We start from the raw sequence: 72,089 nt of genomic DNA, 5'->3' as shown, positions 1-72,089 counted from the left end.
ATTAATGTTAGAAGCCAAACTTTGATTTATGAATCAACTCCTAATCACCAACCATTTCAGCTGCTAATCATGCCATTTTAACTCTCTGCTTTTCCACGAGTTCTCACTACCTCACTAAGCTAACCTCCAGCCTTCATCTCCATCCTTTTAAGCTGCCTTTCCTGTAAAAGTGCCAACTTCTGAAGTTTAAACTCACGCTCTTCCTCTCCTTTTCTTTCTCTTCTTTTCTGTCTCTTCTCTCTCTCTTTTCTCTCTTTTCCCTTTCTTTTGCTAGGGCCTTCCTCTCCTTTTCTTTTTGTTCAGCTAAAAACCTTTCTTTATCTTCTAACACGGTTCTTTTTACCCTCCCCTTACCTTCTAACTCCTGTTGCCTCACATGCAATTTAAATTTTTCTAAGTCACTGCAATTTTGTTTCTCTGATATACCCAAGCGCTTGACCAACTCCATTACAATTTCAGATTTCATTTTGTCCCTGGTTAAACCCAATTCTAACCTGTTTGCTAATTCTAAAAGTATGCCCTTCCTCTCAAGATTAGAGTGGTGCTGGAAAAGCACAGCAGATCAGGCGGCATCCGAGGAGCAGGAAAATCGACGTTTGGGGCAAAAGCCCTTCATCATTCATGATGAAGCGCTTTTGCCCAAAACGTCTATTTTCCTGCTCCTTGGCTGCTGCCTGCCTGCTGTGCTTTTCCAGCACCACTCTAATCTTGACTCTAATCTCCAGCATCTGCAGTACCTACCTCTGCCAATATCCTTCCTCTGTCTTTCTAAACTTTCTTGGCAAATTTGGGAAGCATCTTCAAACCCTAGAATCTCTTGACCAATGTTGAGAGCTATTTCCAAAGATTCAGATGACATTTCCAACACATCTAAATGCTGAGTTATGCTGTGATTATCTCTCCTTTCCTCACAGGAGGAGGGAGCTCCAACTCCAGCTTGTCTGTCAATTCCAGCAGCTTTTCTTTGTTCACCTTTTGTAAAGTGCCCAACGTCGCTTTTTCCACTTCCAGAAAACTCAAAGTGACTGAAAGAGCCATTGCTATCCCAAGCACTGTTTAAACCAACTGAAATCAACACCCAGACCAAAAGGCACTAATACCTACCACTCGCTGCCTTCAAGTCCAGCAACCTTAATCCAAATTTGGAAGTAAAGAACAAATCTCAAAAAGACCCCCCCCAAGCTGTTATGGACTAGGCCAGACCCCCTCAAAACATATCAAGAAAGTAGCCCAGACCCTAACTTTTCTAGATGTTTTAAGCAGGTGTAATGCAGATATACCAGGAGCGATGCAGCTGGTCAAACCGCCCAGTTTTAAACAAAAGAGTGTTTATTTATACATGAATAAAAGAAAATTGAATTGAGAATAACATAACTATTTGAAAACCCAATCAACTCTATTGAAATCTAATGATGCTGTTCCAAATACTTGCAACATCCCCATAAACATCCCCTTGGCAAGAAAAAAGGTAAAATCAAGCACAGATTCTTAAAGGAGGGATGTCAGAGAGAGAGAGAGAGAGAGAGGATCAGCCTGGAGCTATTTCTTTGGGTCCAGCAGCTTCTCTGGGTTCCCAGCTAAAACATGACCAGCAGCTGTAAAACAGCCAGACTGCTAAGACCAAAACAAACCAGAAATAAACTGAGCTGGGAGAACAGGCCACCCTCCTTTCATTGTAAAAGTGTTTTTTTTAAAAGACTTGAAAGCTTTTTTCCTGAGGCAGCATCTGTTAGCTATGATCAAATTGGCCCTAATACCCATAGAAACCAGACACATCAGAGCCTTTGCAATTATGACCCTTCTCAAAACAAAACCAAGGACAACATAACCTTTTTAAAGGAACAGCATTGTCACATAGTGCAGCTCTTGCACTCCTAGCCTGCCTTTGCACATCTGTGGTTTGCATTTGCTTTCACAATATGACTGCAAATTTAACCCTTAATTAACTGAAACCGATTCAACCCTTTCACCTCCTCACTTTTGAACTTGGGCCCAACCCAAGGTAGCCAACTTTGTGCTGATACGTTTGTCTTTGTGGTCTGCCATCCATGGATACTGGCCAAGTTGAGTCTTGTAAAGGTACTTAGTTATACAGTATCTGCACAGTTTAGTCCAGCAATATGGGCCTCCCAGACACCTTACCAATTCTTGTATGTCCTTCTGATGCTGTGAACAAAGTAGGCTCGATATGCAGCCAATACCTGTTGGGCAAAATCCAAAGCATGGGACTTGATTGGTATCCATGGGTGTATCTGTCCTCTTGATTTCCAATTCCTTCAGACCGTGGCATTTATTTTTTCAACAGCGTCAGCCAATCCTTTAGCTTGTTACTGCAAGGTGTCTGAAGTTCTTTGTTCTCACTGAGCATCATCTCAAATCCCTTTAAGTGTTCATGCAGTGGTGGGATTATATAGAAGAACTGGATCAAATATTCTGTCAGGTTTTTCACAATGCCACTCCTGTACATTTTGACCAGTTCTTCCTTTCCCACCCTGGGTGGTACCTGTAGGTACAAGGATACTGTATGGCTGATTATAGGACAGGATTGATGAATTGTTCCTATATTGATAAAACAATGTTGATTAACATTTTAGTCAGTACAGCACCTTCTGCATCGGTTTTACATACACTCTCAGGCTGACAGCTGTGTGGGCTATGCTCCCTGTGCTGTGACAAATTAAACAAGTGATCCTTAGTTATCCAATGTAGTGTCTCACCTTTATGAATGAGTCTCAGGTTTTTCTTGTATCCATGAGCAATAGATAATGGAAAAATCATTTCCGGCATCACTGTTTGAGATATTTTCCTGTAACCTTGATCAATTTATGAATAATTCAGGCATAACAATCTATTATTGTGTGGCCAAACTCTGTCAGGTTTGGTCTAAGCTGAGCTGTCTGTCCTGAATCTTTTCCAAGATTCTCTTAAATTTTGAACTTAAAGGTGTGAACCTTTTTGTCCACCATTTCCAAAGATTGAATGTACGCGACATCATTGACCAGATTGTCTTTTCCCTGAATTGAGGATACAGCCATTGACAAGGGTCCAGTATTAAAGCAAGCCACCCAATGATATAATTATACAATGCTCAATTTTGAATTGTACACCACTCAGACATGTTATTATTGGAGATGTCTAGAGCAACAGGTACCAGTTTGTGGTGTACATTATCATACAAAGATCTATCATTTTTACCAATGCTACTCCATCTTGTGATCCTGGTCTGAAAGCTGGAGGAGGTGAGTCAATTATTTGCACTACCCAATTCCCTACTCCCAGCAATACTGTTGAGACAGGAGGGCCTAATTGTGTACTTTTGATATTGATACTATTGTGGTAAGTTTGTTGCTCCGTGGATATATCCAGTATGTTCCTGTTAACTTTTCCAGTTTTACTGACCTGGCACTCTGGCACTCACCTAATCCTCTGAGAAGGTATTGAAATGTTTCTGTCCAGTTGTAAACAAACATGGTGGCAGCGCAGACAAACTGCATACCATTACGTGTTAATGTAATAATTTTAAACATAACACAATAACTTCACTGTTCATTCCTTTATCTACCACTTGAACAACCATCACAACTCACGCGCACTGTTGCCCTTGGTTCATGCAGTGAGGACTTCCATTGGGACATGTAACTATCCATTTGCTGATAGCTCCTCAGGAGATACTTGGAAAGCAGTACCCCCATTATACAAGTCATTGCATAGTTAGTATGGTTCAACCACTTCCATAACTAAATATTCTGGGAAGCATAAATCAGTTGGTGACTTACTCTATTTGTGGCCAGTGCTTCCAATGCCCTTTCCTTTTAGTACCTATACAGGTGTATGTATCACCTATTATGATTTCTTATATGTCCTATTGATTAGGAATCATCCAAAATGACCTTTACCACAATATTATTGCTTACACTGGATATCATAACCTGTTCATTTCTCCTTCTACTTCCCTGTTCCATATGACCAGCTGATGTTGTGAAATTGTTTGCACAGCTTTGTCATAAATCGTGTAATCTGTACCCTTTCTGCAATTAGTTGAATTGAGTTGACATTCTGGGTGTTTTCCTAAGTCCCATAATGTGAGTCATTTAAACCATAGACATGTATATTGCAGAGGAAAGCTAAGCAAAGTGTGTAGCTGTCAGTAGCTCGTTACAGTGCATTCTCCTGCATCTTTGCCTGCCTGTATTGATTATTTACCTGCTAAATATCAAAAGATGTGACTATCTGTTAAAAATTGAATTGGCAGCAATAACAATGCTGATAACGCAAATCAAATTACACCATGTGGCACATAAGTTCAAAAAATGTTTAATGTGAAATAAATTCAAAGGAATCACAACCCTCCAACAGCTCATCTCAGTCCTAAATGTAAACCTGCTTTCTGGTTCGACACTCCCCAAACTGAGGAAACATGTTACCAGCACCTACTCCAAGTAGAGCTTGAAGTAATTTGTACATTTCAATGAAAAACCTTCTCACTTATCAGAACACTCGGGAATACAGGGCTAGTTTGCCCAATCTCGCTTCACAGACCAGTCCGTGTTTCCCGGTAACAAATCTAGTAAACTTTTCTTGTAGTCTCCACGGCAATAATATCTTTACTGAGGTAAAGAGACCAAAACTGCTGAATCCTAGGTGCAGTCTAACCAAGCTTCTATTCATCTGTAAAAAGACTTCATTTCTCCTTTACTCAAAACCTCTTGTGATAAAGGCTAGCATTCCTAATAGTTTGCTGCACCTGGATATTAGACTTACCTTTGTATCATCTGCAAATCATTGATAGATACTGTGACCAGCTGGAGCCCAAGTCCTGATTCTGAGGTTACCTCACTCGCCTTGGCTTGCTAATGAGAGAATGTCCCATTTTCAACACTGTTTTGTGCTTGGCAGCCAATTATTTATTAATTCTAGGACATTGCCTCCTATCTGGTGTGTTTTAAGATTATCAGACATAAAAGCTGAAGTAAACCATTCACCCCATCAAGCCTACTCAGGTTTGATTTTGCTAACTGACCTTCTGGGAGGGACTTAATCAAAAGTCTACTGAAAATCCAAGTATACTACAACCATTGACTCCTCTTTCTCAATTTTGTTAGTAATATCCTGAAAAAGCCCAAACAAGATTTTGAAACACTATTTCCAAACTATGTTGACTATACCTAATCAGATCATTATTACCAAATTATCCGATTACCTCTTCCTTTATAATAGATTCTAGGATATTCCCTATTACTGACATTAAGCCAACTGATCTTACTTTCTCAATTTCTCTTTCACCCCCTTAGACAGTGGAGTGCTATTTGCTAGCTTTCAATCTGCAGGAGTCATTCCAGAATGTATAGAATTTTGAAAGATCATTGGAATGCATTGAGTAGCTCTATAGCCTTCAACACCCTGTCCTCACCGTAATCCCACTCTAATCCCACCAGGCCACCTCTTCCAAGCACCAGCTGCCAACCCGTACAGCCTGTGTGAATCCAATATTAGACTGTTTAATCACCTTGGGACTAAGGAGTGGAGCGGAAGATAGTCATCATCGGTATCAAGATACCGTCTAAGATTTCAACAATATTTGTTAACAGATATTAACAAAGAAAATTTACAGCCCAGGAACAGGCCCTTCAGCCCTCCAAGCCTGAGTCGATCACAATCTACTGTCTAAACCTGTCGCCCTATTCCTTAGCATCTGTATCCCTCTGCTCCCCACCTATTCATGCATCTGTCCAGAAGCATCTTAAATTAATCTACCATGTTTGCCTCTACCACCTCTGCTTGCTACGCGTTCCAGACACCCACTGCCCTCTGTGTAAAGTTCTGTTCAATTCATTTCTCGTATGTTCAAATTTTACTATACTTAATTTTAAATCTTCCGTCGCGACACTCTCTCCACACTCTCAAACTTACAATATTATTAGTTACTATTTGTAAAGTGCTTCCTTACCATCAGATTGTTAATCAATTCTGATTCATTGTTCCAGTCTAGTCTCTTGTGTTTCTAAAACCTATAGGCCTGGAATTTCCTGTGTTTTTTTTGTACAATTGAAATTTGTCAAACCAATGCAAATGTTTGAAGAATTTCAAGCCCAAATTACATCTAGGGCAATACTGCGATTGTTTCTATATGTTTAAATGCTAGTTTGAATGCCAACAGATTGAATTTACCACATTGGCTAGTTTCTGCTGATTCATTCATTTGCAAGCTCAAAACATGTTGTTAAATAGGTACAGAGGCACAATAGGCACTTCAGAAAACCTTTCTTTTATAGAACAGAATCCCACCAGTATGCAAACAGGTTCTTCTGCCCAACAAGTCCACACCAACCTGCCGAAGAGTATCCACCCAAACCCACACCCCATTACTCTACATTTATCCCTGACTAAACTCACTTAATCTACGCATGACTGAACACTATGGGCAATTTAGCTTGGCCAGTTCACCTGACCTGCACAGCTTTGGATTGTGGGAGGAAACCGGAGCACCTGGAGGAAACCCACGCACACACTGGGAGAATGTGCAAACTGCACACAGGCTGGAATCGAACCTGGGTCGTTGGCGCAGCAGTGCTAAACACTGAGCCACTGTTCTGCTCTTTGTAATATATATATTTCTTAAATTTGACAATATAAGAAAGAAATGGTTGTGTAAAGTGGTTTCTGGTTATTTAAAATCAATTTCCTGATGAGTGGTTACTCATTACCTTTATTGGGCGGCACGGTGGCACAGTGGTTAGCACTGCTGCCTCACAGCGCCAGAGACCCGGGTTCAATTCCCGCCTCAGGCGACTGACTGTGTGGAGTTTGCACATTCTCCCCGTGTCTGCGTGGGTTTCCTCCGGGTGCTCCGGTTTCCTCCCACAGTCCAAAAATGTGCAGGTCAGGTGAATTGGCCATGCTAAATTGCCCGTAGTGTTAGGTAAGGGGTAAATGTAGATGTAGGGGTATGGGTGGGTTGCGCTTCGGCGGGTCGGTGTGGACTTGTTGGGCCGAAGGGCCTGTTTCCACACTGTAAGTAATCTAATCTAATCTAATCTTTATTCATAAATCGATGTAAATGCTGTATCTGCCATCTTCACTTTAGGACAACTCTATAGGAGTCCCTCTGGTAAGTGTCCCAGACCTAACCATCTTCTGCTAATTCATCACTGACCTTTTTACAGTAAGGTTAGAAATGGGGATATTCGCTGATGATTGTACAACGTTCAGCAGCACTTGTAACTCCTCAGATAATGAAGCAGTCCATGCCCCAGTGCAGCAAAACCTGGACAATACGTAGTCTTGGATTGACACATGGCAAGTAACAAGGTAAAAACAATGACTGCAGATGCTGGAAAGCAAATACTGGATTAGTGGTGCTGGAAGAGCACAGCAGTTCAGGCAGCATCCAACGAGCAGCGAAATCAACGTTTCGGGCAAAAGCCCTTCATCAGGAATAAAGGCAGTGAGCCTGAAGCATGGAGAGATAAGCTAGAGGAGGGTGGGGGTGGGGAGAGAGTAGCATAGAGTACAATGGGTGGGTGAGGGAGGAGATTAAGGTGATAGGTCAAGGAGGAGAGGGTGGAGTGGATAGGTGGAAAAGGAGATAGGCAGGTCGGACAAGTCCGGACAAGTCAAGGAGACAGTGCTGAGCTGGAAGTTTTACCTCCACATCCATGAAAGTTTTACCTGCACATCCACTAATATCATTTATTGTATCCGTTGCTCCCGATGTGGTCTCCTCTACATTAGGGAGACTGGGCGCCTCCTAGCAGAGCGCTTTAGGGAACATCTCCGAGACACCCGCACCAAACAACCAAACCGCCCCATGGTCCAACATTTCAACTCCCCCTCCCACTCTGCCGAGGACATAGAGGTCCTGGGCCTCCTTCACCGCCGCTCCCTCACCACCAGACGCCTGGAGGAAGAACGCCTCATCTTCCGCCTCGGAACACTTCAACCCCAGGCATCAATGCTTCAACAGCTTCATCATTTCCCCTTCCCCCACCTCATCCTAGTTTCAAACTTCCAGCTCAGCACTGTCTCCTTGACTTGTCCGGACTTGTCCGACCTGCTTGTCTCCTTTTCCACCTATCCACTCCACCCTCTCCTCCTTGACCTATCACCTTCATCTCCTCCCCCACTCACTCATTGTACTCTATGCTACTCTCTCCCCATCCCCACCCTCCTCTAGCTTATCTCTACATGCTTCAGGCTCACTGCCTTTATTCCTGATGAAGGGCTTTTGCCCAAAACATCGATTTCGCTGCTCGTTGGATGCTGCCTGAACTGCTGTGCTCTTCCAACACCACTAATCCAATACATGGCAAGTAACATTCAGCCACACAATTGCCAGACAGTGACTATTGATATGGACCAGACCAAACCCCTTCAAAATATATAATATATTAAGAAGACAGCATAGACCCCAACTTTTCCTTATTTTTAAAGGCAAGTGTAAAGTGTTGTGTTCTAGATGCGATTTGATTGGTCAAAGTACCAGGCTTGAAGTAAAACACGCTTTCTTCTTATACTATAGTTGAAATAGAAACAAAAGAAAGAATTGTAATAACTCTATTGGAAGACTTTACCGAACAATATTATTTAACTACCAAACAACACTGTTCCAATGTAGTAACATAACACACCTTAGGCAAAGGCAAATTCAGTAAAATAGATTGTCTCACATGCAATTCTAGCAGCAGGAAGAGAACACCCAACGTTTAGCTATAACAGAGAGAGGAATAACAGCTTCCACATGTAGCTTCAAGACCCAGCAACTGCTGAAAGCTACAACTAAAATCCTGATTCTAGGGAAGTTTGACTCCACTTCTTCAAGCTGCTTCTATTGTTCCAACTTTTATAACAAACCAAAGCTAGATCGGGTCAGGGCAGACCCCTTGGCTCCAGGTTACAAAACTTGCTTTCAAAAAGAAATGACAGAACAAAACCTTCTTAAAGGCACTTCTCACAACACTATCTCCAAGCAGAGAAAATCTAACTATCACCACTTAACATTCTATAGCATGGCCATCACTGAATTCCCCATGATCTACATCCTGGGAGTTACCATTAACCAAATCAATTAATTTACCAAATACACCTCTTTGCTTGGTTTGTTGTATATTTAAAGATGATATGAGGGAGATCCAAGATGGCGGCAGTCTGAGTGATCTACTGTGCTGGGCTCTGTGCCATACCCCCCGGCAAGGTGACCTTTACTGCCCCTTTTCAACCCTCCAAGGAGAAAAAGGTATTAATTTAAACTTAATGTTTATTTGGAGCTGCTGAAATCACCTGAGACACCTTCAAGGCCAGGATGAAGACCGGTAAAGGAAAGGGGCCTAAATGACAACAGCAGACAAGGCACTCCCCTCCTGCACTGGGGGTGCCTACAGCCAGTACTCGGCTTCCTGAGACGACCCCTCTGGGTCCAGCAGGACACCAGTACTTACTCTTGGAGTTTGCTAAACTCCAAGAGTGGATTCAAGCAGCAGTGGAGCCACTGTCTGCCATGCTAAAAAAGAATGAGCAGGAAATCCAGCTCCTGGAACGAAGACTGGAGGCAGTGGAGGAAAGGGATGCGGCATCGGAGATGCTGCAAGACTGGGTTCGGATCCTTCAGGATCAAATTGGTGATCTAGAAAATAAAATAGAAGGAAAAACTTATGGATCATGGGCTCCCAGAATGTGAAGAAGGCAAAAACCTCGTTGGCTTCCTGCAGGGATGGGACCTGAAGTTCCAGGAGTTAGAGTTGGAGTCAGATCTGGTAAGTGTGGGGCAGGCCCACCGGATCACAACATACTGGTCCAGGCTGGAACAGCGCCCCCATGTAGTCCTAGTGTAGCTCTTGTATTATAAAGAAAAACAGTTAATAATGGAAACAGCAAGAAGATTGGGAAGGAACTCACAAGCTGTATAAAGGTTCAAAGAAAATGTTTTTCAAGATTTTTCAGGAGCCCTGCTCAAGAGGAGCAGGACATTTGATGATGTTAAAAAAGAATTAAGGTACTTAAACATCCAATACTCCATGAGGTACCTGCCCGTGTTGCGTTTCACCCATGGGGGTACGGTATATAACTTGGAGTCCACTGAAAAGGCAAAGGCCTTTGTGAAGTCTCTGCAATAAAGGTTCTGAGTTGGGATATTACCCGGCCGACTGATACATAAAATAGTTCCAATTTTACAAATTTACGACAAACCCATACATGTAAACCAATAATCACAAAAAAGGGAAGAGGGAAAGGGGGAGGGGAAATAGCAAGGGGGGTAATTTGAAAAAAAAACCCAAACCAATGTCTGCAATAATGCCCCCTCCCCTCCCATCCCAACTCAGAACCTTCATTGCAGAGACTTCACAACAGTGGCTAAAAAAAATAGGTCTCTTGCCAAACAAAGACTGGTTGAATTCGTAGATAAGCCTTGTAAATATCTGGCTTATTTAACTGGAGGTAAAAAGTCTGCCAATCTATCACCTCTGTTAGGGAGAAGGCTGGTACGATTACCCATGAATTGAAGAAGATCAATGCTAAGTTTAGGGAATATTTTGAAGAGTTATATTGGTCGAAGGGGGGCGAACGTAGTACAATGAGAATGCAGTCCTTCTTTGAAAATGTGGACCTCTCCAATGTGAGTAAGGAGCAGGCTTCTCTTTTGAATCTGCCTCTAACAGTGCAGTAAGTGCAGGAAGCAATGAGGCATCTCTAAGGTAGCAAAGTACCGAGGCCAGATGGATTCCCAACTGAATTCTCTAAGGAATTCATAAACATATTAGTGGACCCACTTCTGGGGATGTACAAATATTCTTATATACAGGATTGTCTGTCGCCCACTCTTTGGGAAGCAAATATCTCCCTTATTTTAAAGAAAAGGAAGGACCTCAAAGGACGTACATCGTATAGACCAATTGTGCTACTGAATGTAGATTTTAAAATTTTATCAAAGATGTTGGCTCTGAGGTTGGAGAAGGTTTTGACCCCTATTATAAAAGAAGACCAAACAGGTTTTGTTTAGGGCCGCAGTTCCTCTAACAATATTAGGAGAGTACTGAATGCAGTTCAGGTATGTCAGCAAAGATTGGTTCCAGGGTTGGTGGTCTCCTTAGAGGCAGAATAAAGCCTTTGATCAGATAGAATGGCCGTATCTGTTTGAGATTCTAGACCGCTTTGGTTTGGGGGGATCCTTTGCCAGATGGGTAGCGGTCTATATAAAGATCCTAAGGCGGCAGTTATTACAAATGGTATTAAGTCAAAAATTTTTAATATTAGAACAGGTTGTTGACAGGGGTGCCCTTTACCACCGTTGCTGTTTACCTTCGGCTATGAACTGTTAGCCAAAACTATCAGAAGGGACTCTGAAGTAGTAGTGCCAAAGGTGGGAATGGGACAACAGAAAGATTACCCTGTATGCTGATGAAGTCTTTTTATTCTTGGCCGATCCGGAGAAGTCTGTTCCTCAACTGGTCCAAACAATTAATTCATTTGGTAGTTTTTCAGGTTATAGGATCAATTTCACAAAATCGGAAGTTATGCCGGTAGGGGGGCATAGTGGAGATGCCTAACTTGAAGGAAGGATTGCAATTCCCATTTAGATGGTTACCAAAAGGTTTTTTTGTATCTGGGAATTTTTATTACTCCTTCCTTCCACCTGCTGTGTAAGGCTAACTTTGAACGATTATTAGAAAGGATTAAACAGGATTTGCATGGGTGGGAGGGATTACCGTTATCATGGCTGGGCTGAATAGTCCTGATTAGGATGAATGTCTTTCCCCGACTGCTATATCCCATGAGAATGCTCCCATTGTTACCTAGACAAGTATTATGGAGGATTCATAGTTGGTTAGGGTCCTTTATTTGGTGCCATAGGTGTCCTTTAATTAAATTCACTAAATTGCAGCTTTAGCAGGCTGAGGGAGGGATGGATCTTCCGATTTGAAGAAATACCAAATAAGTGCTCTGTTAACATATGTTGGTGACTGGGTACGGGAGAATTCAGAATCAATCTGGCTTGATATTGAAACCTCATGGTTGAGATGTTCTCTAATTAATTTATTGTTTATGAACAAGATGAAATCCATGAACTAGCAATGCAATAGTCTAATTATCTTGAATACAGTGAAAGCCTGGAGGATGATGAGGCAAGACGAGGGCAATTGGTCTAAGACTTCGCCACTTACTCTGTTGGTAGGAGCCCAAGGATTTAAACTTGTGGCAATGTACTCCGGGAGAACAAAGGAATTCTATGATTGGGAGATTTATTCGAGGGAGAGGTCCTGAGGTCATTTAGTCAGTTAAGTCAGAAATATGGATTTTCCAATAAGGACCTTTTCCGATGTTTCCAGATAAGGGACTATATACAGTGGAAGACCACACTCTTGGCCCAAAGTTATAAATCAGATGTGGAGAAAAGGGTACTCTTTCAATTAGTACTTTATATCATTTACAGAAAGGCAATGCTCTGGGGCATATGGAAAGATTCTGTAAGACGTGGAACCCAGAGTTAGGACAGGACATTTTACCGGAGATATGGGAAGACATCTGGGGGAATGTAAGGAAAATTTCAGTATGTCACAGAGCACAGGCTATGCAATTGAAGATCTTACACAGGGCTCATATGGCACCAGAGAGGCTAGCTAAGTTTAAGAGAGGAGTGTCACCAGAATGTCCAAAATGTAAAATTAATATAGGTACTCTCACACATTGTTATTGGTCATGTTGCATGATCCAAAGATATTGGAGGGCGATAGTAAGGGAGTTAAAAGACATTCTTGGGATTGAAATTAACATGGATCCAGTAATTCTTCTTTTGGGATTGCCAAATTTGCCACCTCTGGGAGAACATGGAAAGAGACTGTGTAACATCATTACCCATTGTGCGAGGAAGAACATTGTACTGGATTGGACGTCAGAAAAACCACCACGTCTTATGGGGTGGCGTAAGCTGGTGATGGAGCATCTCCCCCAAGATTACCTCACAAATATTGGGCATCACAAAATAGAACAGTTTTATAGGACATGGTGGCCCTTTTTAAATTATATTGACACTGACTTGTCGGCAAAATTAGTCAGGGCCATGATATTGCCGTGGGAATCTTTATGGGTGCCCCGGAAGGAAGAGACTGGAAGGAAAAGAATATGGGTATGTAGATGGTACTCCCAGGGATGGGACTCTCAGTGGAGTTGTGATATCATTCCTGTTATGTCAATGTGACTGTTCAGGTCAGCGGAATTATTCAAAATCACCTTTTTATTTTGTCTTACACTTGTTACAAATTATGAAAAAGCAAAAACAAAAGATCTTCATTTTATTAAAGTTTCAGATTTAGAACATTCATGTAAAATATTGCTAGAAAATTGCAGATTTAGAAACTGCCACAAAGAGGTGAATTCTACATTTGAAGTCTGAGTTTTTCTGGGTACATTCACTACCATTTGAATTTTATCCAATTTGGATCATTCTGGTTTTGGATAGTCTGTTTCCTTCTGGAACAGCTCGCTTCACCAAAAGTTAAAATAATCTCCCCTTTTGATCTGTATATCATTCAATTTGAACATCATTGGCAATCTGAAGTGTTGTGTTACTCTGGCAAAAAACTTCAGATCACAGGGCAAAGGCTTCACAAAAATTAAATGAAATTTAATCTGCTAATTTTCAATGTGTTTTCTTCTGTTGCACTTTCCGTCAGTCTTCATTTTGTATCAGATGGATTATGATAAATAAAGGTCATACCTGCCTGTAAAGACAGAAAAAGTAGTGGAAGATGTGAATTCAAGAGAAAACATTTTGTACACACAGTCACAGAAAAATAACATATGCTGTATTAGCATAAGTAAGTCATTTGGCCTTTGAGCCTGCTCTACCATTCATTATCATTACAGTACATTATCTAACTCAGCTCCACTTTCCAAACCAGTAGAAATGTGTTGCTCTCCTTTTCCAACTCTCCTGTCATTGCTGATGCCTCATGCTTCCAGTAAGCAGTCTGTGGCACATTGCACACCTGCATGTTCACAAATCAGCTTAAACAGCAAGTATCAATAAACCATTCAATATAGAGGAAAGTCCAGTTGCTCATTCTAGTCATTATCTGATGTTCACAGAGACGCAGATTTTAGCAGAGTTCATACACAGCCAGGATTTAACACTTCCTTTGCCCAGAGGCATGATGGGTAACTGTAATGCTCCATCTGGGATCAGCTAATATCACAAAATAAGGACCGAACATGGGCCTTCCCAGTTTGCCTGCCTCCGTGCCACCCACACGCTATGTTTGCCCACTACAGTAAAGGGGTTTTCCATGCATTTTCTATTAGAAAGCTAAAACATTGCAAGAATAAGCTAAACAAACTTGGCTCTGTTACTCTAACTTCACATGTTGATGATTTTATCTATGGTCTCATGAAATAATCTACATTATCATAGAAGAGCACCTGTGTGCACCCTTTATCACACAGACTAATGTTGCTAGTAGTTTGTTGCTAAAAAAAACTCAACATCTCCTTGCCTCTCTTCACAATTCCCTTTATATACTGTTAGAGAATTAAGAGGCACAATATTTTTGTGCTTAAATTGTTGAAGATGCATTGCGGATTGAGCAAGTTGTTAAAAAGGCATATGGAATACTGGGCTTTATAAATAGAGACATTGAGTATCAAACTGAAGAAATCAACAGCCAGCCATTATAAAACCTGGTTCAACATCAACATCAAGTATTGTGTCCAATTCTGGGCACTACACATAGGGAGGACCATTATGAGTCCACCATGTTGCAGTGGGTCTGAAGTCATGAATAATCCAGATAGGGTGAGGATGGAAGATTTCCTTCCCCAGAAGAAATCAGGTGGGTCTTTGTAGCATTTGATGACTGTTTCATACAAAGAATAGCTTTACTTTTAATATTCCAGATTCATCAACTAAATTGAAAATCCAACAGCAGTCATGGTGGTACTTGAAAGCGTACCCCCACAGCATTAGTCCAAGCCTCTAGATTACTGGCTCAGAGACATTATTGATGCATTAATATCTCCCACTGAAGTAACCAAATGAAGAAAGTTTATAACTGGTACCCTCTACTTACCACACAATGTGTAATATATCCAGAAAACCTCTAAGCAACCTCATCTTGCATAATTAATTTCTCTTTTAATTTGGCAAACAGAGCATGGGAGGCAAAATGCGGTTGCACAGAAATCTTTGCAAAGGGATCCCTGCAAAACAATAAAAAATTATAATAAGTACACATTAACATACTCACTTCCCTAGGTATGCATAACTACTTTTATTTATGTTTACACATTTCTGTAATCTTTATTTTGTTGTCAATCCTTTTCTTGCCTTGCAGTTTGATAGGTGATAGACTTCAATATTATTGTATGGTCTGAGAGGAAGGCTTGTGGACTGTGTTACTTTTTACAACTCCCAAAATAGAATAATCCACCCTTTTATTATAATGCAAGAGAAGTATCTACGTTTATATAACACCTTGTTACCTCACAGCAAAGTTCTCCACATAATGGATGCCTGTTCTTATAAAAGCAAACACATAAACAGGCAGCCATTTTGTGAGATGCTAATCTATAGAATTGTAAATGATGAAAGATTTATTATAGCCTTGGAAAAATATTGACAATGGATTATTTGCTTAAGTTTTGTTTCAAGGCAAAGAGCAGGTGCCATGATCAAGTTACTGCTGTCTGCTATTCAAATTTTACTTTAAGGTGCTTGTATTGATGAACCTCTTTTATTTGAAATAATCACTTCTGGCTTTTGTTAGTTTTACTGAATTGTACAAAAATGACAAAATTATTTTAAAATAATAAAGCATCGAGAGCTGAAGAGATAATCTTATGGAAATATTAATATCAAATTTCAGTAAGGCATAGGAACAAAAAAAGCCTTGCCCAGAGGGTGTTGACTTTGGTTTGCAACTGAATGTACTAGCTGCAGAGTTGCTCTACATACTCTGGAATGGTCCTATTATTAACACAGCAAGGAAATATCCAACTATTAGAGTGGGTCCAGGAATCAACACACTGATAGACCTGGAGCTCATATAGATCCATGGAAATGGGGCTGGGCCATGGGGTTGAAGTGGTGATGCAATAGGTAAATGGGATGAAATAACAGTTAGAGTATTGGTAATTAGATTTTGGACAAAGTTAAGTTTATTGAAGTTGGAAGATGAGAGGCTGGCCAAGACATCCAGATAAGACCGAGAGTGACAGATAAGCTAAGGCAGAGATAAAATACACACCATTAAGGAGGCAGAAATTAAGGTTTTTGTAGCAGGACAGGAGTGTGTGAAGTTGAAAATTCATAATCAGAAAGGATGCTAAGTTTGTGAACTGTGTAGTTCAGCCTGACACAGTGACGAGGGAGGAGTTGAATAGTACCGACGGAACAGAGTTTATGTTGCAAGTTCACCCTGATGTTTGCTAATTAGTCAAGGGTCCTTTGGATCTCTCCTTCTAATAGAAAGTGTCAATTCCTCATATAGCTTAAGGGGCACCCAGCCACATCTAGTAAGGCAGAACTACCCCAAGCTGATACAGGGATTAAATCCGACATGTTGAAACCATTCTATGCAACCCTCTAGCTAACTGAATTAGCTGGAAGAAATTTCAGCCTTTTCAAACTGCTTCTGATAATGGAGAGTCAGCAGAGAGGCTGAGACAAGATGTAATGAGAGGTAGCTGAATGTATATTTGGGGAAGTGGACATATGTTAGAATGGACACAAAGGGGCAGCATGGTTGATTGGGAATAGAGGAGGATCAAGGACAGATCTTTGGAGAGACCGAGAGCTAATAATGTGTTTAAGAGAAGCTGTTGCTGGGGGTACTCTGGCTATGATTCAATAGTTAAGAGTGGAGCTATGTGATTATAGACCTACTCAGCTGGACAACAAAGGAGAACAGGGAGGTTGGAATGTTGTATAAAAATGTGCAGAACTAAGATGGTTTTCACTGAAAAATAAAGATGAGAAGGGACCATGGTTCAAGTTTCTATAAGGCTGAAGAGCTCCCTAACTAGAGTCACAGAGTCATAGAGATGTACAGCACAGGAACAAACCCTTTGGTCCAACTCGTCCATGCTGACCAGATATCCTGAAGTAATTTGTCCCATTTGCTAGCACTTGGCCCATATCTCTCTAAACCCTGCTATTCATATACCCATCCAGATGCATTTTAAATGTGGTAATTGTACCAGCCCCTACCACTTTCTCTGTCAGCTCATTTCACATATGTACTACCCTCTGCTTGAAAATGTTGCCTCTTAGGTCCCTTTCATATCTTTCCCTCTCACCCTCACCTATGCCCCCTAGTTCTAGGCTCCCCCACTCCAGGGAAAAAACCTTGCCTATTTACTCTAACCATGCCCCTCATACTTTGATAAGCTTTTATAAGGTCACCCCTCAGCCTCTGATGCTGCAGGGAAAATAGCTCCAGCCTATTCAGCCTCTCCCTACAGCTCCAATCCTCCAACCATGGCAACATCCTTGTAAATCTTTTCTGAACCTTTTCAAGTTTCCGATAGGAAGGAGACCAGAATTGCACACATTATTGACCTCAGCATTGTCCTATACAGCCACAATTAATAGGCTATTTAAATAATTCTGCCAATGTAAAGCCAAAGGGCTCAGCTTTGAAATGGGATGACTAAGTTCAAGCAAGACTAAAAACTATAAGAAACATTTTCCAGTTGAAGCGGCAAAAATGAAGAATCATCTTCTAACAAACATATTTGTGGAACACTTCTTCAAATAGGATCTCAATAAATGTCTGTTGAGGAGAAGATCGCTAATGATAGGGATAGGCAAAGACTACCAGGATCAAATTTTCATAAAACAAGTGGTTCCTGTTTTATTCCTATAGGGGACTGGGGCTGTGATAAGAACAGTATCTGGAACTCAGCCATTCGGGATTTAGTGGTACGTGAATGATGTACATGAATGGAGATTTGCTTATTTATATCTGGGAATCAAAGCAGGTAAACAAGATAGTAAAGGTGACATTTGGGTATGCTTGCCTTTATTGTCAGTGCATTGATTATAAGGATTGAGAGGTCATGTTGAGACTGCATAGGACATTGGTTAGGCCAGTTTTGGAATACTGCATTTAATTTGGGTCTCCCTGCTATAGGAAGGATGTTGTGAAATTTGAAAGGGTTCAAAATGTTTTTATATGAATGTTGCCAGGGTTGGAGGGTTTGAGCTATAGGGAGTGGCTGAATAGGCTGGGGCTGTTTTCCCTGCAGCATCAAAGGCTGAGGGGTGACCTTATAAAAGCTTATCAAAGTATGAGGGGCATGGATAGCGTCCATAGCCAAGGTCTTTTCCCTGGGTTGGGCAGAACTAGAGGGCATAGGTTTAGGGTGAGAAGCGAAAGATTTAAAAGGGACCTACGGGGCAACCTTTTCACACAGAGGGTGGTGCATGTATGGAATGAGCTGTCAGAGGACCAGAGGAAGCGATGGAGGCTGGTACAATTACAGCATTTAAATGGCATCTGGATGGGTATATGAATAGAAAGATTTTGGAGGGACACGTGCCAAGTGCTGGTAAATGGGACTAGAGTTATTTAGGATATCTGGTCGGCATGGACGAGTTGGACCGATAGGTCTGTTTCCGTGCTGTACAGCTTTATGACTCTATACTATGACTCTATAATTCTAACATTAGTTCAGAACTTTCCCTCAGGAGATCAAATGGGAAATGTAGAATCCATAATAGACTTTTTGTTTTAAAAATATTGCAGGCATTTTTAATATTTTACCCTTTCATATGTTCTATAAAATCTGACTTACTTACCGAAATGTTATATGTTGTTCTGACGAGAGTTCTCATCGCCATGGAGGTACCGCAGAGACAACATTCATCCATACTCCCTGCAATTTGACAGCCTAAACAAGGTAGACAGAATATACCACAGCAACCTAGAAATAATGGGAAGATATATAAAATAGAAATACATCACAAATTTTCACGAGCAAACAGAGAAGTTAATGCATAAAGATCATGCTTCAAAGCACAAATTTGAGGAAGTTCTTACTCAACAGTGGTACATTTTCTGTTGATGCTTATTAAATGTCCACAATACTTAACAAACTTTATTCAATCTTAGACCATGAACCTTGCTAGATGTCTAGCCTTCATTGTTCATTTCTAGGACTTCCCAACCCTATTTCCAATTTCCAACGTTATCAGTGGTTTGCTTTTCATCTAAGAACAGTCTTACCAGAATGAGATGCACAGTTTAAGCAACAGTAGCAATTCTATTTGCCTACTTCGGTAAAATTCCTGTCTTGAACAATTTGCATCTTTCCTTAACAACTATGAGCATGTTTCTTTCAAACAACAAGTAGGATTTCTTTTACCTTGGTAATGTTAAATATTTTCAAACAACTGCATTTATTTTACAACCTTAATGGGAAAAGCATCACAAAGATTTTCATAGGGACATAATCAGTCCTGCAGATAATGAAGTGCAGGATGCCCACAAATGGAGCCCAGAATGAATGCACTGCAGTGTTCTTTGAGGATTGTAAGACTGAATTTGAATATGAGGACAGAGATCATAAAAATATTTGAACATTAGGACCAGAATTCAGTAAATCAGTAAACATAGCATTAATGATTAAGTAAGGCTTGGTGCAGGTTAGACTAAGAGCCCTGAGTAGAGTTTAAAATTAGCTCCAGTTAATGGAGGGAGGAAGTCTGACCAGGAGAGCAATAGATTTGTCAAGTTGGAAGGTAACGAAAGCAAGGCTAAGGGTTTAAGCATAGACTCTAGCTTGGAATAAACAGAGACAAACGATGTTATGGAGTTAGCAATGGGCCGCCCTGGTGTTTTTATTTTATTCATTCACAGAGTGTGAACATTGCTGGTTGGCATATTAAAACAAAAGTGGGCCTGAGGTTAAGGTGATGGTGTGGATCCTGCTGCAAGGCTGAGTTCTGTTGACAGGACGTCCCTCCACCCTGAATTTTAAGTTTGTGCTCACAGACTAAACTATTGGTGACTTAAAACAAAACACTTTCATTTTAGGAAATCTCTTCCCTCTGTCATAACATCCCTGAACAGATAGAAAATATCTAAAAAAAAGTTAATGGCAAGAATATGGTGACAAAAATTCAGTACAAGGTGGCTAGGGAATGGGATTTGTGATTAGAGCAGAAAGAATTGGTTCAGTCTTCCCAGTATTTGATTGGAGGAAACTGTAGCTCACCTACAATTGGATATTGGCAACTCTGGAGGGGTTCCAGAACAATTAATGCTTTTGTATTGTAATGACTTGTAACATGGAAAACAGCAAGGTTTCACAAACAGCAACAAGTCAATGATCCGATGACTGTTTTTATGTTGTTGAGGGTTAAATATTAGCCAGGACATTTGGGTAAGTCTCTTGCTATTTAAATTGTACCTGGAATCATTTATGGGAGGCCTTGGCTTAATGTCTAATCTGAAAGATTAGCACTGCTGACTCACAGTGCCAGGGACTCGGGTTCGATTCCACCCTTGGGCGACTGTCTGTGTAGAGTTTGTAAATTCTCCCTGTGTCTGTGTGGGTTTCCTCCAGGTGCTCTGGTTTCCTCCCACTGTCCAAAGATATGCAGGCTAGGTGGATTGGCCATACTAAACTGCCCATAGTGTCTAGGGATGCGCAGGCTAGTTGGGTTAGCCAGGGGAAATAGAGGGATAGGGTAGGGGATGGGTCTGGGTGGGATACTCTTTGGAGAGGTCTGCTTCTACACTGTAGGGACTCTATGAGAGGTCTGAAACAGAGCAGAGAATTATATATTGTTTCCACTCTTGAAACGACAAAGAATACATTTAAATTAAGTAGTAAAAGAGGCAGAAGTGACACGAGGCCACATATTTTCCACGCAGTGAGTGGTAAAGATCTGGAATGCACTGCCTGAGAATGTGGTGGAGACCAGTTTAACTGAAGTTAGCCCAAGGAAATCAGACTGTTACCTGAGAAGGAGAACGTGTAGAATTACAGGGAGAAGGGGGCAAATTGATCATTCAGAAATGATTGGCTAAATGACCTTGTTTTGTGTTGTAACAATTTTGTGATTCCATGTGCAAAGCAGCCATTGTCACATGAATAGAAGCAAAAGGAAAAAAAAATTTAACAATGCATTTGTATTGTGGGTTTTATAACCTCAGATGCGCCATAAGACCTTTAAAGCTATTGTGTCCAGTTATAATTGCAAACAAAATTAACTAAAGAGCAGAAAGATCATATCAATATAACTATAGCACAGATTCCAAAACCTTATACTGTAGACGAATAAAGATTTTCTTACATATTCCCACATCATCACAACAGCTCAACAGTCCAGAGTTCCATTCCCTTTTCGATGCGGCAGCAGGCTGGGTCATTATAACCATTGGAGTCCCTCCAAACTGTGCCATTTTGAATTATTGATTTTCGTTTCACAACGAATAATATCTTGAGAGAACAAAGAGTATTTTTTATTGAGACATGGGCGACGACAATGAATTCTGATCACAGCTGTAGACTTCTTGTATTCTTCAAAACCAAATGCCACCTGCCAGCCCACGCATTAATTATTTCAAGTTTATCATTATGACTCTTCTTAAAAAAGAACTTTGGACTTGAGGGACTCTGCAGTTGTTAGGTCAATGTGTTAGAGACAGCTAGAAGATGTGATTTCCAGTTCCAGGCAATAAATAGCTAATCGTCACAAACTTAACAAGTGAAGCCGCAAGCTCAACTGTAGCAATTACCTGGAAAATACTTTCCGACTTTGGTGGTGGAGGGAAAAGGCTATGGCATTGTGAACCAAGAGGACCTTTGGCTGGAGAGGCTGGAGCATTTTACAGGCTTGATTCAGGAAATTCATGCCATTGCAAGAATTAAATCTAACTATGTCATTCATTGCTGTGCCATCACTGACAAATTGTGGTTGGGAGACACTGCTGCTATCAATACTTCTTTGTGAACCTAAAGCCTATTTAATAAGTAGAAGGGTGTAAACTCTCAGTGAGCCTTGATAAGAGGAGGCACTCGTCTTAACAATGAGGTGAAGTTTCTTGCATGATAGCAATAGATATTATGACTGACCCTTTCGGGATCTGGAGCTGGACTCCCCGATTCCCTACACAACACAGTGTAACAGTATCTGATTGGATGGATGCCAAAGTAATGTCTAACATCAACCCTTTCAGAACAATTACCTTCAGCAACAAAAAGAAATGAAATTCAAGAAAATCAGGTTCCATTCCCCGTCAAAATTAAAACTAACAGTCAATGAAACATGACAAGTCAGAGGGTGAATGGCCAATTTGCTCTCTGGAGGTGAGTTGGTTGATGAGACTTTGGCATCTGCTGCACTTACTTTAAAGGGAATCTATACTTTTAACAGACTGAGGCCAGGATTTCTTGGTTTTGGGAATCCCTGATGAGTAAAAGGCAAAGAGAAGGCTGGGTCCATGATGTTGATGCTGATATATACCCTCCTTACGACAGAAGTTAGGCTTATGGTAACCACCTTTCTGGTTTCCACCTTTCTTTAATAAAGGTGTTATATTTGTTATTTTTCAATCCACTGGGTTCCTACCAAATTCTGAGGAATTTTGGAAGACTATAACCAATGCATCAACTATCTATGCCACACTTCTTTTAACACCCTTGATTACAGTCCCTTTGCTCCTGACAACATATCAGACTTTAGATCTCATAGATTCCGAGTATCTTTTCCCAGGTGATGGTGAATGCTTTCTGTCTGTTCCTCTCAATCCCATCTTGATTTTCAATTATTTCTGGGAAGGTTTTTAACTTGGACACAAACGCTTCTGTCAGAGCTTTGTTTTCCATGATCAATTCCCCAGATTTACTCTCAAGAGGACCAATAATAATTTTAGGTACTTTTATCTTGCTCAAAAGCGTGTAGGAACTTTTACTATCTATTTTTATATTGTCAGTTAGCTTTATTTCATATTTGCTTTCTGCTTCTTTATTGTCTTTGCTGGCTCTTAAAGTCTGTCCAATCCTCTGACCTATCATTGATCTTTGCAGATTTGTACTGTGTTTCTTTCAATTTAATACTAACCTTGCCTTCCTTATTTAACCACGAAGGATCCACCCTTTGTGAAGAGCCTTTCTTTGTCATTGGGATGAATTCTTGCTGATAATTATTAAATATATCCTTAAAAATTTGCCACACCAACTTTACCATTCTACTCCTAACCTCAATTTTTAACCCTATTAATCCTGTTTTATTGTACATTACCAGACCTAGAATAGTCTGTCCCCTGGTTATCTCTAGAACAGTGGTAAGAAATTGTCCCAAAAAGTACTGAAATTATGAAAAAGCTCTCACACACAAAAGTGTAACTCTGAACTTTGCAACTGATGTTAAATAAATGACTAAATTTACTTTTGATAACAATTTTCTGTTAATAGAAGTTATTAAGACATAAGAAGGAAAGTAGGGTAGATGAAATTGGGTTACAGACTATGATCTAATTTCCAGAACAGAACAGGATCGACTCACTAAATGGCCTGTTCCTATATTTCCTCTGGGCATTGGATGTACCGACTAGATAAGGAGCAAAATCTGACCTTCTCTTGGGAAATAAGGCAGGGCAAGTGACTGAGGTGTCAGTGGGGGATCACTTTAGGGCCAGTGATCATAATTGTATTTGTTTTAAAATAGTTATGGAAAAGTTAAAGTTCTAAATTGGAGTAAGGCCATGTTGCTGGTATTGGGCAAGAACTTTCAAAAGTTGGTTGGGAGAGGCTATTCCAAGGTAAAGGGATAGTTGAAAAGTGGGGAGCCTTTAAAAGTGAGATAATGAGAGTCCAGAGACAGTATTTATTTGATTAAAGCTTTATTGTCATGTACTCAAGTACAGTAAGTACAGGGGAGAAATCAGGAGGGCAAAAGGGGGACATGAGATAGGTTTGGCAAATTGGGCTAAGGAGAATCCAAAAGGATTCTAGAAATACATTCAGGACAAAAGAGTAACAAGGGAGAGAACATGCCCCTTAAAGATCAATACGATTGTATATATGTTGTGCCACAGGAGATGAATAAGATACAAAACAGGTATTTCGCATCAGTATTTACTGTGGAGAAGGATATGGAAACTAGAGAACATGGAGGAATAAATAGCGATATCTTGAAAAGCCTCCATAATACCAAGGGAGAGATGCTGGACATCTTAAAATGCTTGGAGGTGGATAAATCCCTGGGATCTAATCAGGTGTACCCCAGACCTTTTTCGGAAGCTAGGGTAAAAAGGCCTGGGCCCCTTGCTGAGATATTTGTATCATCAATAGCCACAGGTGAGGTGCTAGAAGACTGGAGGTTGGCTAATGTGGTGCCACTATTTAAGAAAGGTGTTAAGGAAAAGCCAGGGAACTATAGACCATTGAGCCTAACATCAGTGGTGGGTAAGTTGTTGGATGGGATTCTGAGGGACAGGATTTACATGTATTTGGAAAGGTGTGGATTAGTAAATACATCTGGACCAAAGGTGAATGATATAAAAGAGTTATAGGATCATAACGTTGTACAGGAAACAGATCCTTTGGTCCAAGTCTTCCATGCTGACCAGATATTCTAAACTAAACTAGTCCCATTTGCCAGCATTTAGTCCATATCCTTCTAAACCCCTCCTATTTATGTGTCCATCCAGATGCTGCTTAAATGTTGTATTGTACCAGCTTTCACCCCCTCCTCAGACATCTCATTCCATATATGCACCATCCTCTGCATTAAAAAGTTGCCCCTTTTAAAATCTTTCCCCTCTCACTTTAAACATGTGCCCTCTAGTTTTGGATTCCCCTACCCTGGGAAAAAGACCTTGGCTATTCACCCTATTCATGTCCCTCATGATTTTATAAACATCTAGAAGGTCACCCCTCAACCTCTCTCTATAGCTCAAACCTTCCAACCCTGGCAATATCCTCATAATTTGTTTTTTGCATCCTTCCAAGTTTCACAGCATCTTTCCTACAGCAGGGAGACCAGAATTGTACACAATGTTCCAAAAGTGCGCTGCTGAATAAAACAACCATGCCAAATGCCTTCTTCACCCACAAATCCACTTTCAAGGAATGTGCACCCCCAATGTCACTTTGTTTGGCGACACTGTCCAAGACCTTCCCATTAAGTGTATCAGTCCTGCCCTAATTTGCCCTACTAAAATGCAACACCTCACACTTCTCTAAATTCCATCTGCCACTCCTGGGCCATCAGCCCACCTGATCAAGATCCCATTTTACTGTGAGGTAACCTTCTTGGCTGTCCACTACACCTCCAATATTGGTGTCACCTGCAACCATATGAACCATACCTCCTGTATTCACACCCAAATCATTTACACAAATGCCAACATAACACACTGTTAAGGTTTGAGGTCTGATTGTAAAGAGGGCACGTTGTTTAGAACAGATCAAGTTATGAAACTCTCTTTGAATCTCCAAGATCAAGTTAATCCTTCACTCATCTACTAACCTTTTGGATTGCCATAGCTCATAAATCTCAAGGCTGTCTGTACACATTTTTAAGACATCAGAAAAATTGAAATCCAGAAAAGTTGAAGCAGAAATCAGAAAAATTGAAATACAGAAAAGTTGAAGCAGATTTAAATTCATCCCATTTCAAACCATTCCTTTTGATATGTGAGGCACATTTATTACATAAGCAAATATTCAATACATTCCACATAATGTCAGTTGCACCTTGCTTCAAAAATCTGGATCTAGTTTAATTTTTATTTGCATGTATCTAAACATTACTCACCACTTTCAGTAAAGAATTGGCTCCTGGAGTTGCTATCCCCTCCACAATGTTGAAAAATCAACTTTACTTTCTACCTGCAGCTTTATATAGACTTAGTAAACAAAACGATGGCCCAGTGCCAAGTTGCTTTGTTAATGATTGCTCGGTGAGCAGTGATCAGGACGACGCAGCCGAGTTTTTCACATGTATTTAGATGCTTTTAAAGTGATGTATGTCTTCTAACATGATACAATGCAACAACAAGTGGGTCTAGATTTCTTGCTGAGATTCTACTGGAACTATGGCAGTGAAGAATGAGGAAAATTAGGCCCAACTTTCCTCCTTAGCCCAGCTTCTTTCTCTCACTCCTACAGAGATTCTTGCTCCTCCCTCTTTTCCTGCCCGTAAACTGCAAATGTATACAGGTGAACTGAGGGAAGTGGTTTACACACCTATAATGGAGAAAAAGCTTCCACAATTTTACCACAAATCAAGAGGATAGGTCAGTCAAGTTACTCTTGGAGATCCTACATCTCTGATGCTACAGTTGAGCACAAAAGTCTTCAAAAGATTCACAAACAAAATTGCCCAGGCAGACCTATCATTTCTGTCTACTACTGCCCCACAGATCTCATCTCTTACTACTCTGACTCGATATCTTTCTCCCCTTGTCCAGTCCCTTCCCACTTACATCCACAATTCCTCTAATGCTTTATATCAATTTCAGAATTTCCAGTTTGTGGGCTCCAGCTACCTCCTCTTTACCATGGATGTGCAATCCCTTTACCCATCCATCCCCCATCAGGACGGTCTCAGGGTTCTCTGCTGGAAAAAGGCCAGTTTTTTCACACAAGGACCATTCCTCTGGGACACCCTTGTCCATTCCTCCTTCACTCCAAACCCCATGCTGCCCTCCCCTGCAATCACAGAAGGTGTAAAACCTGTCCGTTTTCTTCCTCCCTCCTCAGTATCCATGGGTCCAAACTCACCTTCCAGGTGAGGGAGCACTTTATCTGCACTTTCCTCAATCTGGTCTAGTGTATTCGCTGCTCATAATGTGGTCCCCTCTACATTGGGGAAATGAAGCATAGACGGGGTGACTGCTTCACTGACCACCTATGTTCTGTCTGCAGAAAAGACCCTGAGCTTCCAGCTGCCTGCTGCTTCAACACACCATCTTGTTCCCTGGCCAGTATGTCTGCTTTAGGCTTGCTTCTGTGCTCCAGCAAAATTCAGAGCAAGCTGGAAGAACGTTTCATTTTCGGCTTGGAAACCCTGCAGCCTTCTGGATTTAATTTTCAACAATTTTCGGGCTTCAGCACCTTTCTCAATGCTTTTCCTGATCTCCCCCCCCCCCACCCACAGTCTAGGCCTTGTCATCACATCGGCTGCTACCACACACAGCCCATTGTCAGCTACCGATAGGCCCCAATAGCAGCTTATCTCTCGAGGCTAATCTTTACTCGTTCTTTTGTCCAACTGTTTTTTTCTACCTTTGGGCTCTATATCCACCTATCTTCTACATTAAAAACCCTATTTTCCTCAGCTACTGAAACAACAAATACTGGAGATCACAGCAGGCAGTTTCCTAGCTATCATCAGTTCTGAAGAAAGGTCACTGGAACTTTGATTTCTCTCCTCAGATGCTGCCAGACCTGCTGAGATTTTGCAGCAACGTCTATTTTTGTCAAAGACATCTGATAGTGTGCACAATATTTATCTCTCATTCAACTTCACTATGAAGCTTTAATAAAACAAAGAACTTCAGAAGCAGGCGATCCTCAAACAAAACAGAAACTTTTGGAGAAACTCAGCAGGTCTGGCAGCATCTGTGCAGAGAAAGCAGAGTTCATGTTTTGAGTCCAGTTTTTCCTCTGAGCTGTCCTGATAACATCCAAGTGCCCGCAGAACAATTCTCCTTTTAATGTGGGATTTACACGACAGAACAGACAAAAGACTGCTCCTCCGAATTATGATAGGGCCAAAAGTACGATGTTGATAGGCACAATCCCTTATGTGGGAGCACAACATGAAAGCATTTGGTTCGCTGGAACTTCACAGTCTCTGTATGTTTTTATGCCATGGCTTCACTACCAACCTCAGACACAGGTTTATTGAAGCCTGTCTCGATACTCGTCTTACAACTTAAAAACTACTTTGTTTTTAGTGCTTTATCCTTTTACTGTGTTGCAATTTCCTTGAATCCCTTCTATTGTTAATTCCAAAGAGATATTTTTGTGTAATTATCTTTTACAGTGGTTTATTACTGAGTTGTGGGTATTTCTGAGACCTTGTTGAATAGCTGCAGCCCTCATACGCCCACGATGCTGATCTAGGAGGGTTCCTTTATGAAAGGTGTGGATTAGTAATCACACCCAGACCAAAGGTGACTGATACAAAAGATGAAATAATGGACCCATTGATGTAGAAGGAATAGCAATATATTTCCAGATCAAGGTGGTGTGTGACTTGACGGGAAAGGGACTTGATTTTTTTCACTGCAACTGCTGCCTTCCACTTCACAGACCTGACAGTTGTAGTGCAAGTTGCAGATGGTACAGACAGCTGCTATTGTGTGCTGGTCATAGATGGAATAAATGTTAAAGCGAGTAGTGGAGGGTATCAATCACATGGGCTGACCTGCTCTGGATAGAGTTAATCTTTTTTTGAGTGTTTTTGGAGCTGCACTCATCTAGTTAAATGTAGTAACACTTGACTTTGTGAATGGGTGATCTGTATTTTTGGCTATATTTTAGTATTTATGTGACTCTTTCAGTTACATTTCTGGTCAATGGTGAACCCTAGCAAATTGACAATGGAGGATGGTATTGCCATTGAATGTCATTGAGAGTTGAAATCTCTGTAAAGGAGACATAGTTAAATTTTGTTTTCGGAAATGGTAATAGTCTGGCACTTCAGAGGCATGAGCACCAGTTGTCACTTAGTTATCAGCTGAAGGTCCTGCTACACGTGGCCATGAACTGCTTCATTATTTGATAAATTATTATTGGAATTGGACACTGCAATCAGCAAATATCCCGATTTCTTGCGTTATGGTAAAGGGATGATCGTCGATGAAGGTGCTGAAGATGAGAGATAAATGCTGTATGCTGTATGAATGAATTTAAAAAGAGATTATTAGGCCTAAGACACTTTACTGGAGAATGTCTGCAATAATATCCCAGGTCTCAGATGATTAATCTCCAACAAACATAAAAACATTTCTTTGGAATAAGGTATAATCCAATTAGTGGAGAGAATTTTCTGTATGCCCAGTGAATTTACAGTTGCTTGAGCTCCTTAGGGTTACCCTTGGTCAAATGTTGCATAGTGTCAAGGGCAATAATACTCACCTCACTTCATGGATTCAGCTCTTATACCCATGTTTGAGGTTATACTGAGTCAGGGAGCCAAGTCACTCTGAGGAACAAAACTGGACATCGGTCAGCAGGTTATTGCTGGGCAAGTGCTGATTGATATGATAGCACTGTCGTTGATGCCTTCCACCACTCGTCAGACCATTAAGACTTAGTTCATCAAATAGTTATTAGTTGGATTGAATTAGTTGTACTTCTAATGGATAGGCCATATGTGGACAATTTCCATATTTTTAAGATGGCTGCGTTATGTCTGTACTGAAACAGCATGGGTGAAATATTCAGCCTCTCCCTATACTTCAAATCCTCCAATCCTAGTAACATCCTTGTAAATCTTTTCTGAACTTTTGAAAATTTCACAACACTATGGCAGGGTGATCAGAATTCCATATAATTTTCCAAAATGTCCAATGTCCTGTACAGCGGCAACATGACCACCCAACTCCTATAGTCAATTCACTGACCAATAAAAGCAAGCATGCCAAATGCCTTCTTCACTATCCTGTCCACCTGTGACTCTACTTTCAAGGAACTACCAACCTGCACTCCAAGGTCTCTTTGTTCAGCAACACTCCCTAAGACCTTGCCATTAAGTGTTTAAGTCCTGCTCTGATTTGCTTTTCCAAAATGCAGCACCTCACATTTATCTAAACTAACTCCTCCTGCCACTCCTCAGTCCATTGGCCCATCTGATCAAGATCCTGTTACTCTAAGGTAACCTTCTTGGCTGTCCACTGCACCACCAATTTTGGAGTCACCTGCAAGCTTACTAACTATATTTCCTACGTTCACAACCAAATCATTTATATAAATTCTAAAAAGCAGTAGACCCAGCACCAATCCTTATGGCGCACCGCTGGTCACAGGCCTCCAGTCTGAAAAGCGACCCTCCACCACCACCCTTTGTCTCCTACCTTTGAGACAGTTCTGTATCCAATAGCTAATTCTCCCTGTATTCCATATGATCTAACCTTGCTAACCCAGTCTACTATGAGGAACCTTGTTGAAGACCTTACTGAAATCCATATAGATCATGTTCAGCACTCTGCCTTCATTAATCCATTTTGTTACATCTTCACAAAACTCAGTGGATGACTGTTTGCAGAACACCATAGTCCTCTCCCTAAGCAAGGCCCTAATCCTCTGTGGCCTGCCATTTTCATTCTCGAGCTTGCTCTCATGCTCACATTTCTGCCCTCAGCCGATGTACTGTTCCAGGGAAGGTCAACACAAGCTGGGGAAACAATGCCTTATCTGTTAATTAGGCATTTTACAAAGGCATACAAAGTTCTGAGGGGCATAGACAGAGTAGATAGGGAGAAACTTTTCTTAGTAGTGGGGCACAGCTTTAAGGTAAGGAATAGAAGCTCTAGAGGGCATCTGAGGAAAATCCTTTCACCCAGACGGTTGTGGGCATCTGGAACTCACTTTTTGAAAGGGTGATAGAGGCAGGAACCCTGGAGACATTAATTTGCAAACAGGAAGATCTCACAGCAATTAAATAAATGACCTTATCATTTGTTTAGAAGTTAATGGAGGGATAAATAAAGATGAGGACACTAAAAATATTTCCACTCTTTGAATTATAAATCTGGGGTCTATTAGGCCTACCTGAGATGGCTGACAGAGCCTCTGTTTAATTTCAGTTCTGAAAGACGGCATCTCCCAAATGGATAGAATTTTATTCGTCATACTAAATATTGACCTAGCTTATGCACTCAAGTCTCTATAATGGGTCCTCCAATCAATTCCAGCTCAAAGGTGAAAGTGCTACCATGGAGCTGAGCTTGACACTTGGAAGAATGAAAAAGTTGTAAAGGTTTAATTTTATATTTGCCTTCTCGACTTTTACATTTAAAAAAATTCAAGGATCAGAGTCAGACTAGTGCGTAGTCAGCATTATAGAGTGCTTAATATTTTCATCCAGTTCTTACTCCGACATCAGTGAGTTAGACAAACTGAAATTTATTGCAGTTACAATATTTACACACCATAAGTACTGATTGCAACAATGTACTTTACCCAATGCTCAATGTAAGACAGTTTTGTTCCAAGCTTCGGGTGTTTCTATGTTACACCCAGTATTAATGTGTTCTTTGTTGGGAATTCAACAATTGTGTGTACTGATCTATATCTGTTTGACTCGGGTTCCAGTAAACCAAAGCAAACACAGAGCCAATGGGTTTATCAGACCTCAGCGGAAGCCGCTCCTCTTTCTCATAATCATGGTGACCTTTGGAATCATAGAGTCATAGAGATGTACAGCATGGAAACAGATCCTTCAGATCAACTCATCCATGCAAATCAGATATACTAAACTAATCTAGTCCCATTTGTCAGCAGTTGCTCCATATCCCTCTAAGGGAGACATGCAGAAGGCTGGAAGAACACAGTAAGCCAGGCAGCGTCAGGAGGTGGAGAAGTCAATGTTTTGGTTGTAACCCTTCTTTAGGACCCGAAACGTCAACCTCTCCACCTCCTGATGCTGCTTAGCTTGCTGTGCTCTTCCAGCCTCCTGCCTGTCTACCTTGGATTCCAGCATCTACAGTTTTTTCTGTCTCATATCCCTCGAAACTCTTCCTATTCATATACCCATACAGATGCCTTTTAAATGCTATAATTGTACCAACTCCACCACTTCTTCTGGCAGCTCATTCCATACATGCACCACCCTCTGCGTGCAAAAGTTGTCTCTTAGGTCTCTTTTATATCTTTCCCCTCTCACCCTAAATCTATCCCCTCTAATTCTGGACTCTCACAACTTAGGGAAAAGACCTTGTCTATTTACCCTATCCATGCCCCTCATGCTTTTATAAACTTTTATAAGGTCACCCATCAGCCTGTGCAGCTCCAGGGAAAACAGCCCTAGCCTATTCAGCCTCTCCCTGTAGCTCATGTCCTCCAAATGTGGCAACATCCTTGTAAATCTTTAATGAATCCTTTCAAGTTTCACAACATCTTTCCTATAGGAGGCAGACCAGAATTGCTCATTATATTTCAAAAATGGCCTAGCCAATGTCCTGTGAAACTGCAACATGAGTCATCAGTTGTGTGCTGATGATACCCAGTCACTTCTCCTGGAACAATTGAACATGTTGCTTTATCAGGGTTTCTGTACTCATTGACATTTTTTAAATGTAACATTAGAACAATTAAGCCCTGAGAATGTTTCTAAATGAAACACACTAATTCAAAGCAGTTGGTCTGATCTTACTAGTCCAGAATATTTGAAACAAAAGCAAAATAGTGTAGGTTCTGGAAATCTGAAATAAAAGCCAATATCACTGGAAAACTCCAAATTAGGCAGCATCTGTGGAGAGAGAAATTAACTGATAGAATGTTATATGGCCCTGGACCACTTGGGCTATGGTGAGAAATTTGGGAGAATCATGCAAAATGACCAGTGAGGCTTTTCCAGACACTTGGAGCAAGAAGTCACATTTGCTAATCAAGTTACAGGGATCAAGACAAGATTCCTATTAATAGGAATTATTGCTAGCTATTAACCTCATTAACACCAAATCATACCTTACTATTCTGGGTCTGACATGTGCCCACTTTTCCAAACCCTCATGACACACCTCTGATCTAGTCTTCAATACTGAAGCACCTCAGAACCTTTTATTGCAATGGTGCTGTGAGGACACTTGGGACACTTCAGCTGGCAGCCTGCTTACAGATTAGACTAGGCTGTGTCTTGGGATTGCTTGGTCTGCACTCACTTGCTTTGCATCTATCTTAAATGTTTCTGCCTTCCCCTGCCTTGCCTTTCAGTGCAGACCCATGGCCAGGCAGCTTGCCATGATTGTCAGCTGTAACCAGTCAGGGGCATTGACGTGTGATGGCACATCACCAAGGGATGTCAATGTTACATCTGCAACATGTGCCAGCAGCTGATGTGGCGAAACTACAGAAGGTTTTGTGCACAGCCCAGACCGTTACAGAAGCCAACCTCCCATCCAATGACTCCATTTAAACCTCACGTTGCCACAGAAAGGTTGCCAACATTATTCAAAGACCCACCCCACCCCAGTAATGCTCTCCTACAACATCTTCCATCAGGTGAAAGACACAGAAGCATGAACACATGCACCAGCAGGTTCAAGAACAGTTTCTTCCCTGCTGTTATTAGACTGATGAATGCCTGTATTCCTGATGAAGGGCTTTTGCCTGAAACATTGATTTTTCTGCTCCTCGGATGCTGCCTGACCTGCTGTGCTTTTCCAGCACCACTCTGATCTAAACTCTGATGAATGTAACCTCTAACTTCAAATAATTTGTTGATCTTGTTAATGTTGATCTTTCCTTGCGCATGTCATTTGCAGTGTAACTTGCTGAGTTTTTTTCACCCTGTTGTGGACTAGGCCAGACCACTCAAAACATTCTTGAGCAGTCAACCCAGACCATAACTTTGCAATTTGTTTTGGTAAGTGTACTGTAAGAATTACCCAGAGTAAGCGAGCATGGTTGACCACCAGGTTTTAAAACAGACAGAAATTTATTCACAATATAACACAACGAAACACAAAGAACAGAATAAAGAACCCCTACAGAACTCAGTCTATCCAAACTAGACTTAATTATGCTGTCCCAATAAGCAAACCCCCTTAAAACATAGTTAAAAAATGGAACAGATGCTTACAGGTTGGAGTTAGAAAGGCAGAAAGAAAGAGAGAGTGTTTGCACACAGCTCATTGTTGAACTCCCAACTAGCTCTGGACTGAAGTGCTCAGCTAGAGAGCTGACCACTCCACTTTCATTATACAGGTCAATTCTAAAACATGACCACTTTGGCCTGAAGTCTCATCTGTTTACATATAAACAAAAGGCCTCTCAAAATCCTTTTCATCTCTATCCCAAACTAGTCTAATTGGAGCCCAAACTGTTTACAGCCCCACTGAAAAACATCAAGGACACAGTATCTTTGAGAAAAGGTACAGCTTTTAGAAAAAAGGGACCAGCTTTGTGATACCTCCACCCTTAAAAATAAAGAACCATCAATATCAAAAGATGGCTTCATTTTTAAAACCTTTCAAAAACCCAGTTTGTCGTCTAAACACACATATACACTATACTAACTATAAACATGCAAACCTGCCCAACCACATGCAAATTTAGACCATGGCACAACCACCACCGAAGACCTCCATATTTCATGCAAGGCTCGATAACGTATCGGCAATCACTTTTTCGCGACCTGCCACATGCACAATTGTCAAACTGAATGGCTGCAACAACAAACTCCATCTAAACAGTCTGACATTTTTGTCCTTAAATTTTTCCACAAATGTCACTGGGTTGTGATCAGTGTATACAATTGTCTCAGATGCATTGCTGATAATATAGACACCGAACTGTTGGAATGCCTAGCACCAAGGTTAAAGTTTCTTTCACCACCGTTGAATATTTCTGTTGATGAATGTTCAACTTCCTGGAAAATACCTGATGGGTCCTTCTATTCCCTCATCATCCTCCTGCAGGAGCACCGCACTGTCACCCACTTCACTGGCATCGATAAACATCTTGAAAGGCTTCGTGTAATCTGGTGTGGCTAATACTGGGGCAGTGGTTAACGCAGTTTTTAGGCTGTCAAATGCCTTTTTGCCCTTCTTGCCCTTTTTTAACAATTCGGTGAGTGGAGCAGACACACTGCTGAAGTTCGGCACAAATTTTCAGTAAAATCCACCCAATCTCAGGAACCATAGTATGGCTTTTTTTGCCGACGGTGTGGGAAATTCCCCAATTATTTTCGTGGGACATTCTGTGGGACCATTTGTCCATGTCCAATAACATGGCCAAGGAAAGTGACTTGCGCTTTGGCAAGTTCATGTTTAGCTGGGTTTACCACCAAACCTGCCTTCCAAAGTCGATCAAACAAGTCTGATAAATGCTGTAAATGTTCCTTCCATGAGTGACTAAAAATCACCAGATCATCAATATACACCACACCGTTGGGTAATCTGGCAATGATCTTATTAGTCAGTCTCTGGAGCCTTTTTCATACCAAATGACTTTGAACTGATATAGTCCAATCGATGTTACACAAGCTAAAATTGCCTTTCCTCTCTCCGAGAGAAGTACTTGCTAGTAGCCTCTGAGCAAGTCCAACTTAGAAATGTAAGTTGCTTGTCCCACTTTTTCAACACTGTCCTCCAACTGTGGATTTGGATATGCATCAATCTTGTAATGGCGTTGACTTTGTGATAGTACAGAGATAACTGTTGGGTAACATCTGGTTTTGGCACCATGACTATGGGTGAGTTCCAGTCACTGTAACTCACTTCGATTATGCCATCCTAGAGCAGGTGCACTATCTCCTTCTGAACCTGTGCCAACTTTAGAGAGTTTCCCAAAGGATGTTGCTTAATCGGAACAGCATCTCCTATCTCTACATCATGCAAATTAAGTTTTACTTTCCAGTTTATTTCTGCATATCTCCTCATGTGATAGTAATAACTCTTTGAAGTCATTTTGATTTTCTTGTGGAAGGTAACTCAATAATTTATCTCAATTTTTGATAACTTCCTTATTGTCCAATTTGATTTGAGGAATGTCCAATTCAGAATCCTCTGAACTTGGTTCTTCCTCCTGTGCTTAATCATTAGCACCTTCTCATCTTGCTTTCGCTCCCTTTCAAAATACCTTCTGAGCATTTTTACTTGACACACTCTGTGAGATTTATTCCTGCCTGGAGTCTTTGTCAAGTAGTTCACCTCAATTTCTTATCGATTTGATAAGGTCCACTAAATCTTGCTTTTAAAGGCTCACCTGTTACTGGACGTAACACCAATATCTTATCCCCAGTTGCAAAATTGCAAATTTGTGATTTCTTATCCACTTCCTGTTTCATTGTACACTGTGATACTTTTAAACGCTGTCTAGCAAACTCTCCAGCTGTATTTAATCGTTCTCTAAAATGTGACACATAGTCCAAATGGGTGGTCTCTGAATTCTGACTTATTAATTTCTCCTTAATTATAACGGTGCTCTTACTTCATGCCCAAACGTTAGTTCAAATGGACTGAATTTGGTTGATTCATTTGGTGCATTTCTGATCACAATAAGTACAAATGGAACTCTCTTATCCCAATCATCTGGATAATCCTGACCATAAACCCTCAATGTGGTCTTTAATGTTTGATGCCATCTCTCTAGCGCTCCCCTACAATTCTGGATGGCACACAGTAGATTTGAACTGCTTTATTCCCAAGTCATCCATAACCTCCTTGAATAGTTTGGATGTGAAGTTTGATCCTTGATCTGACTGGATCGCTATTGGTAGTCCGTGTCCAGTAAAAAAATTTAAGTGATTCTTCTACAACCCTTTTAACTGTGATGCTGCGTAATGGGATTGCCTCTGGAAATCTAGTTGACACATCCATTATTGTTAATAAATACTTATTGCCACCTTTTGTTTGAGGTAGGGGACCTACGCAATCAATTAAGACTCTTGTGAAAGGTTCCTCAAATGCTGGAACAGGTATTAAAGGTGCAGGTTTTACTACTGCCTTTGGTATTTCAATTAACTGACATATATCACATGTCTGGCAAAATTCAACTACATCCTTGTGTCATCCAGGCCAGTAAAAATGTGTTTGTATTTTAGTCTGTGTTTTCCTCACTCCTAAATGATCTCCAAATGGTAGCTTATGTGCCACTCGCAGCATCTCCTTTCTGTACCCTACTGGCAAAACAATCTGATGAATGCCTGCCCATTTCTCATCTACTTGAATGGGTGATGGTCTCTGTTTCCTCATTATGGCAGCATTTGTTGAGCAATAATTCACAGGGATGCATTCACTCTCCTCTGTAAATGCCTTTTGATACAACTGTTTTAACTTCTCATCTGTATGCTGTAACTCAATCAGCTTAGCAGAGCTAAAGATACTTGCATGATTATCTATTTGCTCTTGCTCTGTCCCACTTATCTGATCAAAAAAAAGTCTCGGATAAAGCTATGTCAGCTTCCTTATCTGTGCCTTTTGATCTCTCCTGCTTCAACTTGTGCCTCTGTGATCTTGTGACCATACAATCTGGGAAAATTCCTGGATAAACATCCTTCATTTCTTCGTTAAAAATCACACAACATCAGGTTATTGTCCAACATCTTTAACTGGAAGCACGCTAGCTTTTGGAGCGCCGCTCCTTCATCAGGTGGTTGTGGAGGACTCAATTGTAGGGCACAGAATTTATAGCAAAAGTTTACAGTGTGATGTAACTGAAATTATACATTGAAAAATACCTTGATTGTCTGTTAAGTCTTTCATCTGTTCGAATACCATGATAGTTTCACTTCTTTCATGTGTAAATCACAAAACCTTTTTCTAAAAGTTGCATTATCGGGTTAGCTGTAACAATTGGTGTTAGCTAGACAATATGTTGAAGGTGTTAACCCCCTGTATTCTCTGTCTATGCCATGATGTTTAGATTGATTCTAATCTAAAAAGTGAAATAACAGAGTTTTACATGAATTCATGCAGTTTTTGAGCAAAGTACAATGTAACTCTGCAAGTACAAATTCACCCACAAAATATATGTGTGCATGTGGGTCTTTGTGTCTGTCTGGGTTGGGGGGTTGGGAGTGTGTGAGAGAGTGTATATGTGTGTGTAGTGAGTGTAGAGTGTCTTAGGTCTGAGGGGGTGCATGTGTGAGTGTGGGAGTGTGTGTGTGTTTGGGGATGTGCATGAGTGTAGAGTGGTCTACGTCTCTGAGAGGATGCCTGTGTGAGTGTGGGAGTGTGTGTGTCTGTAAGGGTGTGTGTGAGTGTCTCTGTGTGTGTGTCTGTGTATATATGTGTCCGTGTGTGTGGGTGTGTGTGTGTGTGTATAGGAGTGCCTGTGTGTGTGTGTGATAGTGTGTATGTGTAGGAGTGTCTATGTGTGTGTATAGTGCAATGGTGGTCACCTGTAATGTGACATGAACCCAAGGTCCTGGTTGAGGCCCTCCCTATGGGTATGGAACTTAGCTATGAGCCTCTGCTCGGCCACTTTTCACTGCTGCCTGTCCCGAAGTCCGCCTTGGAGGATGGTCACCCGAAGGTCCACGGTCGAATGTTCTGGACCACTGAAGTGTTCCCCAAGTGGGAGGGAACACTCCTGTCTGTTGATCGTTGTGCGGTGCCCATTCATCCGTTGTCGTAGCCTTTGCTCGGTTTCACCAATGTACCATGCCTCAGGGCATCCTGCAACGTATAAGATAGGCAACATTGGCTGAGTCACATGAGTACCTGCCATGTACAAGGTGGGAGGTGTCCCCATGTGTAATGGTGGTATCCATGTCCACAATCTGACACATCTTGCAGCGCCTACCGTGACAGGGTTGTTTGGAGTTGTCCTGAGAGCCGGGCAGCTTGCTATGAATCTATTTGAGGTTTGGCGGTTGTTTAAAGGCAAGTAGTGGTGGTGTGGGGAAGTTCTAGGTGAGGTGCTCATCCTTATTGATAATGTGTTGCAGGTCACGAAAAACATGGCGTAGTTTTTCAGTTCCTGGGAAGTACTGAACAACGAAGGGTACCCTGTTGGTTGCAGCCCGTGTCTGTCTCCTGACGAGGTCATTACGGTTCCTTGCTGTGGCACGTCGGAACTGGCGATTGATGAATTGAGCATCGTACCCCGTTCTTATGAGGGTATCCCTGAGTACTTCTAGGTGCCTGTCACGTTCCTCCTCATCTGAACAGATCCGGTGTACGCACAGTGCTTGTCCATAGGGGATGGCTGTTTTAATATGTTTTGGGTGGAAGCTGGAGAAGTGTAGCATTGTGAGGTTGTCTGTGGGTTTGCGGTAGAGTATGGTGCTGAGCTGACCATCTTTGATGGATATGCATGTGTCCAAGAATGAGACAGACAGTCGAGAGTAGTCCATGGTGAGTTTGATGGTGGGATGAACCTTGTTGATATCACTGTGTAGTTTTATCAGTGATTCCTCGCCATGGGTCCAGAGGAAGATAATGTTGTCAATGTACCTGGTCTATAATGTTGGTTGGAGATCCTGCGTAGAGAAGAAGTTTTGTTCGAACCTGTGCATTAAGATGTTGGCATATTGGGATGCAAATTTGGTCCCCATGGCTGTTCCATGTGTCAGGATGAAGAACTGGTTGTCAAAGGTGAAGACGTTATGATCGAGGATAAAGCGGATGAGTTGTAGGATGGTGTTTGGAGATTGGCAGTTGTTGGTGTTGAGTACTGAGGCTGTTGCTGCGATGCTATCCTTGTGGGGGATGCTGGTGTAGAGTGCGGAAACGTCCATTGTGACGAGGAATGTTCCCAGTTCGATTGGTCCATGGGTGCTGAGTTTCTGTAAGAAATCCATAGTGTCGCGTCAGAAGCTGGAGATCCCCCGTACAATAGGCTTCAAGATGCCTTCAACATAGCCGGAGAGATTCTCACACAGGGTCCCTTTGCCCAATACCATGGGATGTCCTGGTGTGTCGGCTTTGTGTACCTTTGGAAGGCAGTAGAAGTCGCCTACACAAGAAGTTCGTGGGATGAGGGTGCGTAGGGAGCTCTGAAGGACTGGATCCAAAGTTCTGATCAGTGTGTTTAATTCACGGGTGTGTTCTTTGGTCGGGTCAGCTGGTAGTTGCCTGTAGTGTTCCTGGTTGTTCAGTAGTTGGTACACTTCCTTGCAGTAATCTGTTCTATTCTGAATGACAATGGCTCCTCCTTTATCTGCTGGTTTGATGACAATGTTGTGCTTGGTTTTGAGAGCCTGGATGGCATTGCGTTGGGAACGGGTGATGTTTTGCTCTACCTTGTGGGTACGGCTGATGAATCTGGCATTTATATATTTCCTGACAGTTTGAGCATACATGTCAAACCCAGGGCAGTGGCCCTCCAGTGGGGTCCATGTTGACACCTTCTTTGGTCGCTCCTCAACTGATCCCTGTGATGACTGTTCCAGTTCATCAGTGGGCTCATTGGAATCATCTTGCAAGAATTCCCGGAGTCTCATTCGTCTGATGAACTCCTCCGTGTCTGCTGCAAGAACCAACGGGTCCATTTTGGTGGTGGGGCAGAAGTTGAGACCCCTGCTCATTTCTTCAGTTGCCTGAATCTCCACTGGCTATTCAACTTGAGTAGGCCACACACCTAACAGTGAATCAGCTGTATCATTTACAAGGACAAATTGTATTCTTGGAGCTGAGAGTTTGTCCAGTACTCCTACCACAAATTCTCCCCTCTTCTCTGGACTCTCTAGCCTCATTTTACATAACTGAGCACTTTTTGTCTCACCATGAATTCCTGTTACCAGCACCTTTTCTGGCAATAGTCCCTCAGGAATATATATCTCCTCATCCTTCAGCATTACAGATAGAGAGCATCCTGTGTCCCTTAATATTGTAGCCGCTTTGCCTGCTATTCCTCGCCTGTGTGAATAAACTTTACCCTTGCATTTTTTAAGCAGATCTGGCACTTCCTCCTTAATATCAGATGAAGTGTGTGCTACACAAGAGGGTCCAAAAGATTAGAAAATGTCTGATGTTACACCGCTATTTACAAAGGCAGGGAAGCAGACAGAAATTATTGGCCAATTAGCCTGACTTCTGTCATTGGTAGGATTTTAGAGTCCATTATTAAAGATGAGATTTCAGCGTACTTGGAACTTCATGGTAAAATATAGCTGAATCAGCACAGCTTTTTTCAAGAGGCAGTCATGCCTGACAAACATATTGTAATTCTTTGAGTACGTAACATGTAAGTTAGACAAAAGAGAGCCAAAGGACGTGATCTATTTGGATTTTCAGAAGGATTTTGACAAGATGCTACACAGGAGGCTGTGAAATAAGACAAGGGGCAATGATGTTAGCATCAAGATAATGGCGTGGATAGAGGATTGGCTAACTGGCAAAAAGCAGAGTGAAGGGATTAAGGGATGCTAATCAATGACTAATGGAGCTCTACAGAGGTTAGTGTTGGGACCACAACTATTCATGTTATACATTAATGATCTGGGTGAAGGAATTGAGGGCACTGTTGTTCAGTTAGCTGATGAACAAAGATAGGTGGAGGAACAGGTAAAGCTGAGGAAGCAGAGAGGTAGCAGAAGGAGTTGGACAGGCTAGGCAAGTGGGCAAAGAAGTGGCAGATGGAATATACTGTGGGAAAGTGTGAAGTAATGCACTTCGGTAGGAATGTAGACTATTTCATAAATGGGGAAAGACTTTGGAAATCTGATGCACAAAGCCAACTCCAACACGACGTCACCACTAAACACATCTTCCCTTCCCTCCCCATCCCTCCGCAGAGATCATTCCCTCTGGGACAATCTAGTCCATTCCTCCATCACACCTAACACCTCTCCCATCACACACTGCACCTTCCCATGCAATCGCAGAAGGTGCAACACCTGCCCCTTTACCTCTTCCATGCACACCATCCAAGGCCCCAAACACTCATTTCAGATTAAGCAACGTTTCACTTGTACCTCTTTCAATTTGGTCTATTGCATTCGTTGCTCCCAATGTGGTCTCCTCTACATCGGGGAGACAAAACGCCAACTGGGTGATTGCTTTGCTGAGCACCTTCGGTCTGTACGCAATCAGGACCTTGGATCTTCCCGTGGCTTGCCACTTCAACACACAATCCTACTCCCATGCCCACATGTCTGTCCTTGGCCTGCTGCAATGTTCCAGTGAAGCTCAACACAAACTTGAGGAACAGTATCTCATCTTCTGACTAGGCACGTTACAGCCTGCCAGTCTCAACAATGAATTCAACAACTTCAGATGATTATCCCATCTTGATCCCTCTGTTTTCAATCTGCTCCATAATTTTATTTCATTTATTTTTAAATTTTTTTTCACTGTTCTGTACCTCTTATTTCTCGATTGCCTCACTTTCTCTCGCTCCCCACTCTCGCATCACCTTTTTCCTCTCCTCTTCCCCCTTTGCTACCCTTCTTCCCTGTTTTCCATTTTGCCACTGCTTCACCCATCCCCCACATATTTTGTCACTTAGCACTTGCTTTAGCCTTGGTCATGCACAGTTCCTAATCTCCCTAAAATCTCTCAAGCTTTGATGAAGGGTCAGTTAGACTCGAAACGTCAGCTCTTTTCTCTCCTTACAGATGCTGCCAGACCTGCTGAAATTTTCCAGCATTTTCTCCTGTGGGTTGAAACTTTTGCTGCCATTTCCACCCTAATGTGCACAAGCATATCATTAAACCCAAGGGTTTTTTTTTCAGGTTTTCTAGTTTGTCAGTTATTTTCACTTCTTAATGCGCTTTATATTCTGATCCATAGTGCCTACTCTAAACATTTGTAGAAAAAAAATTCTGTCATTAAATAAAGATTTCAATATTTCTACCATTTTACAAGTTCTTCCTTGGTTATTCTTTTGTAACCCATATCTAACTCAGTTCTCCTTTTACATTTCCTCAGTTTCCTGACCCATAGACCACAATCAGTGAAGACTGGGGACAATATTTCATCCTCACTAACACTCTACACTGGAGCCCCTCAGGGGAGTGTACTCATTGTATACTCATGACTGCATCGCCAAATACCAGACTAATGTCATTTACAAGTTCACTGATGACACCACCATTGTCGGTCGAATCTCAGATGGAGACGAAACAGACTACAGACGGGAGATGGAAGACCTGGAAAAATGGTGCACTGAGAACAACCTAGTTCTCAATGCTGGCAAAACCAAGGAACTCATTATTGACTTTCGATGGGATGTTACTCATGCCCCCCTATACATTAACAGCACAGAGGTGGAATGAGTGGAGAATGTCAAGCTCCTGGGAGTGGTCATCCACAACAAGCTTTCTTGTACTTTTCATGTGGACACACTGGTTACAAAGACCCAATAGTGTCTTCTTCCTCAGGCAGCTGAGGAAATAGAGTCAGAGATGTACAGCATGGAAACAGACCCTTCGGTCCAACCCGTCCATGCTGACCAGATATCCCAACCCAATCTAGTGCCACCTGCCAGCACCCAGCCCATATCCCTCCAAACCCTTCCTATTCATATACTCATCCAAATGCCTCTTAAATGTTGCAATTGTACCAGCCTCCACCACTTCCTCTGGCAGCTCATTCCATACACGTACCACCCTGTGTGAAAAAGTTGCCCCTTAGATCTCTTTTATATCTTTCCCTTCTCACCCTAAACCTATGCTCTCTAGTTCTGGACTCTCCGACCCCAGGGAAAATACTTTGCCTATCGACCCAATCCATGCCCCTCATAATTTTGTAAACCTCTATAAGGTTACCCCTCAGCCTCCGACGGTCCAGGGAAAACAGCCCCAGCCTGTTCAGCCTCTCCCTATAGCTCAAATCCTCCAACCCTGGCAACATCCTTGTAAATCTTTTCTGAACCCTTTCACGTTTCACAACATCTTTCCAATAAGGAGACCAGAAGTGCAACAATATTCCAACAGTGGCCTAACCAATGTCCTGTACAGCCACAACATGACCCCCCGACTCCTGTATTCAATACTCTGACCAATAAAGGAAAGCATACCAACGCCTTCTTCATTATTCCATCTACCTGCGACTCCACTTTCAAGGAGCTATGAACCTGCACTCGAAGGTCTCTTTGTTCAGCAACACTCCCTAGGACATCACCATTAAGTGTATAAGTCCTGCTAAGATTTGCTTTCCCACAATTCAGCACCTCACAACCCTTGCCAACTTTTATAGATGCGCCATTGAGCGCATTCTGTCTGGATGTATCGCTACCTGGTATGGCAACTGTACCATTCAAGATCAGAGATGGTTACAGAGAGTGGTGAGCTCAGCCCGGACGATCACAAAGGCCAACCTCCCATCTACAGAATCCATCTCCCAGGCCCGCTGTCAAGGAAAGACCGCCACCATTCTCAAAGATCCATCCCACCCTGGCAATGCTTTTCTACAACCTCAACCATCAGGGAGAAGGTACAGAAGCCTGAACACATGCACCAGCTGGTTTTGTAACAGTTTCTACTCTACTGCTGTTAGAATACTGAATAGACTCTCAAACTCTTAACATTCGCCTGTACCTGTGTTTTTGGTTTTGCCTCTGTTTACCACTTATTTACTTATCTATGCTACTTAACTACGTGATTTGCCTGTATTACTCACAAGTCAAAGCTTTTCACTGTGCCTCGGTACACATGACAATAAATTCAATTCAATTTTGTATTCTTTCTACATTAGGAAGGAGCACAAATTAATGATACAGACTGTTACCCAATTTCATTATTGTTTGTTCTTTATCACTTGCTAAGAGCTTTTATCCCTCTCTGATCTGAAGTCTAAATGATGATAGGACTGTCTAGCATTTCCAGTAATTTGTGTCACCTGTGGGTAGTGCCACTTGACTAAATGTTCTGTGTATTAATTACATTCTAGTATATAGGGAGCAAGTGCTTGCTTACAAGAGTGTTTGTTTACGTTGAACACAAGAAATATCTGAGTGAAGGCATAAAATGCAACACAAATAGTCATTCAATTTTTGTCTTTTTAATAAATAGCTAAATGATTCAAAATTGCACTTAGAATAACTTAGTTCGCCAAGAGAAAAATATAAAAATTTGCTTAATAACAATAAAAGTACAATATGGATGATGGTATCTTTACCAGCTTTACTACATAATCTTGATATCTGGTTTAGAAGCTGTCAATAACTACTGCACCTTTTCAGTGTTATGAACTGACTTCTTTCTTTTCCAGAGGTTTCCAAGCACAATTCCAGAAAGCAGTATAAATCCTAATGTGCGATTCAAACAGAATTTCTCCCAACAATCTTGGGGATTATTTATGTCCAATGAGTATATCTGTTTTAGAAAGTACAGGATTTATTTAAATAAATCAGAATCGTACAGAACACATTTTAGTTTTTAAAAATTCATCACAATAAAATTTTCTTAGGTGAAAGAGAATTGTCATAAAACATGAAACAACTATATTAAATAGTATAACTGACGTAACACTTCATGAAGAAATATTTGACAAGATGTGATAGTTTAACAATCTAAGAGCCAGTCATTGCCTGTTGATCTAATAATACTAGCTGCTCATGAAGTTGAGAATTTATTGATATTTAAACAGGATTTTGTTTTTTTTTGAGGAATTCCTACCTCCAGTTTTTTTTTTAGCAAAAAAGTACTTCATTCATTAGCCTCCCTCTCCCCATCTCTGTAATTTCCAAAACCAAAACAGTGTGACATACCTGCCATCTAGTTGTTACCTCTTATGCTCTACCAGTCATAGCTGTGTCACTACAAGTAGCCATGCCTTTGGTTCCCAGTCATCAAAATGCAGGAAATCCTTCCCTACATTTCTCATTCTCTACCTTTCTTGCCTCCTTTAAGACAGTTCTTAAAATCCCCTCTCTTTAATCAAACTTTTGGTCATTTTCTTTTGCAACTTAGCAACATACTTTGTTTTATAGCACTTTTGTGACTTGCCTTGGGATGTGTCATTACAATAATCATGCTTTATAAGTTGCAATAAGTATGACTGAGTTCTATTCTTAAGCTACTTTATAACCAATACATGGTCCTTGAATAATCAAAGTCATGGTCCACATAAGGCAGTGGTATGTTATGTAATGTCTATTTTGTTTCTTTTCTTGTGATTCCTCATACTAACCTAGAAATTGATTCACATTTGTACAAACAAGGAACAATCCCTGCACTTTGAATAACTTGTTATACCAGATATGGAGCCTTGGGCCTCATGCACATGAAACAGAAATTTGGACATCCCAGGCAAGTTTGACATTGGGGAAGTTATAACCTTTGGGACAAAGATATTGAGACTGAAAATTTACTTTCCCGTAACTTAATCTTATTTTCTCCAACATAAAAAAAAGAGTACTGCTTGAATTTATTTTCCTCAAATTCGAAACTGCAAGCACCAGAATCACCCCTCCCTGCGCTCGCCTTTGAAGGATTTCATCATAAACAGCTACTTCAAACGGTAACCTTTTGAACTATATGGCTTTTCTATTCACTGCTAGAGACTGTAAACTTACAGCTTTAAAAATACAATCGTAAAACAAGGTGCAACTTTGAGTAAGGACTATAAAGGTAATACACATATCACAATAAGTGTATCATATCAGCCTCATTACTTTCCATAAGCAATTCCAATTAACCACACTCCAATTTTCACTTTGTACTAGTGATTCAAAAGCAATTAATCTGATCCATGAATTCTGCATTCCTGTAATATAAAGTGAGTTATCAGAAGTTATTTTTAAAAATATATCCCCATTTCTTGCTCAAAAGTTAATTAATTAGCTCACAATCAACCTATTCATGCATGTTATAATCCCTTCACACACGATGGCTTTTCCACTACCACAAGTACACATACTATATAGGATACAGGAATAAATATATGAATTTCAAGGTCAAACCACTGAGTAGAATTTGAGATTTGTATGCACATTTACATTCAAAAATTGCATGAGATTTTCAGGCAAGGTGATAATAGTGAAATTGTCAGATAAAGCCTGCTTTGTAAATTCAGCCATGGAGGGACTGCAAGGCCTCATTTAAATTTTTCCCAAAAAGTTTTGAAAAAAGTCTTGCTTTTAACTAAAGTAAGAAACAGTCAACAGCAAATTACAATGCATTGGTATCAGCTGGAGTAGGGAATCTTGAGGGCTGCCTATTTAGCTAGGATTTTGTCTCCACTCGTCAGCTTAAAAACCTTCATCCTGCAAGTTTTTGAATGTGCAAGCTGGTAATAGCTTGTCAAGGACAATGGGACAAGTGTTGTATTTTCCTTAACTAATTAGATTAATCAACTGAAAACTGGAGAAAAGGACTGGGATGAAGTATCAATTAGTGTGAATTGGACACCAATTCAGGTCGTACAGTCAGAGCTCTACAGCACAAAAAAACACCTTCAGCCCATTGCATGTGCGCGAGTCAAAAACAACCGCTTAGCTACAAGTATCCCCAGCTATCCAAAAGTAGAGCATTTGTATAAAGCCTTTTCTAACCAAAATGGCATAAAGTGAAGAAGCATTCATTTACATGGGAAAAATTTTGCCTTTTCCTAGTAAAGGCAAAAATCATCTTTGGATTTCTTTCAGTTAGTGAGAACAGGTACTAATGTAGGTCTTTCTTAAAAGCGAAGTGGCATAAAGTGAACTTTGTAAAAGCAGGTGATACCTGTATTCTAACCCAATTTCTCCAATATTTGGCCCAATGCCTTCTTTGCCTTGGCATTGGAAGAATAAATCTAAATACTTAAATGTTGACGGTTTCTGTCTCTACCAATGTTACAGCTAATGAGTTCCAGATTTTCACTTTTGGGTGAAAAAATGTTTCCTCACATCCCCTCTACACCTCCTTCCCCTTATCTACATCTATGCCCTCTGCTCATTGATCCCTCCACCAAAGGGATATGCCTCCACCAATCCATCTTGTTTGTGCCCCTCAAATTTATCTACCTCAATCATATATCCTCTGCTGCAAGGAAAACAGCCCCAGTCTATCAAATTTCTCTTCATAACTAAAGCTCTCTGGCCCAGGCATAATCTTATAAATTGATGATCTTATAATTAAAATTAAACATTTTAAATTGGAGATTAAAATGTTTAACAATTCATTGCCTGAAGAAATGAGACTCCCATATGTTCAACTGTTGAATTCCTGTGGTTTTTTTAAGATTAATTCAGGGGCATAGGATTCACTGGCAAGGTCAGAATTTAGTGGACATCCCCAATTACCCTTAAGCTGCTGAGCTAACTTCTTGAACCACAGCAGTCCTATAGCACCCATAATCCTGTTCAGGAAAGAGTTCCAGGACTTTTACTGAGTGACAATAATAGAATGGGCTTATAGTTGCAAGTCAGGACAAAATGTGGCATGGAGTAGAACTTGCAGGTGAGGATGCTCCCATGTAATTGCTGCCCTTCTGGAATGTAGTATATGTTGGCTTGGAAGGTGCTAAGGTGCCTTAACGAATTCCTCCATTGCATCTTATAAATGGTACACTCAGCTGCTGTGCGTTCTGTGATGGAAGGAGCAAATGTTTTTGGATGTGGTGCCAATCATGTGGAATGCTTTGTCTTAAGATGTACCAAGCTGCTGTGAAACTTGTGAAGCTGTTGTAGCTACATTCACCCAAATTGGAGATGGTCATCATCTAGCACTTGTGTGGCATGAATGTTATTTGCCACTTGTCAATCCAAACCAGGATATTGCCTAGGTCTTGCTGTCTTTGGCCATGGACTGCCTTAGTACCTAACAAGTCATGAATGCTGCTGAACATAGCTCTCTAGGACAACACCCGAGGAACTCCTGCATCTAAGATGATCGGCTTCCAAAAACCAGAATGTTGCCAGGACTGGAGGGTTTGAATTATAAAGGAGAGGCTGGATATGACAGTTTTCACAGGAACATAGGAGGTTGAGGGGTGACCTTGTAGATGCTTATAAAATCATAAGGGGATGGATAAAGTGAATAGCAACGGTCTTTTTGCTTGGGGGGGGGTTGAATTCAAAACTAGAGGGCATATTTATTAAGGTGAGTGGAGAATGATTTAAAAGGAAGCTGCGGGACAACTTTTTCACACAGAGGGTAGTTTGCATGCAGAATGAACTGCCAAAGGAAGTGATAGGTGCAGGCACGGTTATAGCATTTAAAAGACTTTTAGACAGGTACATGGATGGAAAAGGTCTGGACAGATATGGGCCAAATGCAGACAAATGGGACTAGTTTGGTTTGGGAAACTTGGTTGGCATGATGAGTTAGACCAAAGGGTTTGATTCCATGCTGTTTGATTCTATTTCCCTTTTCCTAGGTATGAAATTAAACTGCATTTTGCAAAGCCAATGCCAGAATAGTGGAAAACTGGTGGTGCACAATTCAAAGGGATCTCTTTCTTGCCATAGGTTACTTGCCATTTTGTGTGCTAATAATGGTTGGCCCATTGCCCTTGAAGTGGTATTAACACCTTACAGGGCAAAGGAAGTCTGGGTAATTGATATCACCAAGTCAGTGTATCTCCTCTTGTATTTTTAAGCAGAAGATAAAACGTACAACGAGAGACTTTATTTAATACTTAAGGAACATATTATAAACAGCATCAACCTGCTGCAAAGAATATAAAGTACAGAAGCTTAAAGCTTCAAAGCCTATGCAACATGCATACCGTCACTGTAAAATAATGTATTTCATGGGTGATCCTGAAGGAGCACATTTTATCCAATTTAGTGTTCCTCAAACACAGATTCTCCAGCTGACTGTTAAGGAGGTAACCCTACTCCAAAGTATCTGATATCAACATTTTTAATGAACCACTCAGATTTGTATGTCATTGATGTACGTTGTATCCTTGCTAACCCAATAAAGAAAGGCCTCACTTCCATTTGATCGACAATCAATCATAAATTCAAGGTATATATATAAAAAACTAAGAAGCAGCCTGCCAACAAATGAATTTGCTTTGTTCTTTGTATTAATTTTATGTTTTATAATGTAATGAAATGCACCAATCTGTTGTTTTCACCAGGGAAGCAACCAAAAAGTTTCATAAAAGTTATAAATTTTTGAGATAGAACACAATATTTTCCCTGAAGGTGTAATTATGTGCCTTATAGAGAACAAGTAATGTTTGTTTGCAGTGTGAATAATAATTCAAATATCTTTTGCAGTAATGTTATTCAATGACTAAAACATTCAGAGTTATAAGTTTTAATCGCTAAACTCCTAATTACAAATCATTAATTAAATTGCTGCAGAGTGCAGCTGAAACAGGATCTACTAATTAGCAAAGCTGCAATATTCAAAACATACCAAATTCTCAGTCATTACTTACATTATTTTTTAAAGCCTTTTGCTGCAACTTGTGAAGGGGATGTTGCTTTTGAAGGACAAACAAAATATTCTAGAGTCACTATTTATAACAAGTGAAAGTGCAGCCTTTCTCAATTTTAAGAGGTATAAAAATTAAAGTTATAATTCTAGTCCAAATTCACCTCAATTTCGTACAACATATTTATCAGTATTCATAAGTGAAGTAGAGAAATGTGCTAATGTTCATACCTGATGAGCTAGGTGAGCTCCAACAGTCACCACAGCAGCGTAGTACGGTAACGTCTGTTCACTGTTTAGCCCTACTATCGTCAATCCTGTCAGCATGACTGTACTAAATCCAATTAGCCATTGTTTGGTCTGTTCTTGAAACTTTAAGGCAGTTGATTTCACTCCTACTAGAGCATCATCTGTTTTATCCTAAATACAGAAACTTAGAATAAAGCATTCTTGCAAACAGTCTGTCACTCAAGTTAACTGTTGTTTATCATCGCAGGATGCCTATAAAAGATAATGTTACCATAATCCTACTGGACCATACAGCTGCTCTCCCAATAGAGAGAGGTGACTGCTAGTGGTGGGTCACCATGCCTCAGGTGAGGTGTTACCCTTCATGGTAACTGCAACTAACACAGGAATTGAACCCATGATGTTGGTATCACACTGTATCACAAACAGAAAAAAACGCTAGAGAAACTCAGCAGGTCTGGTAGCACCTGTGAAGAAAGAAACAGTTATCATTCTGAGTGTCATACTGTGTTCAACACTTTTTTGCTTGCCAGGGTGTAGGTTTGATATCCAGATGTTTCATTACCAGGCTAGGTAACATCATCAGTGGCGACCTCCAAGTGAAGCGAAGCTGTTATCTCCTGCTTTCTATTTATATCTTTCTCCTGGATGGGGTTCCTGGGGTTTGTGGTGATGTCATTTCCTGTTCATTTTCTGAGGGGTTGAGAGATGGTATCGAGATCTATGTGTTTGTTTATGGCGTTGTGGTTGGAGTGCCAGGCCTCTAGGAATTCTCTGGCATGTCCCAGGGTAGATGTGTTGTCCCAGTCGAAATGGTGTTTTTTTTCCTCCATGTGTAGGGCTACGAGAAAGAGAGGGTCGTGTCTTTTTGTGGCTAGCTGGTGTTCGTGTATCCTGGTGGCTAACTTTCTTCCTGTTTGTCCTATGTAGTGTGTGTACCAAACACAGCCAGAAACCCTAACCACCTTACCATACATCAAAGAAGTTTTAGAAATAACAGCCAGACTACTAAGACCCCTCGGAATCCGAGTAGCACACAAACCCACCAACACTCTCAAACAAAACTAACAAACTTAAAAGACCCAGTACAACCCATGAACAAAACCAACGTCATCTACAAAATTCCATGCAAGGACTGCCACAAACACTACGTAGGACAAACAGGAAGAAAGTCAGCCACCAGGATACACGAACACCAGCTAGCCACAAAAAGACACGACCCTCTCTCCCTCGTAGCCCTACACATGGAGGAAAAAAAACACCATTTCGACTGGTACAACACATCTATCCTGGGACAGGCTAGGCAAAGACATGCCAGAGAATTCCTAGAGGCCTAGCACTCCAACCACAACACCAGAAACAAACACATAGATCTAGATACCATCTATCAAGCCCTCAGAAAACGAACAGGAAATGACATCACCACAAACCCCAGGAACCCCATCCAGGAGAAAGATATAAATAGAAAGCAGGTGACAACAGCTTTGCTTCACTTGGAGGTCGCCACTGATGATGTTACCTAGCCAGGTAATGAAACGTCTGGATATCAAACCTACAGCTCGGCAAGCAAACCTACACCTTAAACCTCAACCTGAGCTATAAATCTTCACAAAACATTTTTGCTCTCTACACACGCTGCCAGACCAGCTGAGTTTTGCACCGTTTTATGTGTTTTCTTTTCCAGATTTATAGCATCCACAGTCCAGGCAGTCCCTGGGTTGCAAACCCGTTCCATTCTGGAGTCCTTTTGCAAATTAATTTGTAAACAAGTTAAAACACAATGCAGGACAATGGACAGCAGCTGTCTGTAAGCACAGGAAATGTTCATATGTCAAGTCTTTAAAATTACAACCTCATATGGGATCTCATTTATCAGTATGAACGTTCATACATTGGGGACCCCACCCCTTATACATATGTAAGAAACCAACATCCCTCACCAGTAGAGAGTAAAAAGTTTACACAGCTGATTTATACAATATGCATGGTATGAAATGCAAGTCCAGTGATTATACTTTAAAATTAAATCAGCTGCACAAAAATCAACACTAAAAGCAAATATAATTTTAATGTAGGCTGCAGAAGTGTTACTGCTGTAATTCAGAAGCTGGATGAACTTAATGACATTTTGAATCTAAAGGAAATTTTTCCATATGATTTAATTAACATTTGCTGTTTTTAATGCCAATTTACATACTAAAAAGATAAGCTATAAATCAAATACAGCAATTGCTATCATGTTTTGTTATCACACACATTATGCTCAATGAGTAGGAGAATTCTTCTGAAAAGACACCCTAGGCATGACAATTGGATGCAGCCACTAGCACTGTGACAGGAACAGAAGTCAACTTGACCCTGCTTGTTGCTCAAAGCAATAGAAACATTTGAACAACCTGTAATGTTCGCTTAAAAATTAAATCACAATTTCATGGAAGATTTAAGTAAGGCCGAACAAGTCCAATTTCTTAAATAATAATTAACTTGGCATTAAAACACAAGAGAAACATTTCAGAATTCAAGTTATTTTTTATGGAATTCTACTATTGATATTCCACTTGCAAGCCTAGCCCTTCTCTTTTGACAGATGCACTTTTGATGCCTTGGTGCTACTTGAATCCCTCCAAACTCCTCAATCTTCCAACATTCATTTTCTAATTTAAGATCCTCCTTAACTCATCCCTTTAATCAAGGCAACACTTGTCACAATCTCCACTTTTGGAATGGTTTCAAGTTTGCCTCGCTCTGGGTAATTTTTCTATTCAAACGCCATATAAATCTAAGTTGCTCACACTAATTTGGACAGCTACAATATGCTGCAATGTCATTATGGCTGTTTATGACCAACATGGTCCATTTAGGTTTTAGCATCTCTTGTGGTGCTGTATGTTCCAAACAAGTAGTTGCAAAATTGAGATTTCAATGAACCTTAATTTATAATCTTACCTGATGTGCATAAATAGTATCATATATCAATGTCCACATGATACCAGAAATATAAAGTGGTAGGCAGATTGACCAATCACAGGAGCCCTTCACAGCAGACCACCCTAAAAGTGTTCCCCAGTTGAATGTAAGACCTATAACCAATAATTCAGAAGTAACTTAGAGATACATCTCAGTCAAACTTTGTGAAAAGAATGGGGGGGGGGGCAGAATTGATTGATAATTGGTGCTAGAAAATGGGTGGAGGAGTATATTATAGTAAATAGTTAGTAGGCAGCCTATCATATCGCATCATCCTAGGAGTAAGCTGGATGAGGTGCACCCCAGAAGGACCAAAATCAATTTCCTCAGCAGAGTGAATGTTAGCTATTAAAATGGGATTGCTTTAAATAAGAGTTGCAGGGGAATAAAACCTCAGTGGGGAGATAACAGTAAGGGGAAAAAAATGATAGAAATGAAAGATAGAAAAGTAGAAAACAAAAGTAGAAGGCAGAGGATTTGGACAGCACGGTGGCACAGTGGTTAGCACAGCTGTCTCACAACGCCAGAGACCCAGGTTCAATTCCCGGCTCAGGCAACTGTCTGTGTGGAGTTTGCACATTCTCCCAGTGTCTGTGTGGGTTTCCTCCGGGTGCTCCGGTTTCCTCCCACAGTCCAAACATGTACAGATTAGGTGAATTGGCCATGCTAAATTGCCCGTAGTGTTAAGTGTAGGGGAATGGGTCTGGGTGGGTTGCTCTTCGGAGGGTCGGTGTGGACTAATTGGGCCGAAGGGCCTGTTTCCACACTGTAGGTAATCTAATCTAAAAAAAGAAACAAGGCAATAATGTAACATCAAAAAAATGCTTAAATTCAACATTGCTGAACATAAACTAAGAAGTTAACGTAGAGATTATAAAACTTCATTAAGCATGTTTGGGTAAAGGAATTTGACATTATAATGGTATGTGTACAGTTCATGCACTTACTTACATATTTATAATTTTTAATGTCATAAGCTAAACAAGTGAGTTCTAGTACAATTACAAACATAAATTCTTCTGCAAAATGAAGTACTTTCGATTTAAATTACTTATTTCCTTATTTTCTGCAATTATTCTTCTTCTATTGTTGGGAGATGTCACAAATTAAATCATTCCCTGGCAGCTTGATAGGTTGCTTTATATTGGATTGAGATTTCCCTAATGCCACTTATGCAAATCATTCACCAAAACATTGCTAGTGTTGGAATAATGTCTTCTCCTTGACATCGAAAGCAAATCCAAGAATTGCAGAATAACAAAGTATCTGTCTCAGTTTTCCAGATTTTTAAATTGTATTGAGAGTTTATTAAGTAACCCACTTTGAAACACAATATGTACATCAGAAATTGAATATTCTTATTTTTTTAAAAACTCAACGAAGTTATTTTTTCAAATAATTTATCTACAACTCTGTATTTTTTGGAGTTACATATTTTCTGGAAGCCCAAGAACGCTCAAAGAGTTTACATACCTAGAATTAGCTGTGGCCAATATGTTACTCTCTTCATTAGTGGGTAAGTGACTACTAGTCCCAACGATGCAGCTCCAAGCACAATGCTGTCAAAAAAAAAGTGCATCCCATATTACTTAGCAAAGTACATGATTACTAAAGTCAAGTGGATTTATACTGATATAGTCTTAGATTGTTTTCTCCATAAATAGATTGATCTTCATATTAAAATATTCGAGCATGTTTTCAGCATTGCTCCGGGTTTCCATCAAGGTTGTGCCAGCTTGGAGAACCAACGCAGAAATTCTGCCCCATTAAGTCATCTTCGGTTCTGCATATATTAGGTTCAATGCATGACTAATCTTAGCTAACTTTAAAAAGTAGACAGTCCAATGCAGAAGAAATTGTACACATTTAGAGCACTATATAGCTTGTTACATGAATAGCAAATGTTCGTTTTTCACACATATCTGAACAAAACCATTTTATAAAACTGTTTGATATGTTAAAATAAGCAATAGCTGCAACATATTCCAAACAAAAACTTATCTATTCTCTATTTGTATAGATACATTGTTCAAGCCAATTATGGAAAGTAAAACTAAATTGGGTTGCAGAAAAGAGTGTTGTTGATTACATTGTTTGATTAGCACTTCATTTACTACCTTAAATATCCATCACCGACAACACTCATTAGTGTGCACTACAAGATGTATTACAAAACCTCAAGGGCTCCTTTAACAGCACTTTTTAAACCCACAAACTCACAACTTAGCAGACAAAGGAACGATGTGTGTGAGATTAAAACACCCCAAGTCACATACGGTCACTTGAATACAAAAGCACTTGTTCCTTGTTGCTTCAAAGAGAAAATTCTGAGATACAGGAGTACTTTCACCACACATACTACTGTGGTTCAAGGTGGACCACCACTATCATGTCAAATAATAAGAAATAAAAGTAAGCAGTGCCCAAATACAGCCACAAAGTCATAGAGATGTAGAGCACGGAAACAGATCCAGTCCATGCCGACCAGATATCTCAACCCATACCAATCCCACCTGCCAGCACCCAGCCCATATCCCTCCAAACCCTTCCTATTCATACACTCATCCCAATGACTTTTAAATGTTGCAATTGTACCAGCTTCCACCACTTCCTCTGGCAGCTCATTCCAAACACATACCACACTCTACATGCAAAGGTTGCCCCTTAGGTCTCATTTATATCTTTCCCCTCTCACATAAACCTATGCCCTCTAGTTCTGGACTACCCACCCCAGGGAAAATACTTTGCCTATTTATCCTATTCACACTCCTCATAATTTTGTAAACCTCTATAAGGTCACCCCTCAGCCTCTGACACTCAAGTGAAAACAGCCCCAGCCTGTTCAGCCTCTCCCTATAGCTCAAATCCTCCAACCCTGGTAACATCCTTGTAAATCTTAACCCTTTCAAGTTTCACAACATCTTTCTGATAGGGAGACCAGAATTGCACGCAATATTCCAACAGTGGCCTAACCAATGTTTATTCAGCCGCAACATGACCTCCTAACTCCTGTACTCAATACTCTGACCAATAAAGGAAAGCCTACTAAATGCCGCCTTCACTATTCTATCTACCTGCGACTCCACTTCCAAGGAGCAATTAACCCGCACTCCAAGGTCTCTTTGTTCAGCAACACTCCCAAGGACCTTACCATTAAGTGTATAAGTCCTGCTAAGTTTTGCTTTCCCAAAAATGCAGCACCTTGCATTTATCAGAATTAATCTCCATATGCCACTTCTCAGCCCATTGGCCCATCTGGTCAAGATCCTGTTGTAATCGGAGGTAAGCTTCTTTTTTGTCCACGACATCTCCAATTTTGGTGTCATCTGCAAACTTACTAACTATACATCTTATGCTCGCATCCAAATCATTTAGATAAATGACAAACAGTAGAGGGCCAGGCACCGATGCTTGTGGCACTCCACTGGTCACAGGCCTCCAGTCTGAAAAACAAACCTCCACCACCACCCTCTGTCTTCTACCTTTGAGGCAGTTCTGTATGCAAATGGCTAGTTCTCCCTGTATCCAGTGAGATCTAACCTTGCTAACCAGTCTCCCGTGGGGAACCTTGTCGAACGACTTACTGAAGTCCACATAGATCATATCTACTGTTCTGCCCCCATCAATCCTCTTTGTTACTTCTTCAAAATCTCAATCAAGTTGTGAGACATGATTTCCGACGCACAAAGTCATGTTGGCTATCCCTAATCAGTCCTTGCCTTTCCAAATACATGTACATGCTGTACCTCAGGATTCCCTCCAACAACTTGCCCACCACCGACATCAGGGTCACTAGTCTACAGTTCCCTGGCCTGTCCCTATCACCAGCAGTACCACGTTAACCAACCTCACAGGGCAGATGAGGGAAGGGGGGGGGGATCGGAGTGGAGAGAGGGGGGCCGGAGAGAGAGAGAGAGAGAGAGAGCGCGCGGGGAGAAGAGCACGGGCGGGGGGGGGGGGAAGAAAGAGCGCGGGCGGGGGGGGAAATCGAGCGCGGGCGGGGGGGGGGAAATCGAGCGCGTGCGGGGGGGGGAAATCGAGCGCGGGCGGGGGGGGGGAAATCGAGCGCGGGCGGGGAAATCGAGCGCGGGCGGGGGGGGGGGGAAAATCGAGCGCGGGCGGGGGGGGAAAATCGAGCGCGGGCGGGGGGGGGGGGGGGGAAATCGAGCGCGGGCGGGAAATCGAGCGCGGGCGGGGGGGGGGAATCGAGCGCGGGCGGGGAAATCGAGCGCGGGCGGGGGGGGGGGAAATCGAGCGCGGGCCGGGGGGGGGGGGGAAATCGAGCGCGGGCGGGGGGGGGAAATCGAGCGCGGGCGGGGGGGGGAAATCGAGCGCGGGCGGGGGGGGGAAATCGAGCGCGGGCGGGGGGGGGAAATCGAGCGCGGGCGGGGGGGGGAAATCGAGCGCGGGCGGGGGGGGGAAATCGAGCGCGGGCGGGGGGGGGAAATCGAGCACGGGCGGGGGGGGGAAATCGAGCGCGGGCGGGGGGGGGAAATCGAGCGCGGGCGGGGGGGGGAAATCGAGCGCGGGCGGGGGGGGGAAATCGAGCGCGGGCGGGGGGGGGAAATCGAGCGCGGGCGGGGGGGGGAAATCGAGCGCGGGCGGGGGGGGGAAATCGAGCGCGGGCGGGGAAATCGAGCGCGGGCGGGGAAATCGAGCGCGGGCGGGGAAATCGAGCGCGGGCGGGGAAATCGAGCGCGGGCGGGGAAATCGAGCGCGGGCGGGGAAATCGAGCGCGGGCGGGGAAATCGAGCGCGGGCGGGGAAATCGAGCGCGGGCGGGGGGGGGGAATCGAGCGCGGGCGGGGGGGGGGAATCGAGCGCGGGCGGGGGGGGGGAATCGAGCGCGGGCGGGGGGGGGGAATCGAGCGCGGGCGGGGGGGGGGAATCGAGCGCGGGCGGGGGGGGGGGAATCGAGCGCGGGCGGGGGGGGGAAATCAAGCGCGGGCGGGGGGGGGAAATCAAGCGCGGGCGGGGGGGGGGGGAAATCGAGCGCGGGCGGGGGGGGGGAAATCGAGCGCGGGCGGGGGGGGGGAAATCGAGCGCGGGCGGGGGGGGGAAATCGAGCGCGGGCGGGGGGGGGAAATCGAGCGCGGGCGGGGGGGGGGAAAATCGAGCGCGGGCGGGGGGGGGAAATCGAGCGCGGGCGGGGGGGGGGGAAATCGAGCGCGGGCGGGGGGGGGAAATCGAGCGCGGGCGGGGGGGGGAAATCGAGCGCGGGCGGGGGGGGGGAAATCGAGCGCGGGCGGGGGGGGGGGAATCGAGCGCGGGCGGGGGGGGGGAAATCGAGCGCGGGCGGGGGGGGGAAATCGAGCGCGGGCGGGGGGGGAAATCGAGCGCGGGCGGGGGGGGGAAATCGAGCGCGGGCGGGGGGGGGAAATCGAGCGCGGGCGGGGGGGGAAATCGAGCGCGGGCGGGGGGGGAAAATCGAGCGCGGGCGGGGGGGGAAAATCGAGCGCGGGCGGGGGGGGGAATCGAGCGCGGGCGGGGGGGGGAATCGAGCGCGGGCGGGGGGGGAAAATCGAGCGCGGGCGGGGGGGGAATCGAGCGCGGGCGGGGGGGGAAATCGATCGCGGGCGGGGGGTAGAGAGAGCGCAGGGGGACAGAGGGCATAGAGAGAAAATCAATCATATTAGTTGAATAAAAACGCCAGCCACTTAATTGATTGCCACCCAGGGATGCATAAAATGTATCCCTGTACCCTGCAACTTAGTGAACCGGCTTTCCTACCTTATAGGGTCAGGACACCGCAAGTAATAAGATCACAAGTTGGCTTTTCGGCCCCTCGAGCCTATACCGCTATTCAATAACATCCTGGCTGATCCAACATTCCTCATATCCACTTTCCTGCCTTTTCATCATATCCTTGATTCCCCTACTAATCAAGGATCTCTTCAATATACTGAAGGACTCTGCTCTGCAGCTGTTTGGCAAGGAGGTCCAAAGTCTCACAACTCTCTTCAGCTCAGCCTTAGATTGGTGCCCTTTTTTCTGTTATGGCTTCTGTTGCACATGGATGGATATATAAATAGGAAGGGCTTAGAGGGATATGGGCCAATTTCTGGCAAATGGAACTATATTAGATTAGGATATCTGAACATGGATGAGTTGGACCAAAGGGTCAGTTTCCGTGCTGTGCATCTCTATGACTTTATTTAACCTGTCAAATTAGAATTCTAAATGCTTCAATGAGATCACCTCTCATTCTCCTAAACTCCAGTGAGTAGAGTCCCAATTTTCTTCCAGTCCTAGGGTCCCTTCCATGTCCAAATAATCCCAGCCAACAAATCAGATGTCAAGATCATTAACTACTTTCTTTCCAGGCCTGCCAATAATATCCTGTAACTTCTGTTTCATTTCAGATTTCCAGCATCCACAGTACTTCCCTTTTATAATACCAGATTAATCAAAATACAAGCCAATACTTCTTCCACCTATTCCATCCACAGAAACCGGTGTTACCTTCACTTGCCTGTAATTATTTAAGCACAGGAGGACAGCAAGTCCCAAACTCAGCTGACCGCTCAAAAACACCAGGGCCTGTAAATGACTGACTTCTCCAGCAGCTATAGGCCGATTTCCAGTTCTGGCAACCTATTCCAGATTCAGAGAAAAATAGGACAATTAACAAGGATCCTTGAGAAGAAATTTTAAAGACAGCACCAATAGGTATTAAGATGACAATAGTCAGTAATCACTTAAGCAACAAAAACAAAAAATACTGGAAATACTCAGCATGTCAAACAGTACTTGTGGAGTTCAGGAGAGAAATTAACTCTAAATTTCTCCAACCTACAATGATCCCCTCCATTGCAAATTCTGTATTCCTGATTCTAGCTTTTTTATTACAAAATATTCTCCCACTCCGTAAGTAATAAGACTTTTCTCCAAAAATCAAGAAATAGAAACTTTATTGTATACATAGAAAAAAGGAACAAGAACCATCAAAGGAGAGAGTTGTGGGAATAGCTCATAGGTCCCCCTCACATGATATAACTTACAAGTCTCCAAGTCTCTAAGTACTGATAACTGGAGTACGATAGAAAAACAGAATCTAAACACACTAGCAAATGAGATCGTACTCAGGGAAAAAAAAAATGGCATAAAGAAAAAATTAAAATTTCTTGAAATGCATGCAACATTCTTAAAGATGAATGAACTGATAGCACAAAAAATGAACATGATACAAAATCCACCACAGAGACAAGGCTGGATCATGAATATTCAAAATTAATTGATATTTTGGAAGGACAGGAGAAAAGAAATAGGAGAAGGGGAAGCTGTGTTACTAAAGGATGAGATCAGTACAGCAGCAAGAAATTATCATAGCTCAGAAGCTCAAGACATAGAATCAGCTTGAGTGGAGTTAAGGAATAGTATATTAAAAAAAAAATCACTGGTGCGAGTAGGCCTCCTAGTGTAGTAAAACTTCGTGTAAATGAAGAAATAATAGGGACTTACAAGAAGGGTACGACAATAATCATGGGATGATTTCCATCTTCATTTAGATTGGAAGAATCAAATTGGCAAAGGTAGCCTTGAGTATGAATTCACAGAGTATATTCAAGACAGTTTCGAAGAACAATATATTCTGGAAGCAATCAGAGGCGGCTAAATTAAATCTGGTTATGTATAGTGTACAATTTATGACCTCAATGTAATAGATCCTGTAGGCAAATGTAATCATAACATGGTAGAATTTCAAATCACGTTCAGTTTTAGTGCAAGAAATGTGTCGAGAATCTTGGTCTTAGAAGAACTACTCATTTAAGTAACTTCGATATTAGAATTCTCACCATGCTTCTCAAATTCATCCATGACCTCTGCTTCTCCCTGTAATCTCCTTTAATCCAATAACCTTCCAAAACATCTGCACACTTCGACTTCCAGCCTCTTGAGCATCCCTGATATACAATTCCACTTGTGCTCACAGCTTCAGTTACCAAAGCCCTATGGTCTGGAATGCTCTTCCTATTTGTCTCTGTCACAATACTCTCCTTCTTTAAGATGCTCCTTAGAATCTGCTAGAATTTATTTACATAAGCCTTACCGCAGTTAGCTAGGTGGCTGGCAAACTACTCACACTCATAACTTTTCTTTTTCCCTTTGACTATATTGACCAAGATCTTGGCCATTTACCATAACCAGTGATTAGGTTTCTGGTTTCCACCCAGGTAGCTCAGGTTCAACTCCTTGTATGGGAATGAAATCAGTCATGGTTCAGTTGTAGCACACTTGCCCGAGCTGTATGGTTTTAGGTTCAAGTTCTGCTCCACAGAACATGCACAAGAATCTAGGCTGATACTCCAGTGCAGTACCGACGAGTGCTGCACTGTCAGAGGAGCTGTCTTTTGGATGAGATGTTAAGCTGGCGTCCCAACTGTCTGTTTGAGTGGATGTAAAAGTCCAATGGCTCAACTCAGAAGATCAGAGGAGTCATCCCTGGCTAACATCTACCCGTCAAAAAACAGATTATCTAGTCATTCCTATATTGCTGTCAAAGGGAGCAGAATGAAAATTAGCTGCTATGATTCCAATATTAGTGATTATGCTGCAAAAGAAAAACACTATTTGCTGTAAAGAATTTTGAGATGTCCAGTGGTTATGAAAGATGCTAAATAAATACAGGTGCCTGCATATGTTATTCAACATTAAAAAGAGTGTTATATAAAAATTAGTTGCTGAAATAGAACTGAAGAAATCAACAAACTTCTTGCATTTGGTGTTGAAGTGAATGTGGAGGGAGAAAGGTTTTAAGGATTGATTAGTTGCTGCTTGTCAGTTAGCTCACCTGGCTGTTTTACAATGCAGTGTGATGCCAAAAGCGTGGTTTCAATTCCTGCATTGGCTAAGGTTACCATGAATGCACTGTAAGCAGGGAATACCTAGAGAAGGACTGAAGCCAGAATGGATTTCTGACTTCTTTCCAAAGGCAATTACCCACATTTAATAGGCTTTGGTTTAGAGATGTCTACTATGACTGAAATACCTGTGTGCATGAGAATATTTTGTATTACATGAAATTTTTCTTTTCTCACTGAGTGACAAGTTATTTTATCTGCTTACTCCTGTGTCTAGACACCTAGATGTAAATAAGAAATCAGTCCACATTGGTCATGCTAGTGTTATGTCTCAGTCACGGAGGGTCCATGCATGTCCTTGATTCATTAGAAAAGGCAAAGGACTTTTTGGACACTTTAAAATAGACTGGTTGGTTCAAACAATATGGACATTAATGGGTTTTTTTTCTGCCATAGAGTCATAGAAATGTACAGCATGGACCAACTTTGGTCCAACTCGTCCATACTGACCAGATATCCCAACCCAATCTAGTCCCACCTGCCAGCACCCGGCCCATATCCCTCCAAACCCTTCCTATTCATATACCCATCCAACTGCCTTTAAATGATGCAATTGGATTAGCCTCCACCACTTCCTCTGGCAGCTCATTCCAAAGACGTACCACTCTCGGTGTGAAAAAGTTGCCCCTTAGGCCTCCTCTTTATCTTTCCCCTTTCACCCTAAACCTGTGCCCTCTAGTTCTGGACTACCCCACCCCAGGGAAAATACTTTGCCTATTTATCCTATCCATGCCCCTCATAATTTGTAAACCACTATAAGGTCACCCCTCAGCCTCTGACACTCTAGGGAAAACAGCCCATCCTGTTCAGCTTCTTCCCATAGCTCACCTCCTCCAACCCTGGCAACATCCTTGTAAATCTTTTCTGAACCTTTTCAAGTTTCACAACATTTTTTCCGATAGGAAGGAGACCAGAGTTGCACACAATATTCCAAGTGGCCTAACCAATATCCTGTAAAGCCGCAACATGACCTCCCAACTCCTATACTCAATGCTCTGACCAACAAAGGTAAGCATACCAAACACCTTCTTCACTATCCTATCTACCTGCGATTCCACTTTCCAGGAACTATGAACCTGCACTCCAAGGTCTCTTTGTTCAGCAACACTCCAAAGGACTTACTATTAAGTGTATAAGTCCTGCTAAGATTTGCTTTCCCAAAATGCAGCACCTCGCATTTATCTGAATTAAACTCCATCTGCCATTTCTCAGCTCATTGGCCCATCTGGTCCAGATCCTGTTGTAATCTGAGGTAACGCTCTTCGCTGTCCACTACACCTCCAATTTTGGTGTCATCTGCAAACTTACTAACTGTACCTCTTATGCTTGCATCCAAATCATTTATGTAAATGACAAAAAGTAGAGAACACAGCATCGATCCTTGTGGCACTCCACTGGTCACAGCCTCCAGTCTGAAAAACAACCCTCCACCACCACCCTCTGTCTTCTACTTTTGAGCCAGTTCGGTGTCCCAAATGGCTAGTTCTCCCTGTATTCTATGAGATCTAACCATGCTAATCAGTCTCCCATTGGCTGTTGTTTGCTTTGGACATCTGGTTTTGTCCCTTTAATATGTTGCTGTTTCTCCACCTTCTTGCTTTTTTTGGGGTAGAGCAACCGTTGTCGGAATTTTTCTTTGGTTTGATTTTTATCAGTAGTAACGGGGGGTCGGTGGATGAGTGGAATGTGCAAAATGCCAATTTTTAACTTCTTTGTTTGAAAGATTTATGTATTCTTTTTGTTTGTCTGGGTTTGTCATGCAGCTTCAACTAGGAGCCATGGAGATGTTTGTGAGTAGTGTGAGTGCCCCCTATGGGCAGGGGGGAAAGTCGCTTATTATCTGTTTTATTGTCGGTGCAGTTTTTAGAAGTTTTGTTTTGGTAGTTTCTGTAGTTTTTTTTATACTCTCTACGAGTCTTTAATTGTTTCCACTTGGCGCACTGTGAGTAGGGTTACTTCTCTTGGGGGTTCATGGGTTGTTTCAGATAGCTATGGCTAGTTGCCCCTTTAAATGGTGCACCTGGAATATTATTGGGGGGGGGGGGGGGGGGGGGGTGGGGGGGGGTCACTCATCAATTAAGAAAAAAAAAGTAGCTTTTGTGTCTTAGAAAGGAGAGGATTGATGTTACTTTGTTGCAAAACACCCACCTTGATGACAAGTAGAATCTAAAGTTGCAGCTGGGTGAGTTTGACCGAGTGTTCTTTTTGTCTTTTTCATCTAAAAGTAGGGGAGTGGCTATACTCGTTCAGAAGAATCGCCCATTTCAGTTGTTAGCTCAAACTAAGGATGAATATGGGCAGTTTGTGATCAAAGCTTTAGCACATGGTGCAGAGTATGATATTCTAAATGTTTACTGCCCCCTGGTACACCCCCCTTAAATTTTTAACAGATACGCTTTTCAGATGGATGGCCCTTGTGCATACCATACAAATATAGAGGGAAACTTTAATCATCTCATGGATCCCACTGTGGACAAGATGCCCAGGAGTCTCCCTGGCAACGCCCCGAAATCTAAACAATTGGTGGACCTACGTGGGGAGTTTGGGATTGGTGGATGTATGGAGATGCCTTCACCCGGCGGGTAGGGACTTTACCTTTTTCTTCAATCCGCAAAAGTGCTACATAATGATTGATCGGTTTCTTGCTCCACTTTTTTTTTGGATTTGGTGTTATCCTGTAAAATTGGGAACTTAGCCATTTCTGATCATGCAGCAGTGTATCTGGAGGTTAAGGCCAGGGATAATGGGGTAGGCTCACGGCACTGGCACATGGACCCTTTTCTCCTGAAGGACAGTAAATTTATTAAGTACTTTTCACAGGAGTTTAAAATGTTCTTGGACATCAATTCAGGTATGGCCAGTAACCCGTTGGTGCTCTGGGATACTGCCGAGGCAAGTGCAAGAGGTAATAATTATCTCTTATTCAGCAAGTTGGAAACAACAGAGCGGAGAGCAGCAGTGTATACTTGAGGCCCGGATGAAGGCAACCGAGACCGTGCATTTTGACAGGCCATCTGTGATTAAGTTACAGTGGATCACAGCTCTTTTGGCTGCTCGGAACTCTGTGCTTACTCAGACAGCAAAGAGAGAGATCTCTTTCATGAAACAAAGGATATTTGAGAATGGCGATAAGCCAGTAAATACTCGGCATATCTGGCTAGGAAGAAGAGCGCTACCCCCCACCAATCTATTAGAGGGTGTACTGGTACGCTTGTGATTTCAAAAAGATCTAGTGTTTAGGAAATTTCACTCCGAGCTGTATCAGTCAGAGGGCTGTGAGGACAGGTTGGCGAAGATGGAGTCTTTCTTTAAGAACCTGGACCTTTCAGGTGTGACTCCAGAGCAGGCGTCCCTTTTGAATACTCCCTTGACAAGTGTGAGAGATATAGGAGGTGGCAAGGCAGCTCCAAAGTGATAAGGCACCTGGCCCAAATGGCTTACCGAGTGAGTTTTATAAAGAATTTATGAATATGTTGGCCGGGCCAATGCCAGAAACATACAATTATTCATAGTAAGGACTGCCTCCCGCCCTCTTTGAGAGAAGCTAATATTGCATTGATTTGTTTAAATAGAAATATTATTAGGTTAATATAGGTAGCATCAAAAATGAGGACCCATTACTTAATAGAAGATTATCCTTGTTAAATCAAGTTGTCTATGCAAATGAACAGTTAACACAGGAACACATTCCAGAAGAGAGTGTTACCTTTCTGTCAATATCTTTATCCCACATGTCATTGATTGTACACCCAGCTCCTCGCATCAGTAATGCACCTGCTCCAAAAAGTGCAAGCATGGGCAAATCTGGAAAACAACCTGGTTCTGCTGCTAAACTGATACTCCAGGTGCAAGGTAAATACAACAACCAGGTCCCTGAAACATCAAATTATAACAGATGAAACATTTCTATGTGCCACTACCTTGTCAGGCTAAGACTTGGAAAAAAAAGAGCAAAATGTTTAATATTGCAATAAATCCAACATTCATGTAAGAAATGCACTGCTAAACCAGCAACTCAAGACCATCCCAATTACACAGAATTGTATAATTAACTCAAAAATAAAGAACAAAATTACCAGGAAAGATACTTTGATGAAAGGTTACATGTCCAAGAATTAATCCACTGTCCTTTTTTGACAGACGCTGACAAGGCTTATACGTATGTTCAGTACCCTACAATACATTCTGTCCAATTCTGCAAGATTTTATATTCGCAGCCATATAGACTGACTTCAGTAAAGCATTTGACAAGGTTCCTCATGGGAGACTGGTTAACAAGGTTAGATCTCATGGAATACATGCAGAACTAGCCATTTGGATACAGAACTGGTTCAAAGGTAGAAAACAGAGGACGGTGATGGAGGGTTGCTTTTCAGACTGGAAGCCTGTGACCAGTGGTGTGTCACACAGATTAATGCTTTTTGTCATTTATTTAAATAATTCAGAAGTGAACATGGGGGTATAGTTTATAAGTTTGCAGATTACACCAAAATTGGAGGTGTAGTGGATAGCGAAGGTTACCTCAGAGTATAACGGGATCTTGGTCATATCGGCCAATGGGCTGAGGAATGGCAGATGGAGTTTAGATAAATGCAAGGTGCTGCATTTTGGAAAAGCAAATCACAGCAGGATTCCTTCACTTAATGGTAAGGTCCTGGGGAATGTTGCTGAACAAAGAGACCTTGGAGTGCAGGTTTGTAGTTCCTTGAAAGTAGTTACAGGTAGATAGGATAGTAAAGGAGGTGTTTGGTATGCTTTCTTTTATTGGTCAGAATATTGAGTATAGGAGTTGGGAGGTCATGTTGTGGCTGTATAGGACGTTGGTTAGGCTACTTTTGGAAAATTGTATGCAATTCTGGTCTCTTTGTGAAGAAGGAGGTTATGAAACTTGAAAGGCTTCAGAAAAGATTTACAAGGTTGTTGCCAGGGTTAGAGGATTTCAGCTATAGGGAGAGGCTTAACAGGCTGGGACTGTTTTCCCTGGAGTGTCAGAGGAGTGACCTTATAGAGTTTATAAAATCATGAGGGGCATGGATAGGGTAAATAAACAAGGGTTTTTCTCTGAGGTGAGGTGGGGGTGGGGGAGTCCGGAACTAGGGGGCAAAGGTTTAGGGTGAGAGGGGAAAAATATAAAAGGGACCGAAGGGGCAACTTTTTCACGCAGAGGATGGTGTGTGTATGGAATGAGCTGCCAGAGGAAGTGGTGGAGGCTAATACAATTGCAACATTTAAAAGGCATCTAGATGGGTATATGAATAGGAAGGGTTTGGAGGGATATGGGGCAAGTGCTTGCAAATGAGAGTTGGGATATCTGGTCGGCATGGACGGATTGGACTGAAATGTCTGTTTCTGTGCTGTACATCTCTGTGACTGGTAATAAAAACAGTAGCAGGCCGTTCAAACCGACCCCGCCATTCAGTAGGATCATAAATGCCAAATCAGATGGCTAAACGCTAAAAAAAATTGAATGTTACCAGCAGCATGGATGCTAACATAGGTGTGAATAACTTGACACATATTAAGAATGTTTGTTTGTGTTTTTTTTCCTCCGAGTTGGAAACGACGCCCTGCATTCTCTCTGAGTATCTGACTGACAGATGTCAGTTCCAGGATCTGATCCAGCCCAGGCCGAACTGTAACCGGCGGACAGTCGCTGCTACCACATTAGACAATAGGTGCAGGAGTAGGCCATTCAGCCCTTCGAGCCTGCACCGCCATTCAATATGATCATGGCTGATCATTCCCAATCAGTATCCTGTTCCAGCCTTATCTCCATACCCCTTGACTCCACTATCTTTAAGAGCTCTATCCAATTCTTTCTTAAATGAATCCAGAGACTGGGCCTCCACTGCCCTCTGGGGCAGAGCATTCCACACAGCCACCACTCTCTGGGTGAAGAAGTTTCTCCTCATCTCTGTCCTAAATGGTCTACCCCGTATTTTTAAGCTGTGTCCTCTGGTTCGGCACTCCCCCATCAGCGGAAATATGTTCCCTCCTGCCAGAGTGTCCAATCCTTTCATAATCCTATACGTTTCAATCAGATCACCTCTCAGTCTTCTAAACTCAAGGGTATACAAACCCAGTCGCTCCAGTCTTTCCGTGTAAGGCAATCCTGCCATTCCAGGAATTGACATTCCAGCCTCCCCCCACCCCATCCCTCACCCCCCCCACCCCCACCCATCCCTCACCCCCCCCACCCCTCACCCCCCCCACCCACCCCTCACCCCCCCCACCCCCACCCATCCCTCACCCCACCCACCCCTCACCCCCCCCCCACCCACCCCTCACCCCCCCCCCACCCACCCCTCACCCCCCCCCCACCCACCCCTCACCCCCCCCCACCCATCCCTCACCACCCCCCCACCCATCCCTCACCACCCCCCCACCCATCCCTCACCACCCCCCCACCCATCCCTCACCACCCCCCCACCCATCCCTCACCACCCCCCCACCCATCCCTCACCACCCCCCCACCCATCCCTCACCACCCCCCCACCCATCCCTCACCACCCCCCCACCCATCCCTCACCACCCCCCCACCCATCCCTCACCACCCCCCCACCCATCCCTCACCACCCCCCCACCCATCCCTCACCACCCCCCCCCCCCACCCATCCCCCACCACCCCCCCCCCCACCCATCCCCCACCACCCCCCCCCCCACCCATCCCCCCCCACCCATCCCTCACCACCCCCCCACCCCACCCATCCCTCACCACCCCACCCATCCCTCACCACCCCACCCATCCCTCACCACCCCACCCATCCCTCACCACCCCACCCATCCCTCACCACCCCCCCCACCCCCCCCCCATCCCTCACCCCCCCCATCCCTCACACCCCCCATTCCCCATCCCCGATCCACCTCCACCTGCAGAAAGACCGAGCCGGCGGTACAGTCCAATGGGATTTACCGATTGGCTTGTCCAGTCGCATCAGTTTCAGGTAGGGCTGCACCGCCAACGGCGCCGATCCGACCAGGCCAGCCGCCGACAGGCCGCTCCCACGCCTGAAGTCCACACCGACCGGCACTGAGACATGGCGAGCGGCCTCCCGCCCCCTCAGGCCGACCGTTAGCCGCGGGGCCGCGAGCACGGACAAACGGCAGCGCGAGACCAGCCTCAGCAACATCTCGCGCGGCTTCCGGCACCACTGCGCGGGGTGACGTCAACCGCGAACGAGGAGCGCATGCGCGGTATTGGAATCTCTCCGCCAAATTCAAAATAAACCTCACACCACCAGGCTGTAGTCCTGCAGGTTTATCTGGAAGCACCAGATTCCTGAGCATTGCTCCTTCATCAGGATCAAAATCAGAACCTGATCAGCCTCTGCGGGACTAAATCCGAGAGGGAGAAGGAGAATGGAGACAGTGTCTTGTGAATAGGAGGACAGTGCACCACCGGCTTTTCAAGGGCAATTAGTCTATCAATCCTGGTCCAGCTATTAGCTCTGCCAGCCCACAAACGAATAAAACAAAATAAAACCTCGAATCTTTGAGAATTTGCTCTTTATGGAACATTGCACTGTATAATTCACTTGCGTGTGCTGTCTGTTTTTTTAGCTACTACATCCCTTTCAAACGTTACTTTACAATCTTTCTCTGTTATGCTCCCAGTATGTTATCATTTCTGTTTTTCTGCCTATCGAAATTTTACTTTTTAACTTTTTGTGAATTATTTCAGGCTGCAATACTGCCTCACACATTACATTGGACAATTTCTCTTTGGCTTCCCTTATTTTGAATTTCACCTTCCTTGGGTGTGTTTCATTCTTCTAACATCATTGCTAATATCCCACTCGTCATCCGTTCCTCGTCTCTTTCGCTTTCGTGTTTTGATAGTATTTCATTTGTAGTATGTTGCATAAGCATTTTATATATCTCCTTTGTGTTTCTTGTTCTGAGATATCGTTTTTTATTCCTCAATCCTAAGAAATTCATACCATCTGTAACTCGAAGGATAAATGCCTTTGATATTTTCTTCCTTCAACATATTAATTTCCAATCAATTCCACATCCTTTTCTTTTTTGGTATTTTAATTTTCAACTTTGTTTATTGGCACAAGAAGACAATGATCTAAATCTACAACTGTTCTACGGTAAGTATAGTCATGGAGTCATAAAGATGTACAGCATGGAAACAGACCCTTCGGTCCAACCTGTCCATGCCAACCAGATATCCCAACCCAATCTAGTCCCACTTGCCAGCACCCAGCCCATATCCCTCCAAACCCTAAAGTTTTGTTTCACTTTCACAGAATGATATTTGAATTCTGTACAAATTGCCCAGACTTCTCCAAGAGTACACTGTTCTTTTTGGTAACTTACATAAAGTGTTTGCTACCATTATAAGCTTCCTGACAAAATCATATATGTCTTTTTCTTCCTACATTTTTCAGTCTAAGTTCCTCTTAACAAATTTGCTTTGCAATGTTCCTTCAATCATTTTAGCACTTAAAATACCTGTTATAATTATCAAATGAGGTTGATTTAACTTGGAGCCAGAGAGTCATAATCATGGAAACTGAGCCTTTGGTCCAACTAATTCATGTCAACCTTGTTCCTAAACTGAACTAATCCCTCCAAGCCTTTGCTACTCATGAACTTATCCAAATGTCTATTAAACATTGCCGGTCAGTTCATTCCACACACTAACCACTCTCTGTGTAAAAAAAAAGTACTAACCATATCTCCCATATTCACATCCAAATCATTTATTTAAATGACAAAAATCAGTGGACCCAGCACTGATCCTTGCGGCACACTACTGGTTAGAAAGACTGAAAAATAACCGTTTACCACCACTCTCTGTCTCCTATCTTCAAGTCAATTTTGTATCTAAGGGGCTAGCTCCCCCTAGAGACCATGTTGTATAAACATGCTGACCAGTCTACCATGTGGAACCTTGCCAAACTCCTTGCTGAAGTCCTTTAGACAATGTTGACAGCTATGTTTCAGGAATTTGAGGTTTCCATGCCAGTGTTTACCCTTCTCTATTCTGACTAGGTGTTCCGAAGTTGATGACAGGTGTCACAAATGAACCTGCCAACTTTATCATAACACTTCAGGATGTTGACATAAAATACCTCTATTTCCTAATAACTCTGACCTTGTGTTGGGGCATGAACGTGAATGGCAAATGATTCAAACGTTGTGGCACAGTGACTCAGTGGTTAGCACTGCTGCCCCACAGCACTAGGGACCCGGATTTGATTCCAGCCTTAGGCCACTGTCTGTGTGGAGTTTGCACATTCTCCCTGTGTCTGTATGGGTTTTCTCTGGGTGCTCCGGTTTCCTTCCACAGTCCAAAGATGCGCAGGTTAGATGAACTGGCCATGCTAAATTTTCCATAGCGTCCAGGGATGTGTAGGTTAGGTGCATTAATCATAGCAAATGTAGAGGGGATTTGGTCTGGGTGTAATACTCTTCAGAGGGTTGGTGTGGACTTTTTGGGCCAAATGGCCTGTTTCCACACTATAGGAATTCTATGATTCTATGAAATGTCAGGAATAAGGGTGATGAACTTAGACCATGGATCAGTATTTGGAGCTACAATGTTGTGGCCATTACAGAGACTTAGATAACATGGGGGCAGACATGGTTGGTGAAGGGCACAGTGGCTCAGTGGCTAGCCCTGCAGCCTCATAGTACTAGGGACCTGAGTTCAATTTCAGCCTCTGGTGACTGTTTGTATGTTCTCCCTGTATCTGCATGGGTTTCATCTGTGTGGTCTGTTTCCTCCCACAATCCAAAGGTGTGCAGTTTAGGTGGATTGGCCGTGCTAAGTTGCCTGTAGTATTGGGTGCATCATTCAAGGGAATGGTCTGGGTGGGATGCTGTTTGAAGGGTCAGTGTGGACTTGCTGGGCCAAAGGGCCTGTTTCCACACTGACGGGATTCTAAGTAAACAATTTTCCTTTGATCACTTTTTTTCTGGGATTATCCAGTAACGTTGAATTATTCTCACACATATTATGTTTATTAGGATTCCTACTCCATTCCTATGTTTCTCAGCTGCTGAGAAATAAAGCATTTTTTTTTGACAAGATTCTAACCATCTTGTTCCTGCAAGTCCTTGTATGTCAATAATTACAGTCGTGGGGAACAACATTGCCCAATTAAGTAGATAAGAAGT

The 72,089-nt window shown here is 42.4% G+C and overlaps 1 protein-coding gene across 1 annotated transcript; it reads right to left on the bottom strand.

Moving 5' to 3' along the window:
• Positions 1 to 18,786: 18,786 nt before the first annotated feature.
• On the bottom strand, positions 18,787 to 69,109 carry LOC140457951 (4-hydroxybenzoate polyprenyltransferase, mitochondrial-like). Its single transcript, XM_072551855.1, has 9 exons — positions 68,872 to 69,109; positions 65,665 to 65,831; positions 59,570 to 59,691; positions 54,572 to 54,657; positions 53,078 to 53,211; positions 50,114 to 50,302; positions 44,741 to 44,881; positions 21,290 to 21,435; positions 18,787 to 18,912 (listed from the first exon to the last, which is right to left on the bottom strand). Exons 1-8 carry the CDS (start codon positions 69,086 to 69,088, stop codon positions 21,304 to 21,306), a joined length of 1,188 nt encoding a protein of 395 aa, XP_072407956.1. The 5' UTR covers positions 69,089 to 69,109; the 3' UTR covers positions 18,787 to 18,912; positions 21,290 to 21,303.
• Positions 69,110 to 72,089: the final 2,980 nt, after the last annotated feature.

Source organism: Chiloscyllium punctatum, chromosome 1, assembly GCF_047496795.1.
Source record: "Chiloscyllium punctatum isolate Juve2018m chromosome 1, sChiPun1.3, whole genome shotgun sequence".
Classification (NCBI taxonomy): domain Eukaryota; kingdom Metazoa; phylum Chordata; class Chondrichthyes; order Orectolobiformes; family Hemiscylliidae; genus Chiloscyllium; species Chiloscyllium punctatum.
The sequence above is the reverse complement of the archived record's forward strand: the minus strand, read 5'-3'. Positions and strand labels throughout refer to the sequence as shown.

Coding starts and splice junctions, on each gene's coding strand:
- LOC140457951 (XM_072551855.1), bottom strand. CDS start 69,088: ATGTTGCTGAGGCTGGTCTCGCGCTGCCGTTTGTCCGTGCTCGCGGCC. Junction 65,832..68,871: donor GCGACTGGACAAGCCAATCG/GTAAATCCCATT, acceptor TTGATGTTTCAG/GGACCTGGTTGTTGTATTTA. Junction 21,436..44,740: donor CAGTTCATAACACTGAAAAG/GTGCAGTAGTTA, acceptor TGTTCTCTCAAG/ATATTATTCGTTGTGAAACG.